Source organism: Arachis hypogaea, chromosome 8, assembly GCF_003086295.3.
Source record: "Arachis hypogaea cultivar Tifrunner chromosome 8, arahy.Tifrunner.gnm2.J5K5, whole genome shotgun sequence".
Classification (NCBI taxonomy): Eukaryota; Viridiplantae; Streptophyta; class Magnoliopsida; order Fabales; family Fabaceae; genus Arachis; species Arachis hypogaea.
The window spans coordinates 43,323,900-43,395,988 of record NC_092043.1 but is presented as its reverse complement, the minus strand read 5'-3'; the positions used below and the strand labels follow the sequence as shown (position 1 = coordinate 43,395,988).

The 72,089-nt window shown below is 31.9% G+C and overlaps 4 protein-coding genes across 6 annotated transcripts; 2 read left to right on the top strand and 2 right to left on the bottom strand.

The window, feature by feature from the left end:
- The first annotated feature begins 7,858 nt into the window (after window positions 1–7,858).
- On the top strand, window positions 7,859–9,848 carry LOC112705397 (uncharacterized). Its single transcript, XM_025756230.1, has 4 exons — window positions 7,859–7,988; window positions 8,199–8,973; window positions 9,061–9,194; window positions 9,280–9,848. Exons 1-4 carry the CDS (start codon window positions 7,859–7,861, stop codon window positions 9,846–9,848), a joined length of 1,608 nt encoding a protein of 535 aa, XP_025612015.1.
- Window positions 9,849–26,992: 17,144 nt separating this feature from the next.
- On the top strand, window positions 26,993–28,572 carry LOC140174743 (zinc finger BED domain-containing protein RICESLEEPER 1-like). The gene is made up of 3 exons (XM_072200252.1): window positions 26,993–27,289; window positions 27,371–27,701; window positions 28,508–28,572. The coding sequence occupies exons 1-3, from the start codon at window positions 26,993–26,995 to the stop codon at window positions 28,570–28,572; spliced, it is 693 nt and encodes a 230-aa protein (XP_072056353.1).
- A 617-nt stretch (window positions 28,573–29,189) lies between these two features.
- Window positions 29,190–44,899, bottom strand: LOC112707613 (protein ENHANCED DOWNY MILDEW 2). Of its 2 annotated transcripts, XM_025759424.3 has the most exons (19): window positions 44,759–44,899; window positions 42,412–42,843; window positions 42,231–42,327; window positions 41,644–41,694; window positions 41,381–41,532; window positions 41,148–41,244; window positions 40,692–40,790; window positions 38,660–38,907; window positions 38,436–38,525; window positions 37,807–38,322; window positions 37,577–37,724; window positions 37,374–37,475; window positions 35,940–36,032; window positions 33,811–33,852; window positions 33,140–33,250; window positions 31,795–31,866; window positions 31,564–31,682; window positions 31,404–31,467; window positions 29,190–29,752 (listed from the first exon to the last, which is right to left on the bottom strand). In XM_025759424.3, exons 2-19 carry the CDS (start codon window positions 42,825–42,827, stop codon window positions 29,348–29,350), a joined length of 2,922 nt encoding a protein of 973 aa, XP_025615209.1. In that variant the 5' UTR covers window positions 42,828–42,843; window positions 44,759–44,899; the 3' UTR covers window positions 29,190–29,347. The 2 variants fall into 2 exon arrangements, with proteins under 2 accessions (XP_025615209.1, XP_029144412.1); XM_029288579.2 differs by lacking the exon at window positions 35,940–36,032.
- Window positions 44,900–47,446: 2,547 nt separating this feature from the next.
- LOC112707612 (probable peroxygenase 5) lies at window positions 47,447–60,112 on the bottom strand. Of its 2 annotated transcripts, none has more exons than XM_025759422.3 (6): window positions 59,823–60,112; window positions 59,604–59,723; window positions 58,531–58,616; window positions 49,255–49,349; window positions 49,031–49,156; window positions 47,447–47,738 (listed from the first exon to the last, which is right to left on the bottom strand). In XM_025759422.3, the coding sequence occupies exons 1-6, from the start codon at window positions 59,860–59,862 to the stop codon at window positions 47,591–47,593; spliced, it is 615 nt and encodes a 204-aa protein (XP_025615207.1). In that variant the 5' UTR covers window positions 59,863–60,112; the 3' UTR covers window positions 47,447–47,590. The 2 variants fall into 2 exon arrangements, with proteins under 2 accessions (XP_025615207.1, XP_025615208.1); XM_025759423.3 differs by having other exon boundaries at window positions 47,447–47,729.
- Window positions 60,113–72,089: the final 11,977 nt, after the last annotated feature.

Genomic DNA, 72,089 nt, shown 5'->3' with positions numbered 1-72,089 from the left:
TTTGTTTTTTTTTTATGATTTTGGTTAATGCTGCAATTTAAATTAACCCACAATTATATTTTATTTACTGTCTGATAAATAGACACTGCAATGTCATAGTTCATCTTAAAAATAAACTACATTACTACATTACAATTATGAAATGCCTTTTCTACATAAACATCTCATGTCATTACTGCCAGCCCTATGTCCTACTTAACCAAAGAAAGAAAACTGAATCAAAGTACAAGTCCCGTGATTATTATACAAAGAAGCATTGCAAAAATATTTGATTCACAAATACTTTCATTCACAATGTCCATTGAGTTGCTATTCGTAGAACATTTCTCCACATTTAGTGTTTTTTTTTTTATTTATCAATTTCATCTACTCATTAAAAGTAATTGCACTCAACGTTCTTCTTCCACCCAATTCAGAAGACGAGCATAAAAAACCAATTCTCAAAAATCAAAATTGTTAAAACACGTAAAATTAAGCATATTTTTCAAAGTGGATATTAAAAAAATTATCTCCAAAATTTGTCGTCATCTTCAACTTTAATGCTATTACTCCAAGATAACAAAAGCATATTTCATTATAGGACTTACTTTCACGCTTATTCTGGAGGTTACTTGAAATTGTGATTTGGGTTTGAACATGAGATTCAAACTCTATTTGGAATTGTGTATGATATTTTCGGGTGCATAAGTGCTGCCATCTGATGTAGGTATGTACAAAAAATTTCAATGCTTAAGTTAATAAGAGTTTTAGGCAGATTTTTTTATATATTAGAGTTTCAAAAATACTTAAAAATATCAAGGTATTTATAGTTGTATGTGGTGAGCCAATAACCACTTTATAAAGTGATTCCACCTTTGATGGTGGATAATTATTCCCTTTTATCAGGGAGGTTATTAAAATCTCTCTTCTAGATCAATAGGAGATGTGGTAGGAGTTAGTCACTTATTGAAATAACTAGGGCTAAGCCCATGTCTCTGTGTCTGACTTCTGTGAGGTCGAGTAGGTAGTAATGTAGATCCGAACATTGATATTTGTAGAGTGCTAATTCGACTTTATTTATTTTGGACTTGGTTAAGTTATTGGTCAAGGTATGAAGAGAGCCTATACTTGAGGCTGAGCTTCTTTAGGTCGGACTCAAGCATTTCTAAGTCAGTCTTTATCTCTTGTAGCTTTCATCCAGTCAAGTCGGGTTTTACGATCTGCCTTGGAAAACAAGTCAGATACTTGAGGTGATTCAAAGATTAAAGCTAGAACACACAATCAAGTGAGATTTGAGTTTTAATGTGTGGTTGAATCATTTTAACCACTATTTTATTCTTGTGTGTTATTCTCTTTTTCTAATTGCAATCTTTGTTTTGTTTGATTCTTTATGTCCAATATTTGGTGTATGAATGCATTTATATGATTGAGACCATTATTTCATTTAAGCTCACTTATCCATATCACCTTTTTATCGACCCTTGTTAACCAATTTTGAACCTTATTAATCCCTCTTGTTGTTAACTTTAGCACATCACAACCTTAAGCGGAAAACTATGAATGTACTTAAATTGCATCTTTGATTAGTTTAGGTAAGTGAGTGTGTATCATCTAAGTATGAGAGAAGGAGATTGTCGGAACATTGATAGAAAGAAAAAATATGTATTTTGGATTTTCATTGGAAATCTTGAAAATTGGGTACATATTCATGCATTAATCTTTTGTGTATATATTATGTTATATATATATAAAAAAAAAGAAAGCTAAAAAAGAGACAAATGTAACCTCAAAGAAAAGTTGAGAATAATGCATATGCGATATGAATTGAGAAAGAGCATAAATATGTGAAAAGTGAATAATTGGTAGTTAGGTTTTTCATTAGAATTGAATATGTTGTTGTAGTAGATTAGGTGGAAATTTAAGCTAATCAAAATTCAATTTTTAGTCCACTTGGTCAAATACAATCTTACTTTTACTCTAACTTTATTACAACTCTTGAAAAAAATTTTATGATACTTGTATGCATGCATAAATATTTGTTAATTGTTAGAAGAAAAATAAATCTTAGAAAACAAGATTAGAAGGAAATTGAGTGAATCAACCTTATACACTTAAGCGATTAGAGAATATACACATCCGGTGAGAGATTCCATTATTCAATTCTATGTTTCCACCGATCTTGATCTTATTATATTGTCTTAGAACTCAAAATCGTATCTTACAAGTTGTTATATTGTCTTAGAACTCAAATTGATTCATGGGATTGCATTCATTGCTATATTGTTTTAGTCCTTTATGTATAAATGTTTTCTTGAAAATTGATTGGCTTTGACCAAATGATACAAAAAGATACAAATAGATAGATAAATAGAAATAGATAGAATAGATATTAGATAGTTTACTTTTAATAAGTGTGTCATCCCTTGATTTTGTCTTTTTTAATATTTAGCATGAGTATGCTATTGTTTAAGTGTAAGAAAATTGATAAATTCATATTTTATAATTATTTTTTGCTTGAAATGAATGAATTTTATCAACTTACCTTGTATTTATTCTTTGAAATTGCATGCTTTTGTGAATTTCTCCATAATTATACTTAATTGTTAAAACATACTTTTTATATTTTAAATTGCTAAATTTAATTCACTTTTATCCCATTCGATGCCTTGATATATTTGTTTGAGTGATTCAAGGTTTAGAAGGCAATGATGACTTAAAAGGAAGAAGAAAAAATATGCAAAAGTGGAGAATTCATGAAGAAATGGGATTAGACATTTTCTGGGTTATGCATACCCATGACTTGTGCATACGCATCTCCTTCAATTTGTGCGTACGCATGGCTTGCAGCGCATAAGTCACTTAAAATGGCACGTGATTTGCGATTTCTGGTTCATTTTTGACCCAATTTAACTCATTTCTGAAGCATATAGAGGCAAGACTCAAGAGGGATCAACCAAGTAATATAGGAAGTAGTGATAGTTTAGGTTTTTAGCATGGTTTTAGGTAGAATTCTATAGAAAAAAACTCTAACTTCTTGCTAGAATTAGAGTTTCTTAGTTTAATTTCTCTTTAGATTTAGGTTTTAATCTTGTTTTAGTTTAATTTTTTTTTATATTTTCTTGTTCTATTGTCTTAATTTTCATAGTTTTACTTGTTAGCTTCTCAATTTTTGTAAATTTAGTTTATAAACTCTCTTGTTGAATTCTATTTTTTTTAATGCAATTGATATTTTTCAGGTTTATTGTTGTTTATTTGAATTGTTGTTAACTTGTTATTGCTTTCTTGAGATTGATAGTTATAGATTTTATTATTATTGTAATTTATGATGCTTTATTTTTATATCTTCTAAGTATTTGATAAAATGTCTCTTTTTGTTTTAGAGTAAAATTTTGTATTCTTGACTTAGGATTGAGGACTTGGATGACCTTGAGTCATTGATGTCCGATATTGATTGGTGATTTAGAGTTGTTAGTTGATTTAGTTTCCACTAACATTATCCTTTCATTAAGTCTAATTAGTGACTTAGTTGGAATTTGTGGATTGAGATCAATTATACTTATTTAATTTTCCTCAATGTTTAGGAGTCGCTAAAATAGGATTAACTCTTCACAATTGTCATGTTTATGGCTAATGACAAAGACAGTTATCTTTAATTATCTACCATTGCCAAAATAATTTTGCACTAAAATTTTGTTCTTTTACCAGTTAATTGTCTCAATTGCCTTTAGTTTAATTTTTTGCTTGTTTCTTTAATTGTTGCCATTTATATTTTTGTTTATTGTTATCACTCTTGTTTTTCATAATCAATACCTATATACCTTATTGCAATTTTTAGAAAAACGACTCGAGATTAAAATTTTCGGTTATTTAATTTGAATTATGATAACCTTTCTAAATTTTGATTGATAAAATTATTTGCCAATGCTTGCAACAAAGAATTTTATAATTTGTAAAATTTTTAAACCGACATTTAGCCCGCATCAAGAATTCAATAGATAAAGAACCAATATAGAAAACAATTACATAGATATAATCAAGTTCTTTTCAAATAAATAGTATACTCCAATTGCTGTTTGAAAAGTTAGTACAAGTGAGGTTTTATGTCTATATAGCATAATAAAATTAGGGTTATACTACCGTGCTGAAATTTTTTTTTACTGGTACTGAAAGTATGTATGGGAAAAGAAAGAACGTCTGTTTAGATTGTTGCTAAAGTCTTGGACAATTCCTGCATGATAGCAGAGTATAATGTACGAGATTAAGTACAATTAATCAGTTGATGAAGAGAAATGCGTTAATGATGGTGATTATGGTATTGTGCTTTTTTTTAGGATTCAGAAAATATTTGGGCTCACACTAAGGTTTGGTTTTTTCGATTATTGAACAAAGATGAAGTGAGTAAAATATATGATGGGTTGTATTGGCTATGGAGTTATAAATGAGTTTTTTGTAAATATAATTTTGGAAGTTTTTTTAGAGTTGTTAATTTTTTGTCAGTTTGACATAGTATGCAGTTCATTTTTCTTTTTTATTGAGGGAGATACTAATTGTTAATTTAGATATTAAAATTGTCATGACAAAAAAAAAAAAACTGAAATTGTAAAAAAGAATTTATTATTACTTAAGTGTATATTTAGATTGAAGTCTGTAGATGAAAAAATTGATATTGATTAAAAGTGAGTTAAAATTAGCATAATTTATGTTTAGCAAGTTTTTATATAAAAATATATTGTAATAAATTAAATATTGTTTGAATTATATTACTCAAAGTTAATTTTAGACAAAAATTATTAAAAAGACATGAATTTAAATAATTATTTGATATTATCTTATCTTTTTATTTTAGGTATTTAAATTAATTTTATTAATCAAGTTAATAATAAAAATTAATATTTACTTATTGAATTAAAATTAGCATAAAAAATTGAAAAAATATACTTTATATAAAAAACATAATAATATATGAATAATATATAAAAATATATTTTATTAAATTAGATTACTCATGATTTATTTAATATTATTTTAGATTATAATTTTTTTATTGGTATGATTCTATTATTAGTTATAATTAATTTTTTATTTATTTTACTCTTTTTAGTAGGGTGAATAATTTATGTTATAAAAAAATTACAATAATAAATATAATATACAGCTATTACAATTACAAGTTTTAACTGAGCTAAACAAATAATAAAAAAATGGTACATATAAAAAATAAAGTATAACAACAAAAATAGAAGACAAGAATTCATATAAGTAAAAAATAAAATTTCCATAAAAAATAATTATATACACAAATGATGTGAGTACTAAAGAAATTACAAAAAAAAGAAATAAAGCACAAAGTAAATAAAAACTAACTATAATAACTATAGAACAAAGTAATATTTATAACTAAAAATAATATTAAATAAATCATGAGTAATCTATCAAATATTTTTTATAAATATTTATAACCCAAAGTAACTTAGTATGAGCCCAAATATTTTCTGGATCTTTAAAAAAAAGCCCAATACCATAATCACTATCATTAACGCATTTCTCTTATTAATTGTACTTAATCCTCATACATCTCACTCTGCTATCACGCAGAAATTGTTCGAAACTTTAGCAATAATCTAAACACGCGTTCTTTCTTCCCTTATGCCACGTACTTTCAGCACCAGCAGAAAAATTTTCTTTTCAGCACGGTAGTATAACCCTTTATTAGAATCCAAAACTATGCAGAGTTTTTCCTTAAAAAAAAAGTGAGTTTTCTCCACCAAAAAGAAAAAATAATTGAAACTTGCACTGAAAATGATTAAATTATCAAATACAAAATCTGGATCCAAATATTCGTAGGGTAAGGGGGGAGCCAAGGAAATGAAAATTGATAGCTGCATAACACGTTGACAAACTTACACACTGGTCGAGAAATGTGTAGACTTCCATAATAAGTTTATCCTCGGATTGAGCATCACTAACTCCACATTCAGCAAGAGGCAAGGAATTGGGGTCAAGCATGGAATTGGAATTGAGATTAAAGGGACCATAACCCACAAAATTAAGAAATGTACAATAAAACAGGCATCTAATAAAATGAATGTGGTAATTTATCCGTTTATAAATGACAAGTAAAAGCAAGTTCATTCGCTCAATCAGACAAGTTAATATGCAACAGGAGATATATGGTAATAAATAAATATTCTCGTTTTTTGTGTTTGTGAAACTAAAGCAGATAACACATTCAGTTATGAATCACAAAAGATCTCCGGCGATTCTCTCTTAAGAATAAAAATTGTAAAATAAAATTTGAAACCTGGAAACATTCAAGAGTTTTGTAACCAATAAGCACTAAAAAAAGTAAAATAAAAAATTGATCCGGATCTAACATGGGTTGCGTTTCAGAATTGAAGCACTATACACTTCTAAAGGTTTCTCCAAGTGATTTGACTGGACATCTAATTCAGATTCATTGGCTTCCACAGACATCTTAGAAGATAAGCTACCAGAGGCAGTTACATTATTTTTTTCGATTGAAATACCTAGAACTAAATCTTTAACTTCAGGCTTTGTATTTAAACCATTATAGTCACAATAGAGATGAATGATTAGCTGCAGGAACTTACTTTTTCATGTGTGTCATAAACAAATATCTTTCTATTATATTCAAAAAAAGGCCTGCAAACAAGCCATTGTAAAAGGAAAAATCAGCATACTATATATGTACTAAACTTCAAAAAGCAATTAGGCCTCACAAAAAAGGTAGGTTATAATCTTGTGTTGAATTGCTACATTCTTCTGCACCAGCTCATAGTTACTCGAATTCACCAATTCGGTAGCGTACTTCGTACCAATTCACATGTGCTGTATACCAATTCATCTACGTACACGTCATATTAATATTTTTCATATAAAATATTTTACATATGATGTATTCTCATACTGTGGCTGTTTTTTTTATATGATTTTAACGTGTGAGTTAGCCTCAGTTATGTTGTTTTGGGGGGATTTACGGTGGTGTGACGGTGTTGAAGTTTTGTTTGGTAGTGTAAAAAAATCGGACCGTCCGATTTCATTGAGTAGAGAGAGGGCACACATCGGAAGGTCCGATTTGTGCCAGGGGAGTACTGAAATCGCTGGGACCGATTTCAGGAGAGAGGAAATGGCTTGAAACTAATCGGACGGTCCGATTAGTGTTGTTAAAAAATTTGAAATGAGAAGACGCGGTCGGACCGTCCGATTTGGTTGTTGCTGCTGTATACATATAAGTTACCTTTAGTACGCAGTAGTTCGTCTTCCTCTTCTTCGTGCAGAGAGAAAAACCCAGTAAGTTATGTAGCTTCTTTTTTTCTCTGGTTCTCCTTTTTTTTTATTGTTGCAGAAATAGAGAAAAAAAAATATTGTTATTGAGAGTAGCTAGTATATCACTGTTAATATGGATGATAGAGTTAGTTTGAAAGTGTATTATTTTGGGCAGATTTTATTACAAACGTATGAAGGAGTTCAATTTGTATGTGAAAATCCATTAGATATTATTATTCCATACACATTGTCGTTTGAGGAATTAAAAGGTGTGATTTGTGAGAAGATAGATCCTCGTTTATCTAGGAGAGTGTCGTGTATTTTGTACAGGTATCCTTTATCCGTGTTTGGTGGGTTCGTACAATTTCAAACCAAGTACGTAACGGATGAAGCGAGCATGCATGAAATGTTTTCAATATATATTGAAAATCGTCATTGAATGTCGTGCATCGAGCTGTACATTGAGTTCGAGCAGTCGGAAGCGGACTGAAATATTGAATTGGAAGATTATGATAGTGATACCGAGGAGGAATTTGAAAGTCATTATGAGATCGTTGGTTTAGGTGAAGAAGAAGATGAAGCTGACGGCACTATGAACGCAGATGTGACGGAGGTGGCCAATGTATTAGCAAACCAACAACCGTTTCAAGAGCCTTCTTTCATGCGGTCGTTGGATTTGGAGGCTATGCATGCACCGGAGTTTCCTCAATACATGAATGCAGGTATGTAAAGAAAGATAGTTATGTGATATGTGAATTACAATTCGTGTAACATGCCTTTGATTAATTTATTAGTTATTAGTTATTTAGTATGGACTATATTTACTAGGTGGTTAGGTAAATAAGATAGCTAACATGTAGACTATAATTATATATGTAAAAATGTAGATTATTATTATTTATGAGAATACGTATCTTGCTGTGTGATTGTAGTTGAGCTTCCTATTGTGATGGATGGGGAATTCACGGTTGGAATGGAATTCAGTTCAAGAGAGGCAGTAATCAAGGCGATGAAGGATTATACCATCCGTAGAGGTGTAGACTACAGGGTGTATGAGTCAGAACCGACGACATTCTATGCTAAATGTACACAATATGGTGCAGGTTGTGATTGGCTGATCCGGGTTACCAAAATGCAGAAGAAGTACTGTTGGGAGATAAGAAGGAACAATGGTAGTCACACTTGTACTCGATCTAGTATTTCTCAAGACCATTCGAAATTGGATTCCAAGACAGTTGCAGAAGCAATTAAGCCGATGGTAGAGGTTGACCCATCTATAAAGGTGAAATCAGTCATTGCGGAAGTACAGTCGAAGTTTAACTACACCATCAGTTATCGCAAAGCATGGTTGGCAAAGCAGAAGGTGGTGGAGTCAATCTTCGGGGGTTGGGAAGCATTGTACGAAGCCTTGCCCATATGGTTTGAGGCTATGTGTCACAAGGAGCCGTCAGCGGTGGTTCACTTTGAGACTATGCCTGCATACCAGGGAGATGATTTGGTTCCTGATATCTGTGTACTGCACCGAGTCTTCTGGAGTTATTACCCTTGTATAAGGGCATTCAGACATTGCAAGCCAGTTGTGCAGGTGGACGGGACTCATTTGTATGGAAATTACAAGGGTTGTTTATTGGTAGCAGTTTCACAAGATGGAAATAACAATATTGTCCCAATTGCATTTGCCATAGTGGAGGGAGAGACTTCTGAGGCGTGACACTTTTTTCTAAGTAACTTACGCCAACATGTGGTGACACGTGATGGTATAGGACTTATATCTGATCGACACGATTCCATCAGGTCAGCTATTGCTCGCAGTAATGGGGCTTGGTCTCCTCCTAGAGCTTTCCATATGTTTTGTATCAGGCATATTGAGTCAAATTTCTTGAGGAAGTTCAAGGCACCTAACCTGCAGAAGCTTATCGTCAATATCGGTAAGTTTGAATTAGAGGCACTCTTCTAAAATTATAAATACGATAGAATAGAATGTTGTTCATGGTTCAATGTTTCTTATCATAGGATATTCAAGGACGATTCGAGAGTACCAAATGCGCTATGAACGACTACGCGAATGGGGTGAAGCTTACACCAACTGGCTTGACAGGATCCCGCGTGAGCAGTGTGCGTTGGCATTTGATGGTGGATATAGATGGGGTCACATGACCACCAACCTTGTGGAGTGCATCAAATCTGTTTTGAAGGGGGCTCGCAATCTCCCAGTCACCGCCCTTGTGAAGGCTACATTTTACAGACTGAATGAGTTGTTCACTAGGAAGAGAGCCGAGGCTGAGGCTCGCATTAATGCTGGGCATGTGTTCTCTGAGCTTGTGACCTGTAAGTTGCATGCCAACCAACGAGCAGCAGGAAATATACAGGTTAGTTGCTTCGACAGAGAAAATGAAGTCTTTGAAGTACGTGAGATGCCTAGTGGGGTTGAGTATGCAGTTGACCTACGCCGACAGCGTTGCGACTGTGGTGAATTCCAGGTTGATAGAATTTCGTGTCGACATGTGTTTGCTTGCTGTGCAAATCAGCGGTTGGACTGGCAAGTGTACGTTCATGACGTTTACAAAATGGACCAAGTTTGAAGGGTATACAGAGCTAGGTTCAGACCACTGGAAAATCCTACAACATGGCCACCTTATAAAGGACCTCAATTTGTTGGTAATCCATTCCTAAGACGGGTAGCCAAAGGTCGGCCTAAGATGACCCGCTTCTTGAATGAGATGGATACACGCATGTTGCGTGGTCCTAGGAGATGCAAGCAATGCGGTGTTGAGGGCCACAGCCGTAGTAGATGTCGTCAATCAGGTGGTCCAAGTGCGGGACCGGACGAAAACTAGAGTTACTTTTGTTGCATTTCAGTTGGTTGGACTTTTACTGTATGAACCGGACCGAAGACTTTATTTTTAAGTTTCTAACTATTTGATATTGTAACATGCATCGAAACCATAATAGTAACAATAATCGAATTAAATAGTTGTAAAAACCAGACCGGACCAGTACGGTTTGACCGAAAAAACTGGTGAACCGGACCGGTTCAGTTTGACCGGAAAAATTGGTGAACCGGACCGGTGCGGTTTGACCGGTTAACCAGACCTAATTAACATACTCCATACACACATTGAAACCATAATAGTCACAATAACATAGTTAACATACTATATACGCAGTTTGAAACTATAATAGTCACAATAAGCTAGTTAACATACTCCATACACACATTGAAACCATAATAGTCACAATAACATAGTTAACATACTATATACACAGTTTGAAACTATAATAGTCAAAATAAGCTAGTTAACATACTCCATACACACATTGAAACCATAATAGTCACAATAACTTAATTAACACACTCGATACAGACATTGAAACCATAATTGTAACAATAACCTAATTAACAAAATAAACGACACCAAACATTATTTTTTCATTGCCGACTTCACATCCTTGAATAACTTTTTGCACTTCTTTGCAACCCTGTTAAAAGCGGATGGGGTATACCGAGTAGCGCTCCTGCGTGGAGGATCGGTTCTAAGGTTGTAGCCTTTTCCCTTTTCACTTGTAGCCGTACCTATCAGTTCAACATACATGACATGTTACAAATAAAAACTGAATGACAATAAATATACACAACAATGCTATATGTAATCAAAATTCTAGTAACAACTAACCTGTACTAGGTTCGGGATCATCACCATGGTCTTCATCTTCGTCCTCGTCGTCATCCTCATCCTCATCCTCATCTTCATCCTCATCACTATCCAGATTATCTACCAGGTACTTATCAGTGTCATTATCAACTGCATTATTGGTCTCCTGAATTAGAGTCATTGAAATACGCCTATCTAGTCCACTTTGTAAGATTCCTCTCGTGGCATCAGCACTCCTAGACGAGTCAACAGACATTCTAGCTCCAGAATTTTCAGAGGAAGTGTGAACCCGAGGCATCGAATCGAATGACATCCTACGTGCAGTAATCCCAGTCCGTGGGTATGTCATGAACATTTCCTGAATGTGAGTACCCTGGCCCTGGAGCCATGAAACCAAGCAGCTGGCTGAATGAGGCTTGCTCCCCTGCATCAGCTTGTGGACCACTCCAATATTCTTGATGTAACGGGACTGACTGTGTAAAATAATCTGATGGATGTGTTTGCGGCACATACTCCATACCACACTGAACCTCCTGTGGGACCGGTGGCAGTGGCGGTGGCGGTGGCGGTGGCGGTGCAGGCGGTTCTTGTTGGTGTTCCTCCTGATTATGAACTGGAGGACCCTCTGGATCCTCTTGAAATACGAGGTCCGATATCTGCAAGTGGGCACCGAATGCTCCACGGTACCAATGCATATAAATCTCCAAAGGATAATGTAAGGGCACTAAGTCATCAGCTAGAACATGACTATACCGATTGGTCCATTGCATAATCCAAAAAGAGTGGGTGTTGGACCAATCTTGATTCTTAGGTCCCGTTAGTACTTCCCCGTGTGATGTGCCTAGGTCCCGCTCTTGAGTAGGAACGTCCTGGATCAAACCAAATTGCCTCTTGAATCGATCGGATGAATGCCACTCAATACATTCGAAAGATATAAGTGGCACTGTTGCACTCCAAACAACTGAATGTTGACGGATGTCTAGTGGAACCACGTCCGGCTCAATGAAGTCAATGCCATAAGCCTGCCACACAAACTGGACACATCGAGACTATCAAATGACTACACAACAATTAATTCATGTCTCAAACTAAAGCAACTACTAGTAGTTTACAACATACATGTCCTTCTTGCAAATCATCCAGCAACCTCCTGTAGTGCGCAAGCGTATGATATCGGTAAGCAAAATTCTCACGATTCCAGTTGCGCCACCTACCGTCAAAAATCCCTTTTTTAACTTATTGTGTAAAAAATAGAATACAATTTCTAGTAGAGAAATCAACACATACATTAATTCATTTTACCTGTTTGCGATCGGAAACACTCGGGGATTGCCAGGAATCGGGGCAAGAAATGGGAGACGGATCCAAGCCCAAGTAAGCAAAAGTGTAAGCGGACCATCGATCTCCTTGCAGTTGACACGGGTTGCCCTACACAATGATCTGTTCAAGTGCGCGAGGCATGCCGAACCCCAACTATACTGTATGATCCCCGCAAAGTTACGGAGCAAAGGCAGAAATTTCCAATGCACCGCTGCACCAGACTTATCACCAAACAGAATTGTCCCAAATAACAACATTATGTGACACTTGACATACCTCTGAATCTGAATATCATCAGTCAATACTGTGCGATCCTTCAAATCCCTAAACCACGTCAGTTTTATAAAGCTTCCTCTACAGTCCCTGTTCCTCGGTGCAACTCCAAATTGGTGCAAGCACTCGGCCTCAATGGCCTCGAAACTACTCATCGTTGGTCCTGTAACCGGAACTCCGTTTGTCGGCAGACCGAGAATCATCGCCACATCCTCCAACGACACGGCACACTCACCAATCAGAAAATGGAAGGTGTGAGTCTCTGGACGCCATCTTTCGATGAGAGCATTAACCATTGCTGATTGGCATTGAACGACTCCAATCTGAGAAACATGATAAAAACCAATCTCCCGTAAATGCACCTCAACAATTGGGTTGTACCGGTCCGGCGGTAAATAGTGATCACATAACAACATTCGTGAATCCTGCAATATCACATTTTTATTGTAACTATCAATACATAATTATATTAACAATGATCTGATTATACTCCATTATACATATATATATTTGTCTTTACATTACATTACAAAGCATACATATTATTATTATTATTATTAGTATATATATATAATAATAATTATTATTAATTTTAAAAAGCCGATATTATTAATAATATTCATAAAACAACATATATAAATAAATCTATCTAGATTCGGTCTTTTAAAATTGGTAAAATTATCCTATTATTATTATCATCAGCGATCAAACCTAATTTATTAATTCTATTTTTAAACTAAAATAATACAGATTTATATATATTCTAATCTAAAATCTACTTTCAGTTCAATACAATTAAAACAAAAATATATGAATTCAAATTTCCTTCAAACAAATAATAGTAATAAAAATAATAATAACAATAATATCCACAGATTATCAACAATAACAACAACAACAACAACAACAATAATAATAATAATAATAATAATTTAATTTCATTCATTCATCCAAACTAGCAAAAACATAATAACTAATCATAATAGCAAAAAAATTCAGAATTTTTAAATTAATTATTCTTACTCTATTTCTAAATCCTTTAAATTTAACTAATTAGTTCTACTCTATTATTATTTTTATACTATTATTAAAATCTAATACATTATTCTATTTATTAAATCAAAATTTTAAATAATAAAAACTTACATAATCTGGGTGTCCAAGATAATTAACAATGTGACGTTCTGGCTGATTCACTTCCTTAATTTTGGGTCTTCTTGGCATTGTCTTCAGTCCAATTTACAGCTGCTGTGTGGTCCTTGTAGCCTTCAACAATGGAGATGGTCTGAGTTTGGGGAGCAAATAGAGAGAGTTTTGAGTGTGAGGCTGAAAGGATGCTATGGAAGGTGGGGATACATTCGATTCAACTTTCGGAAGCGTTGGATTCAACCGGGGGGGCTTGCATGCGTGCCACGTGGAATGGGGAACGAAATCGGACCGAGGGTTTTGTGTACCCCCGATTACAGTACTCGGTCCGTCCGATTTTGGTACCCCCCATCGGACTGTCCGATTTCTCTTTCCCAGCGATCATACAGCGGTGATTCACCCAGCTCCCCCATAACTCAGCTATACACAACTATTTTCATCATATCACAAATAAAAATCTCTCATACTGAAACGTATTGCACTCCATGTAACTATGCTCTCAGTGACTCATTTGTTACCTCAAGCTTCCATCAAACTTAGGTTCATCAACACACCAAACCCTCATTTCTAACATAATTGCTCTTTTAGGTTTTTCTTTCTTTTTTATTAAATGCAAAATTGCCTAATGAAAACATGATATTAGAGCAAGTACAATTTCTCATGAGTGCACAGTGTTAAAAGAAATATTTGACAAGAATAGAAAGAATATCAAATGGATTATTATAAATCCAATTGAAACATAAACGGATAAATAAAGTTGATAACATTAATAACAAAGTTGGATGTGCTAGAAGGGCTTCACCAAGACAAGTGCACACAGGCTTTAAGACACAACTAGAATGAGACTCGCACGATGCGCGGGACGGTAAATTAATGATAATATATAATAAATATTAAAAATTGTTATATTTTGTAGAAATAAATTAAATATGTGTAAATTGAAGTTAAATTTAAAAGGTGTTTTATTTTAAATAATTTGTAGTACAAAAGATTTGGATGTTGGAGTTGTACAAATTGACATTTTTATTTTAAATAATTTTGTGGCGCTCGCCCTCCTTTTTTTTGTTGGTTGTTATTTGTTAGAGTTGGTGCTTTCTTCTTTTTGTCATTGGTTCTTGCGAAGACATGTTCTTTATGAATTGTTTAGTTTGATGCATTTTCTATTGTGTTATTTGGTTCTATCTTTGTATGTATGTTCTTCTTTCGAAGATGTGTCTTGAATTTGTATGGTTTTCTTTCTCCTTAATCTCTTGATGGGGTGGTGCTTCAATGTCATTATTTTTCTGAAATGTCATTAGATTTGAAGCAGTTGTACCCAATAAGTTTTTTGTGCCGCCATCAAATAGTACAAAAGTTGTTGTAACACTTTGATCTAAAACTTTTAATTGAATTATGAACCTAAAATAAGTATTGGGCTAGCAACTAATAATTTGATAGATGAGATTATGAAAAGTATATAGAGTTACCTTATTGTTGGATATTGTGGTGTTTGATTACATGTGCCACAAATGTTGTTGTTTCTTTTTTTATATGCTTTCTTCTGACACTTTTTACATTTAACATAATTCCATTCTAATTTGTCATCAATTTCGTTTATAGTTGTTAAAATTGTGAAGATCTTTTCCTATTCCAATATTCAATTTATGTTATCATTAGGTATATGGTATTTGAGTAAGTATGAATGTATAATATATGTTGTGATTTTTTTTGTCATACCTGATCATTAGATTCTCATTGCATGGCCATTAGATCTTGGATAGTTATTCGATTTCTAATCGTTATGCTCTGAAAAAATGATGCTCTATTGAGTAAGTTTGAGATGTGCAGTTCGAAAATAATTTTTTTGTGCTAAATTTGATATTATGCGAAGGAATAGTGATAAGAGACTTATATATGTAGTTTAAATGGTATGAAATTTAAATAATTATAACGTAAAATTTATTATGATTAATAATATTATTATGACATTTGTAATATGGATGTTTATTACTTTTAGTGAGTTATTTATAAAAATTAATAAATTAATTGTTGCGATTATAAATTTATTGTATTGTTTATAACGGTAAGATATAATAAATATAGGAATATGAATTCAATATATTTGAAGGTTACAAATGTATTCGATTCTATTTTTTAGTTTTTATTTGTATATATTTTTTTGTTGATTTGGAAATAATAGTTGATCTGCCAAGAATTGAATAGTTGATTCTAAAATTGTGCCAAATAATAATTATTCTAAAGTTGGCAATGCAATTGAGGTAGTCAATGGCCTAAACTTATGGAGTTGTCATCAACATAATTATTGTAATAATTATATATTTAGATTTGTATCCATGCATGATGCATCTTATATGTACAAATATACGCAAAAAAAGCTAAAAGTTAAACATTTTTAGTAAAAAAAAATAAAATAGTTAATTAGTGTTTTGAGGTAAACATGCATGCATGATGTTAGATTTGTATCCATGCATGATACATTTTATATGTACAAATATACACAATATGCATGATGCTAGATTGGTATTCATGCATTATACATCTTATATGTACAAATATACGCAACAAAAGTTAAAAGTTAAACATTTTGAGTAAAAAAAAAAAAATAGTTAATTAGTGTTTTGAGGTAAACATGGATGCATGATGCATCTTATATACTACGAATGTCTAATATCATATATTTTTTTTGTTTCATTTTGATACTCTTTTAATAATTTTTTTTTAGTTTTCAAATATTCTTTTCAAATTTTATATTGGTAAAATAAAATAGAATTTGTTTTTAATAATAAGTAAAAACTACAATAATAGTTCTTTGTACCTAGTGTTACTTCTAAAAATTAAAATGATTTTTTTTACCAAAGATACAGAGACTCAAACTTGCGACCAATATGGGAGACTATATCATTTAAAGTATAACTCATTAGCAAAAATTAAAATGATTATAATAAACATAATTATAATAATAAAATATAATTTTCATTTTTTAAAATTTTAATTTATAAATTAATTGCTGCGGTTATAAATTTATTGTATTGTTTATAACGGTAAGATATAATAAATATAGGAATATGAATTCAATATATTTGGAGGTTACAAATTTATTGGATTCTATTTTTTAGTTTTTTATTTGTATATTTTATTTTTTGCTGATTTGGAAATAATAGTTGATTTGGCAAGAATTGAGTGGTTGATTCTAAAGTTGTGCCAAGTAAGCAATATTGCTGACATGTCATTAGGAAGAGGAAAGAAATGTCTCAAAAGTAATGTGGTGCATGCTTATGTATCTACTTTTATATATTAAGAATAGATAGACTTGCATTTGGGTTTGATAAAGTGCAGTGGCATGTTGGATGAGTTGCTTCGAAGACCATTTGGTGAAACTAAACTTTCATGGTAGATATAAGCTATACTAAGACCTGTCTCCACGCCATCACCGGAGCTGTCAATCACAGGAAAATCTATGCTGCTGCAATCATTAAAGTTGCACAAAACTATTCTGAAAGATGGAGAAACGGCCAAAAACACATCACTTTCCGAGAGGTAGAGAGGTTGTAAGGGACAACCTCCATTTGTATAATAGAGATGCGAGTAAAAGGGAATGATTGCCAACTGAGTCCAAGATTGGGCATCTTCATATTCCTTGATCTGCACAGAATCCAGTGCTTTGTTGTTGTATTCTCTAAACAAACAGAAAGGCAGTTTCTCAAGACACAACTTTTTGCTCCTTATACAGGAAAAATCACCTGGATCCCTGTTAGGCAGGGTACAATGACCATGAGTCTCGTTACTCAAGTCAAAATAAAGAACCACTCTACCAGCACTCCAATTAATAGTGCTTGCTCTGCTACTACCAAAAGATACTCCGTATGTATGGTCAAGTAGGTCAAATGGAAAATCATCATCAATTCTTCTCTGTAAAACTTGTAACTGTCGCTGAGATGATCGTAACCAAGATGGGCTCTGCCTCTGATTTGTGGTGATTCGAATGTGATGTTAGGAAATTATTTAATTTCCTAACTTATTTGTGGGCAATACATATATCAATTATAATCACAAATGATGCTATTTCAAATTAAATGACTTATATAATGATGATCTCATTTATTATTATAAATGCTAATTGAATAAGTCATTGTTACTTTTGTTTTGGAATTAAATGAAAATAAAACCGGATATTATCTTTTGTTCCTTAGATAATTATCTTTTGGATTTTAGATACATTATCTTTTGGGCTTTAAATACTATTTTATTTGGGCTTTAGGGTTTAAATGGGTGCCATGCTCAAATATAAATAGACTTTTAGGGTTTTGGTCCCTAATATACTAAAGCCGCCTTTGTTGCTCTTTCCCCATCAAAGGAGTTACAGTTCAGCCACCTAGGAATACAGAAGGCTTTGGTTGAGGAAGATCGAAAGAACCACAAGATTCAAATTCTTCCGATCGTATGATTCATGTTTATGAATTCAGGTATGCTTCCGCATTATGTTATATTTTTGGTGATTCAATATGGATGATCTGAGTTATTGAAAATTAATTATTCTAACAAATGATATCAGAGCCATCCATAATTTAATCATCAAAATATTCAGTTTATTATTCCTTTTGAATTAATATATGTATATACGTACGTCGTATATATTTGGAATTTTTTATGCTGTAAAATTATATACATATATATTTTTTTAACGTTCTTACGCGGTTCGGTTTATTGCTACTGGATATATATAATTTACTATGTGCCTGCATGATATATATATATATATGTATATATGCCATTATGGGTTAGTTCTCTCTCTGTATATATACTTGTACTATTATAGTATCATGTATGTAAATTTGGAGATATTATCATGTTGTTTTTTGGCTATACACGTTGCTGTGTGTTTGGGATGGATACGTCCTATGTCCGGTTATATTTTTTTTTCTTTTGAGATGATGCTTATAAAATTATTTTGATAAATAAAATTAATTGGTTATCTTTTTTGGGATATAAGGATTATTATACCCACTAATTTTATAAAGATTAATTTTAATCTTAACAGATCAAGAATTTTTGGCACATGAGTTATAATCATGTTTTTTTTAAGGTCTCAAAAGATACCATTAAAATTTAAATTCCTTTTGCGATTTGAATATTTTTTGTTGTTACATAAGGAAATTGGTAACGATTTGGATTATCATACCCATCTATTTAATAAAGATTTGGTTTTAGAATAAATTGATTGAACATTATGCTGCCAAAGTAGCATCTTTTATGAAAATTGATTTATTCAAAACATAAGGAATATGATGTTATGTAATTCATGCGAATATTGGTCGGCCCAAAGGAAGATCTATATTTGGCCGAATTACATACATATATTGATAGTAAATACATGTTTGGGTAACAAATTAAGAATAAAGTAATGCTTATTATTTATGCAGACAATAATGGGCCCAAAGGAAGGTTATTGTTTGGCCAATTAATAGAAAATATATGCGGTAATAAATAGGTTGCAAAGTTTAAGTTTCCATGTGCGCATTAAGTCGGTCCAAAGAAAGGCTTAATGTGTGACAGGAATTTTGATATATTTGATTACTGCAATGAGAGTATCACTTACAGTTAATTTTTCTATCCAAAGATTGAAAATTAATGTTGTTCTAGATATCTCAATATGGATTTTTCCCATTAATTAACTAATGTTTACTGCATGTTAATTTGTTCTAATCTAGAAACCATGGCTTTAGCTACCAATGTTTCTGCACAAATTAGCAGTATTCCTATGTTGAATGGTTCAAATTTTAAAGTTTGGAAGGATACCGTGGAGATTGTCCTCGGTTGTATGGATCTAGATATAGCTCTTCGAAAGGAAAAACCCACTTCCACTCCGAAAAATCTCAATGAGGTTAAAATAGATAAGTGGGAGAGATCCAATCGAATGAGCATTATGATCATGAAACGCTCAATTCCTGAGGCGTTTCGGGGCTCAATTACTGAGGATAAAAATGCCAAACAGTTCCTAAAGAATGTTGAGAAATTCTTTACTAAGAATTTCAGTGCTCACATGGCTTTTTCTTCTCAGTATAAAAGAAAGCGTGATACTACTGCGGATGTGCCTTCTCAGCAGAAAAAGTCTAAGAAACAGGATCAAGTTTCAACATGTTTCTTCTGTAAGAAGGTGGGACACTGAAGAAGGATTGTACCAAATATTCCACTTGGCGTGTGAAGAAGGGTATAATTCTTACTTTCGTTTGTTTTGAGGCTAGTTTAAGTTATGCACCTCTTGATACTTGGTGGGTAGATTCTGCTACTACTACTCATGTAAGTGTCACTATGCAGGGTTGCCTATGGAGCCGACCGCCAAGTGATGCTGAAAGATACATCTACGTGGCAGACGGCAATATAGTTGCAGTCGAAGTTATAGGAACCTTTAGATTATGTTCCACGAGTGGATTATACTTGGATTTATTAGAGACATTTTATGTACCGTCATTTAGACGAAATTTGGTTTCTGTTTCTCGTTTGGACAAATCAGGTTATTTTGTTCATTCAGAGACAATAAAGTCAGTCTCTTTTATAATTCAAATAATATTTGCTCTGGTCATTTGATGGATAATCTATATAGCCTTAACTTAAATTCCTATAATAATGAAATACTGCAAACGGGTACGAAACAAAAAACTGAATGAGAATTCGGCATCATTATGGCATAAACGCCTAGGCTACATCTCTAAACAGAGAATTCATAGGCTCGTGTCGGATGGAATTCTCGGACCCCTAAATTTGGCAGACTTTGAAATCTGCATTGAGTGCATAAAGGGGAAAAAAACAACAAACGAAAGGAAATTAGGTGCCGAGAGAGCTAAAGATGTCTTAGAACTGATGCATACCGATATGTGGCCCATTCCCTACTGTCTCTTGGAATTGACAACGGTACTTTATTACGTTCATAGATGATTACTCTCATTATGGGTATCTATATTTAATTCATGAAAAGTCCCAAGCCTTGGATGTTTTCAAGTCTTTCAAAGCTGAGTTGAACTTCAACTTGGAAATAAAATTGAAGCTACCAAATCTGATCGTGGTGGTGAATACTACGGAAGATATGACGGTTCAGGTGAGCAACGTCTCGGGCCTTTTGCTCTTTTCCTGGAGGAGTGTGGTATTGTTCCGCAACACATCATGCTAGGCAAAACTAGCATGAATGCTGTTGCAGAGAGAAGGAACCAAACTCTTAAGTACATGGTGAGAAGTATGATTAGTCATTCTTCCTTGCCTGAATCACTCTGGGGAGAAGCCTTAAATACCGTTGTGTACATCCTTAATAGAGTGCCAAGCAAAGCAGTTAACAAAACCCCATATGAAATTTGGACTGGGAAAAGGCCCGATATAAAGCAATTGCATATTTGGGGATGTCCAACTGAAGCGCGACCTTATAGGCCGCATGAAAAAAAATTGGACTCAAGGACAATTAGTTGCTACTTTGTTGGTTATGTTGAGCGCTCACAGGGGTACAAGTTTTACAATCCTGCATCAAAGTCTATTTTTGAAACGGGAAATGTGAGATTTCTTGAGGATGTTGAGTTTGGGGGGAAGGAGATATTAGAAATATTACTTTTGATGAGGATTCTGTAACTGACAATGATTAGGTCTTTGTATCTATTATTGTTCAAGACACAGTTATAGTACAAGAGCATAATAAGAATCCTACTGTAGATCCAGTTACAGTACAAGAGAACAATGAGAATATTGTTGTTGCTCAAGATACTGCTACAACATAGGAAAATAATGAGAATCCTTCTCAATCCCAACCCATAAAGCAAGCTCAACAACCTCAAGAAGTGTCATTAAGGAGATCCAATAGAGAAAGGAGAAAATCCATCTATGGTCTCAAACAAGTTTCCTGTCAATGGTATCACAAGTTTAATCAAGTCATTACCTTATATGGTTTTGAGGTAAATATTATAGATGAATATGTATACCGCAAGTTCAGTGGGAGTAAATGCATATTTTGGTCTTAAATGTTGATGACATTCTACTTGCCAGTAACGATATAGGCTTGTTGCATGAAACTAAGAAATTTCTATCGAACAAATTCGAAATAAAAATTCTTGGTGGTGTCTCTTTTGTATTAGGAATCGAGATACTAAGAGATCGCTCTCAAGGTATTCTTGGATGATCACAAAAGAACTATATCGAAAAGATTTTAAGTAGACATGGCATGGAAAAATGAAGACCAATGTACACACCCGTAACTAAAGGAGACAAGTTCAGTCCCAAGCAATGCCCTAAAAATGATCTTGAGAGGACAGCAATGCATGATAAACCTTATGCATCAGCACTAGGGAGCTTAATGTATGCTCAAGTCTGCACACGTCCCGATATATCATTTATAGTGGGAGTGTTGGGTAAATACTTGAGCAATCCAAACATGGATCATTGGATAGCTGTTAAACGCATAATGCGTTATCTAAAAAGAACTAAGGATTACATGCTTATTTATCGGAGATCAGAAAATTTTGGAGATCATTAGGTACTCTGATTCCGATTTCATGGCATATGGTTGCAAAACCTTGTCACTGAGCTTCGTATAGTAAATGACATTGAACGGTCATTAAAGATATTTTGTGACAATAAGTCAGTAGTATTATACTCCAACAATAATAAGAGCTTGACAAAATCGAAGCATACAGATATCAAGTTCTTAGTTGTCAAGGAGAAAGTTTAAGAAAAACATATTCCCATAGGACATATAGGAACAAAGTATATGCTAGCATACTCATTAACCAAAGAATTGATCCCTAAAGTCTTTTCATGAGCACACTGCTCAGATGGGTGTCAATATAAATGATGCCTTGGTTTAGTGGGAGTTATTTTATGCTATATGTCCTATGACATATATTGAGTTATTTTCTGCATAACTAAGTTGATGGTTTATTTCATGTTATGTGAAATGTTCATTTTGTAATATTTGTATTGTGTTTGATCTCAATAAAGTTGGACCATCTGGAAATAGACTTGCATGAGATCACTTGGCATGTAATTTTCATATTACTCATCCAAATTTGATCTATGTCGTTAAGTATATTAGGATGGTGATTGGCGTGGTTTAGTCACGGCATTTAATGTGATAAAAGCTGCGGTAGTTCCATATCTAATGTATGAGACAGACCAGATTGTTAAAGTAATGAAATAAATAACATTCAGATGCGCGTATAAAATTTATAAAATGTGATTATGTCAAGAAAGAATATATGTATAGCCCAAGTGGGAGATTGTTAGGAAATTATTTAATTTCCTAACTTATTTGTGGGCAATACATATATCAATTATAATCACAAATGATGCTATTTCAAATTAAATGACTTATATAATGATGATCTCATTTATTGTTATAAATGCTAATTGAATAAGTCATTGTTACTTTTGATTTGGAATTAAATGAAAATAAAACCGGATATTATCTTTTGTTCCTTAGATAATTATCTTTTGGATTTTAGATATATTATCTTTTGGGCTTTAAATACTATTTTATTTGGGTTTTAGGGTTTAATGGGTGTCATGCTCAAATATAAATAGACTTTCAGGGTTTCGGTTCCCAATATACCAAAGCCGCCTTTGTTGCTCTTTCTCCATCAAAAGAGTTACAGTTCAGCCACCTAGGAATACAGAAGGCTTTGGTTGAGGAAGATCGAAAGAACCACAAGATCCAAATTCTTCCGAATGATTCACGTTTATGAATTCAGGTACGCTTTCGCATTATGTTATATTTTTTGTGATTCAATATGGATGATATGGGTTATTGAAAATTAATTATTCTAACATGTGAATCCCGTACAGGGGTTCCACGAGATGGCATGCATATTCTGGTAGTTATCATTATCGAGCAAGCATAACAATCCATTGTAAGAACCAACAATTTTGTAGTGGCGTTGTCTACTGATGTAATCGACGTAATTGAGTGTACGGACACCAGTTCTGGAGGCCAAACTGCAATAAGCAATTCGAAGCGGAGTCAAGTTTGGATCCCGTAAGCATGAACGAGGGAAATTAGGTTTCTCCATGAACTGCATCCCTCTCCGCATCATTCATAATTACGATCAATAACATCATCGCTAGTTAGAAGTAGAAGTGTCAATTTAGCCCAAACCTTAGGGCTAGCCCTCAACCCTCCAAAAAAATTCTAGCCCACAGCCCTAAAAATTTCAAAATGATATTTTGTAAGCCCAACCCTAATTAAGCCCTCCCAACAAAAAAGCAAAACAGGGCTGGCCCTATAAGCCCTAAAAGCCCTAAATCTAATTTCTCCTCCCTGAGACCCTGAGTCCCTGACCCGAGAAGGCGAGAACTACTTACATTGAAACGGTGAAACTGTGAAAAGAATCAAAGGATCTGCGTTCTACTTCTGTGTTCTACCTGCGAAATCTTTGGCTGCTTCCCCTCCCTCACGTGAAATCAGAGGTAGGTTTCTTCATTTTCTATCCCTCTCTGAGTTTCTTCTTTGTTTGTTTGCAAATTGCATCACCCATTTTTCAATAATCTGCTATTTGATTCCTACATAAGCAATTGTTCTGCTTTTAAACTTGTTTAATGTGATTTTGGCAAGAGTTCATAGTGAATTGGTTTTCTGTTACTTTATTACCTCTGGCACACTTAAAGAATTCCCGAATTAAGTGTTTACTGATGACTTTTGGGTTATCATAGTTTATTTATTGACCATCACCAATGTCTATTGTACCATAGTGATTCTTGATTAAGTGTTTATTTGTAACTTGAGTATATTACATATTTAAGGTGTCAATCCTTGTTATTTTAGTCTTTTTCATTGATGTGTTTTTGAATGGCAGTGTGTTATGATTCATGATTCAAAAGTTAGACAAATGATTTTAGGACATGATTTATGATTTGACATCCTTGTTTAGTGGTTTGACAATGTCAACTTACGCCTTTTTATTCTCACTGCAGGAGTAAACAAGCTAAAGAACTCATTGAAAGCATTATATGTCTATTCCTAGATTACCAGTTTCAAGGTTTATTAGTGCTTTTGAATGATTGCATGCAAGCCATTGTCAATTACTTCACAGACCAGGAATGGCATTCAAGTTGTGAGAACATAGCAAAATTCGTTGCTTCCAGGTTGTTATTACTTTTGGTGTCAATAATAGTAATTCAGTGATGCTATTGTTTGGCACAAATTTCTTTGGCACCACAAAACTTCCTTATATAGATAGATAACATCAACCTTGTGCTACTTCATGAATCAAAATACATAGTTATTCATCACTTGTTCAATTTTTGAGAGACGAATTAATACAAAGTAGCTCAGCTAGAAAGCCTTGGATTGTGGCTGCTAGTGTTGGAGTTGTGGAGGCTTTAAAGGACCAAAGAGTGTGCATGTGTATGATAAATAATGCCATTGGTGGATCTAGATTGCATTATTTGATTCTAAGGGAGAATTTTGTAGCTTAAGCCTAATCAATTAGTGAGTCATTTTTTTTGTTCTTCATTTGTATATATAGCTATATCAACAAGTGTGATAATGGTGGAGGATGCATGGTTCATATGAAATCCTGCTTGCAAAATAATGGGGTAAAGAAAATAATATCAAGAAATTTCTTGAGATAATTTTATGTTTGATGGGATTATATGGTATCTAACACTAACATGATTAGTGCTGTGAATTACGAATGATTAAGCACTCTTAATAACTTTTAGTTACGAATGATTCCTACACTTTATTATATGTACTTATTTCTAGAATCATTCAGAAGAGTCCCATCATTTTCACCTTTCATTTTTCACCTTTTACCCTATTTTTGTTGTCTATGGCTATGATATTTTGTGCTGGAGTGGATGAAACAAAATTATAAATGCAGTGGACCAATATAGTTGTCATAGAAGGTAGCTTTTTTAGTCATTTCTAATGTGTATATAGTTGTCATATTAGTTTAATTTGTTGAATTTTGCAGTTGCATATGCCTATTTAGATAAGATGAATAATTAATATGAATTAATGAATGTTGTTGTTGCTATAGAATTTTAATACACATTATTTGGATATGATTAGAAAATTTATAAACATGGATGATGAAGTTGTTTCTGAGACTCCTGTTCAAGCTTCTGGTAGTGTTGATTCTGGTAAAAGATCTAATGTTTGGAGATTTTTTAAGAAGATTGGAAAAGACAGAGATGGTATTGAAAAGGCTGAATGCAATTTTTGTCATCATGAATACAAAATTGGAAAAAATCCAAAAACTAAGAATGGTTACGGGACTTCTCATCTGAGTCGTCATATAGTTTCTTGTAAATCTATACCCCTCAATATTAGATTTGATGATGATATAGAGGGTTTGCCAACTAAAATTGATCAGAATGTTCATAGAAAAAAACTCGCTCAGGCTATAGCAAAACATGATCTTGCGTTTAGCTTTGTTGAGTATGAGGGTATTAGAGATTGGATTAATTACATTAGTCCAACGATTATAATGCCTTCTAGAAACACTTTAGTTTCAGATCTTCAAATGATTTATTCAACAGAAAAAGAGAAATTGAGGCAGAAGATGTCTAGGATACCTAATAGAATTTGTTTGACATCTGATGTGTGGACAGCATCTACCACTGAAGGATATATTTGTCTGACAGCTCATTTTGTTGATGAGAATTGGCGACTAGTGAGTAAGATTTTGAATTTTTGTCGAATGATTCCTCCCCATACTGGAACCGATATGGAAGCAGTCTTATTTAACTCTTTGAAGCAATGGGGTATTGATAAGAAAGTATTCTCTATTACTTTAGATAATGCTTCTGCAAATGACAACATGCAAAACATCTTAAAAACTCATCTACGTAAGCAGAATAGTTTGCTTTGCGATGGAGAATATTTTCATGTGCGTTGCTCCGCTCACATTTTAAATTTGATTGTGCAAGAAGGGTTAAAGGTGGCTGCTGGAGCTTTATTTAAAATAAGAGAGAGTGTGAAATATGTGAAAGCTTCTGATGGGAGAATGATGAAATTTAAAGATTGTGTGCAGCAAGCAGAAATTGAAGAAGGTATTGGTCTAAAATCAGATGTTCCAACTCGATGAAATTCTACATATATGATGTTGGAAAGTGCAATTAAATTTGAAAAAGCGTTTGACATCCTTAGTGTTGTAGATGGAGCTTATAAAGATTGTCCGACAAATGAAGAATGGAGCTTAACAAAAAAAATGTGTGAATTTTTAGAGCCATTTTATGAAACTACAAATCTCATTTCGGGTTCATCATATCCAACATCAAATTTGTATTTTATGCAAGTTTGGAAAATTGAATGTCTTTTGGAAGACAATCAAACTTGTGATGATGTTGTTATTATGAACATGGCTTTCAGAATGAAGATGAAGTTTGATAAATATTGGAAGGATTATAGCACTGTCTTGGCTTTTGGGGCAATTCTTGATCCTCGATTAAAGTTAAAGTTCTTGAGGTTTTGTTACAAAAAACTAGATCCTTCAACTTTTGAATTGAAGGCAAATGAAGTATTGGAGAAATTTAAAAGGTTGTATGGAGAGTACATAAATACTTTTGGTGGTTCAACAATTTCTCAAAGTAGTAATCAATCTCCTATGTCACCTGAAGAAGGAAGGCTTACAAAGAAGAGCAAAATGGTGATGAAGGTATTTAATTTTAATATAGTATTATTTTTCTCCTATTATGTTTATTCGTCACTTAAATAATCTTTATACTACATCTTTTAGGAGTTCAGAGAATTTGATTGTGAAACCCAAACTTCCAAGGATAAAGATGAATTAGAGATTTATCTAAAAGAAGGTTTGATTCACACCAATGAAGATGATTTGAAGTATGATGTGCTGAATTTTTGGAAGATTAATGAGGATAGGTTTCCCACTCTGTCAGTTATGGCCAGAGATGTTTTAAGTATTCCCATCACTACGGTAGCATCTGAGTTTGCATTCAGTATTGGTGGACGTGTTTTAACAAAATATAGAAGTTCCACTCTTCATGCGCATGTTCAAATGCTTATTTGCACAAGGAGTTGGTTACGTGAATTTGTTCCAAATCATGATGGTAAATATTTATGCTATTTTTTTCAAATAATATTTTAAATTAAATTTCTAACTATTTTTTAATTGGTTGATTTTAGATGATGAAATTGGTGAAATTCATGAAGAAGAAGTGTCAACAGAAACGATGCATCCCCCTCAACATTCATAATTTTAGATGATGAATTTTTGTGTCAACTTTATTTTAATTTTCTAGAGACATTATTGATGGTAAATACTAGAGAGTAAGAAAAAGGGTGATGAGACAGTAAATGCTATGTTTGATTTCTTGCTATATATAGTTAAAAGTTGGATTTAATATGATCAATGTACATTATTAACATTTATTTTTCAATTTTTTTATTTTTACGCATAAAAATGATAAAGGGATAAAATAAACTAATGACTTTTAATAAGTTTTATGTGTTATTGAAATAGAGAATATAAAAAAAAAAAGGTTTAGGTAACCCATGAGTTGGCCCTAGGACTTTTGGCCCATGAGGACTTTTGGCCCTAAGGGTTTTTTAAAAATTTGACCCTATTAGTTAAAGGGCTTTTTATTCTTCTGGCCCTATAAAATAGGGCCAAAGCCCTATAGAGCCTAACATATTGACACCACTAGTTAGAAGTGAGCTTTTGAGCTTGAGGTGTTTCCGTGTATCCTCAAGTCCGCGAGTTAATTATCAAATGAGGCTGCATATATTAATGCACCGAGCCACCGAGCTGCCTTTTTAACGTCATCGCTAGCTTGCTGCCGTTTCAGTTTCAGTTTGCGTCCGCTAAATCGATCTACCATCTATTCTACTGTTCTAAATATCTATTATCTTTTAGGTTTTCATCTTGATGGGTCTTTGGCCCGCCTTCAATATAAAGATCAAAATCCGATAATCAAGTAAAACTTATACTAAATAATATATTGATCAAAATGACAAAATTTTAGATTAGATTGAATTGAATTTTGTTTCAAATAAATTATATAAATTGGATCACATTTTTTATATATTCTTTCTAAACAATTGCATGAATTAGATAGAGTTTTGCAACTAAGGATCACCTAGCCAAAAGTAGCGATGAAATAATGTAACTAATAAGGACCCTCTTCTTATTAGGGAGGCGTTAAAACATTGGTTTTTTTCATTCTTAGCAAAATTTTTTATAAGACTTTTTTAAAGAAATTTTAATTAAAAATCATTCTTATCTTTGATATACTACTTAAATTTTTAAATAATTATTATAATAGACAAAATCATAATCTCATAAAATGCAAAAATGCAAAATCAACAATTAGAATATTATAAGAAAAAATATAACTAGAAAATCCACTTAGTCCATGAACTATGTTACTCAAAAAGAGCTTATTTTAAGTTTTTAACCAAAGCTCATCTTTTTAATAAAATATTATAAAAACACTTTCCTCATCTAATAATTACCACTTTAGTTATGTTAATCTCTCTTCCAAGGACAGGGACAAGCTATTATAAAGTGGAGAGTCAGTTTCTAGGGAGTCTGCAAATTATAAAATGCTAGACGTAATATACTATCAAGTGTCATGCTAAGAGTTATACTAGCACCAAAACAGTAACTTCAACTCCAATTTTTCAATATAATAATTTTTCTTAGAGACACTCAAATACCGAATAACAATTTCAGCACAACTCAGAAATGCTCATTCTAGGGAGAAGATAAATCCATGTCAATAGCCATACTGTCAGCTTCAACAGAGGCAGGAAATGTCATCTCCTTCAAATGGCCAAAAGAATTGCCACCTTCCTCTGGAGTAGCACCGCCATTATCGTCCGGGACACCATCAAATATGCTTAAGACATCACCAGGCGCATGCAATCCAGCGTAATCCTGATAACAGTCATGATTCTCTTCCATAAGATAATTCTTCACTTCTATTCCTTTCACATGCGCATCATCATACTTGTCTTTTATGTGGCCATGCTGTAGAGCAATCGCCCTGTGCCGAGCACTCCAGTCCGGCCGACTCCAAAGGTAAAGAGGAGGTGTTTTGTTGTTCCAGTCTTCTAATTGCTTGTCGCGCACGTCAACTGAACCCGGGAGATAAAATGCCTGGAGGGATAAACAAAATGCAAAACATGAGCTAATATAAATGCATGTCCCTTTGTTAATGTTTGGAAATTGGCTTTCGGACACAAATACAGAAACAACGAGACAACAGAAATGGAGACATAAACAAACACCATCCCACTGCGTCTACAGTCTACACCCTTTGTTTTGTTAATTAAAAAATAACTAGATTTAAACTCGCGCGCTAAAATGAATTAATTTTCATATATAAGAAAGTATTTAATAAAGAAATCTTAAAAATTGATATTAAACCTAAATAAAATTGTAAAGACATTATACATTCTAGTATGTGAAAGAGTTCATCACCTAATACATATGTTTAGCAAACTTAAATACTATAATGCAAGAATAAAGCTATTAGATGTAATGTAAATATGAATATAATATTTCAATAATTGAAAATAATATTTATTTTTTAATGAATCATGACATCATATATTATTAACATTATTATTATAATTAATGAATATTAAAGAGAAATAGCATTGCTATTAAAGTGAGCAAATTCTTTAGCAAATGAACTGTGGTCATTAACCAAATTTTTTAAATAATTGTGCAAAACATTAGCAAGGATAGAGGAGAAAGAGTGAGAGACATTTGATTATGTGAGAGGAGATAAAGATGTATGAAGTGAATGTTGATTTATATAATAAATATGAATAGAAGGCAAAATAAAATTAGAGAATGAATTAGGTTTTATTAATCAATTTATATCTATTAAAGAGAAATACCATTACTATTAAAAGGCATAGAGTAACCTACATAAAAATAAAGAATTAAAAAGTTACCCAAAAAAAAAAGTTAAAAGGAATTAAAAAGTAAAACTAAACATTACATAAGAATAAAAGATGATATCAAGATAGAAAAATTATAAAATGACAATTTCACTCAAATGTTTATATAGCAATATTAGAAGTTATCTAATATGTCAAGGATTCATTGTGTCATTATTTATTTTTCTTTTCATACATTATAAATAAATTGATAGATAGATAGATAGATAGATAGATAAATAAATTTAATTTTCGTAAAGTAAAATTTACTCTCTAATTAGGATATGCAATATTAAAATTTAGATCATTGATATGAATTAACATTTTTTATATTATATTTTTTTAGAAGTAGATAATTTAATGCGTGAAATTATGAAATTAATGCTAGATTAATTATATAGATGTTATTCTCTATAGTAGTATAAATGTGTTCTAAGATAGATGTTTTCTTCCATGTTATTGTATGGATGACATGATAATTTTATATGAAACGTATAAATTTATGTGTCATTCATTCACCATAATAAAACTTTGGACTCTCCTTTTATATATTATAATAGATTTAAATACACAATTAATTAGTAACAACCTTATTAATATGGGTGTCAAAAGTGTTTTGTGTATGAATAATGTTTTACAAACAAAAATGGAAACAAAATAAGAAATTTCTATTTCATTGTCTTGTCTCTATTGTCCTCACTTTTGGGGAGAACAAAAAATAAAAAATTTTCTATCTCCAACAAAAAAAATTAATGTCTCGATACCTGCCTTAACATTTGTGTTTGAGGGACAATTTCAAACATTTTCAGTTTTTCACACAAGATCAAGATAAAAGTTATGGACATATAGCTACAACTTACCTTTCCTGAAAGCATCTCATCATCCTCCCAAATCAAATCATATCCACCTTTCTTTCTGTCAAGTCTGGCAAATCGAAATAAGCATAAGGTAGATGAACTTTTTTAATCCCATATCAAAAGAAATGGGGGAAATAAGTTGAAACAATAGTACAATACTAACCGTTTTGTTACTTTTGGCACAATAAGTACAAGGAGTTTTGGCTTAAATGTCAGTGCCTTGTCAATAAACTTGTTAGCAAGATAACCATTAACTCCGAAAGGAGGATTCAACCCTATGATCTAGTCAAGTATTGAGAATGAAAGAAATTAACAAAGACATTACATGTTAACAACATTCGTGTATCTAAAATAACAAATTAAACTAGGAAACAAATGCTTTGCTGGGCCTTACAAGTTGAGAACCGTTTGGTAACTCTTCTGCAGTTACACTCATCCAATCTCTCTTTTCAAAGCTGAAATCATTCTGCATGGAGAAACAACCTTAGAAATACATGCCCTCATTGTAGAAGGAAGGGGAGAAGAGAAAAGAAACAGAAAATTAAACAATATAAAAGAATGAAAGATCATAACTACTTTAAAAACAAGACTATCAGAAGCAGCCACAAATAGAACTAACCAGTGCACAAGCATCCCGTGTTAAAACAGGAAACGGGAAAGGGTCGCACCCAAGAAGCCTAACTTGACAATTACGTTAGTGGCTTTGATAACACTACCAAACGTATAAACTTACAAGCATTTGTTAAACTTAGCCTAGACAACGCACATATTTTTTAACACGTCAAGGAAAAGTTTTTGTTGATAAAGTAAGAATTCCATTAAGATGAGAAAAAAGAAATACATAAAAGGTTGGGGGGGGGGGGGGGGAATAGTGTTCCCCTATAGAACAGCAAAACAGAACAAAGACCTATCAAAACAGCAAAATTCTCTCCAATCTCTCAATATATGAGAGGGAAAATCCTCTAAAATGTTCAAGAGCTTACACCAAAAAAATGCTATGCTAAGTGCCTAACCGTATCCCATAAGACATGTTTATAAGAAGAGAATCGGTCATTAAAAGTGTTATGCTCCAACCAAATCGTCCAAATAGTGGCAAAAATTGCATTGTTCCACATAATTTTTGCCTCTTCTCTACTACCAAACTCAACAAACCTAATCAATAGAAGTATATCTAGAGTTGCAGGGCACACCCACATTCATCAAAGATGCTAAACAAATTATATCATAAGAAACTAGTCATTGAGCAGAGCAAAAATAGATGGGAATTAGACTATGTTTTTGCCCCACACATAATACACACATCAGCAGAGATAGCCTTGTGTGGTCTTCGAACCTTCAACAAGTTCTTGGTAAATTAAAGAGCAAGTTCCATCTTAGAAATGACAAAATTCAACAAACTTCTTTATGTATCAGGAACCCTAAATTAAACAGAGAGGAATGCACTCACAAAACTCATTTATTTAACACAATTAATGATCCTAACACGGCACAGACATATTCTAAATTGGTGGAGCCTTTGCAGCACACCCAATATACTGATGCACTAATCCATTAGAAATTATCGTCACAGCATGCATATAACAGCCCCCCACTTCACAGAATTTTTCGTTGCATTTCGATCTTGAGAATGTGCTCATTTCCTAAAAACCAACATATCTAGAACATATTTACAAAACATGCATTTACCAAAATCCAAAGTAGCCAGCTGTGAAAGGTTAGAACTAGATCAAAAGATATACCTTGGCTTGGATTAAATCATAGTTCTTAAATAAGCATGGCTTCCCCATCTGTTCAAGCTTTGATTTCATCAAACAACTGAAGTCATTGGAACCACAACAAAAGTCTAAAACCTGATAAACAATAACATGTAATTGTAGGACAACGCAAGTTAGTCAAAACAATAGTAAAATCCAAGCAATAACTTAATATACCTCCCAATTTATTTATTTATTTTTCAGATTGAGAAGTTCCACAACAATTGAATGTTACAAAATTTTAATGTTTCAGAAAACATCATTTATAACCTAATGTTTGTATAAATTAACATATAAGTCACCGTCATCTGACCTTAGAAAACAAATACTTCGCATATAGGTATAAGACAGCAGCTCTTAATGAAGCCGAAAGAAGGACATATATCAACCTACTTTAATTTTGATTTATTTTATTAACATCCTACCTTAAATTATACACTGAAGATTTCATTCGAAGCCCTGAAAACTTGAATGATTCAGAACTGAATATATATATTCTTTCACTAGAGTGGAAAATAGTACTACAAGATGTACAACCATCATTCTACTATCAAGATCACTGCATTTACTCCATAAAACAATACAATTAAATCTAAAAAATGGCATGGAAACTGGAAAGATAACTTCTCTGTGCCTACACACTACACAGTACATACCATGTCACCATTTTGCACATACCAATGAAGCCTATCAACAATCTGCAATAAAAGATGTCTCATTAGTAAATAAGAACTTGAGAAAGGAAAAACATTGAAAAGATTATCCAGTATAATGAATTGTAGCGTATTAGTTCACAAAATCATTACTTAGAAGTAGTAATCGGTGTTAGAATCAGTAATTAAGTATAACAGACATTATAAAATCAGTAATTCTATGACATTGCCTACTTAGTATATTATTTAAGGTATTATTCTCTGTTGTTGATAGTACTACTTTTCTCCCATGAAGCCACATAAACATACCATTACTTCATTGCCTTGTTACTTTAAAATTCTCTTACACAAACTAGCTCTTATCATAATTTTAAGGGTTAATTACCAATTCCGTAACCGAAAGATTCAGCTACTGACAAAAAGGTCATTAAAAGATGTTATCGACAAAACAGCCCCTAAATAATTTAAAAATACGACAAAAAGAACTAATCAATATTATATTTTTTGTAAGTAACAAAAAAACCTTTCATATTTAACAAATGACTTATCCATTAGATCTAAATTTTTGTGGCAACATTTGAATAAATATTTAAAAGGTGCACAGAAAAATTCGGAACAAAATTTGATCTATAGATTTTTCTTTTTATTTTTCAAAAAGATGTGGTCATTCACAATTTAAAAAAAAAAATTTAATTCATTTCATAAAAAATTACCAAATTTTAAGGATGAAAAGATCTTATTTTTCTAATAATGATTTAAAAAATTTGCATTAAAATTTTATCTCTAAAGCCATTTTTTAGAATATATTTAATATCTAGTTCTTTTTGTCGTGTTTTTAAATCTTTCCGGGCTTATTTGTCGTTAGTATCTTTTGGGGTTCGTTTTGTCACCGATGCTAACCTTCGGGTACCATTTTAATAGTTTACTCTAATTTTAATAATAAAAATTACCCATTTACTTTTTTCAATTTCAGCAATGAAAAAATTATTTCTAAGATGTATGCTGAAGTGTATTACTTAAATAAAATGTGGTAACAAAATTATTAACATTATAAAACTATAAACTAGCAAAAAATAAGAAGTTTAAACAGCTAATTACATTGTGTATTACAGAATGTTTATAACATGAATATTACTTAACCGACTTCATACAATATCTGTCATACATTTCACAAAGAATTAACTCACACAAAAGTAACGTTTTATTAGATTAAGAACTACAAAGATTCTTATTCATTTAAATTTATTTCATTTATTAATATTATACTTATCTAAAGAATTGCATACACTAAATTTTATTTTAAATCTTCTCTCTATTTTAAATATTTTTACTTAATTAATTATGTGTATGTAGTTTCTTAGGTCTATACTATCATAACTTTTTCAGATTGTTGATAAGGCTTAAGTTAAATTAACTCATTTCCTTAATAAAGTTGTTCAATATTGAAAAAAAAACTAATGCCTTTTGTCCTAAGTACTCCTAACTAGTAACTAATTTAAAACTAAGAATAGTTTTTCAAAATAGTAGTATATCAACAAAGAATTTGAAATGAACATAAGAATCACTATAACTTCGAAAGAGTCAAATACTATACTATATTATTACAAATGACATTATCCCAAATAACATAATAGAAAATAGAAACTTGACCACTAATGAAACAAATCAAACATGTGAAGTCTTCAAAATATATAATAATTCACATATTTGATCCAAAATTATTATAAGCAAAAAACGGATATTCCAAGCATTTTTACACACTTTTTTTTTCTAAGCAGGGAGTAAATGGAAAAGTCTAGGGGACCAGCAGTTTTATTAAATTTTGGCCAGCATGTAACCAGCAGAGAAAGGTGAGCCATTGGATGAAATCTCATACCAATCTCACACCATCAAATCATCATTGATGGCTAGTTGATGGCTAACAATCACAAAAATTGCTGGCCCCCTAGCATTGCTCGGGAGTAAATATAGGCATTGGCAATGAATTACTCATACGGTGAAACCCTCCAAACATGTACACATGTATACACACATAGCTCGAGCAACCGAATAAGAAAAGGTAAAATATGTCAGCCTCTTGTCAATTAGTATTTAAAAAAGAAAAAACATAAAAATAAAAATAACAAATTTACCTCTTTCAGCTTGTCTATTTTAGTGAAATGGCGACCAAAGGACGTATATCGCATACCATGAAGAAATGGAGCAAGATAGACTTTAAGTTGCTTCTGTAAGTAAATTGACAATCAAGATTATCTTTCCAATAAAAACTTAAATGTGTTATATTTGTATGAATATCCAAAGTAATGCCTGCAGTGCCAAAGCATAACACTTTTTCCAAGGTGCTGATAACTATCAACAGAAAAGAGAAGGCTTATTGAAATTGCAATAACAGAGTAGAGTTGCTTTACGTGTGTAAATAAAATGTATACAAAGTGAAATGAAGGCTCTAGTAGCTGTATACAAATCTGACATCTCTCGGATATAGTCTCTATAGCGTTTATAAGTGTCAGGCATCCCTCACGTCAAACATTTTCAAGTATGAGTGTATGATGCACAATGGAATTAGTAGTAACTAGAAAATACATCGAGATGGGTATCTATGGTAATTACCTGCGATAGGGATTTAGGGGCAGAGGTACCAACATAAAAGAAAATATGGGAACAAAGGTTGGGTTTGAAATTCCTCTACAAAGGCATATAGATCTAAGAAACCACTTTTTAATTACTATTCCTAATTACAACCGTAAAATAATGAGCTTAATCCACTTTCCATGTCATTTTCTTGTATGCATGAAAATGATTTATTATGGATGATAGTTCAAATAATTCTAATACTAAAGATTTAGAGAAATTCACTCATGTGGTTTGTATATGACAATGAACAGCTAGCTGATATATTGACTTTGTCCTATAAAACTCTTTTGATTGAATCTATTTGTAACCAGCATGCACATGACATATAAAGTGTTAAAGTTAATATTTAAGTTGTAGCAGCAATATATCTACTAGAGCTCATTATTTAGAGTCTTATGTGGATAAGTTATGTACATAACATTGTTTATAGTATAAATATCCTTATGTGTGAGACGATACATCATACATTTCTACCAAATTCTTTAAATATCAAAGCAAAGAAATTTTACTTAAATGAGGACTAAACTAACCAAACTGACCACGAAATATTTAACATTGACAAAACTAGAAACTAATCCCGCATATCAATGAAGAAGGGAGAAGTCAATAATCCAATACACACAAAGATTACATCCGTTCGACAAAAAATGATCAAATTTTAACTGACAGTAACGGAGCGTCTTACATGTGGCGTGAGTCATTAGTCAAGAACTGTTAAAGGGTTATCTGTCTATTTGAGAAGTTAATTGGAAATGGGTATCAGACATCTATTTGTACTAATAATCTAGGTAAGGCACTTGTTTACTACAAGTTCACAACTGACACAGGCTCAGCCCGAGAAAATCCTAGGTGCTGTTTTATTCTGTAGTCAAGAATAGTAACATAATTATATTACAGTTATGGTAAATGTAATCAAGGTAAGTTGTTTCAACCTGCCAAATAAAAAGCTGATGGAGGATCCCTGGTTCACAAATAGCTTTTGCATCCTCGATACTACACCCTTCATCTAACTTCTGTAAAGCTGTTTGAATGGCCTACAAGAAAAGCCAAAATAATCCATAACAGAGCCCAAAATGTCTCGTACTAGATTACGAATGCTTACAGCTGCATTCAAGTAGTAAAAAGCAAGACAAACCTTAACAGAGCCCTCCACTTTCCCTAGAGTAAGGCTCTTATCAAATCCTGTTTCTGTGAAACAAGTACTTGAACCAAAGCATTGATTGTTCTTCTTGAATTCTTCCTCATTGACTGTAGACATTGATTCTTTCACCAAAGATAAAATTCTGCATAACAGTAATGTTCAAATTGTAAATACACAATCAATCTCTTTCTCTAAAGTGTATCCAATATAGTTCACAATCATACTCTTTTTCCATATCAGCTTGAATAAAGTCAGGCGATGTTTTGACTTTTTTCCCCAGAGGCTTGTCCAAGCTCCGTGTTTCTGTTCTTTGACTAACCAATTTTCGCTGCAGAGATACAGCCTGTTGTATTCTTGAACTCTTGTGTGTGTTATCTTTACCCAAAATCAATTTACTGCCAATGCTTGGTAGAGATCTACCGGACAAAGACTTCTTTTCATCTTTCACATATTTGCTAGAAGCAACAGACTCAAGTGATCCATGTGAGAAATATAGACCTTTTTCGTTATCTCGAACTTTGGTAGAACTATCATTTTGGATAGCCATGCTTTCCCTTGTAACAAGCTTAGTTGCCAATGACTTCTTATGAGGAAGATCTTCGAAACTTTTCCTCAATAGTATAGCATCCTTCTCTTTGCTGAATAATTTGTGGCCTTGTTTCTTTTCCTTCACTTTATTATATGGAAATACTAGATGATTTCTAGCAGGAGTACCAAGTTCTGGAACTATCTCATGATCCCTGAACAACAAAGGATTAGAAACAATATAGCAATGGTATAGCATATGGAAAATAACAATCAAAAGACAAATTTGCATTATGAAATTATTGAACAGTAATAAGTAATAACTTACATACAATACATCAAAATACGACGATCAAGTAGGTTATCCCAGGCCCTTTGTGGAATGCCTTTTTCATAATCAAATGTGAGTGGAATCTCCCTTAAGAAAATAACATGAGACAAAGAGGTACTTAGGACAACGCAAATAAATAAAAATATGCAGAGGAATTTCAGCAATGACACCATACTTGATATTTGATTAAAAAAAAAAGGAAAGGAACAAGAGAAACCAACTTGGGTAAGCATTTCCTGTGGTAAGCCTTAGGGCAGCGTCGACATACTGCAAACTGCAAATCATGAACATTCCTATTTTCACCTTTTCTGCATAAAGTGCATATGTGAAGAGGACAGATAAATGTCTTGTCAATAACAACTCTCTTTCTCCTTTCGTGTTGCTCCGCGTCAATGCCGGGGTAGAGTAGCCTTGCAACACATGCAGGATGGTAGTGCTGACCACAGTTTGCAGTAATACAAGGAAACACCTAAGAGAACCAAACCACAAAATTGCTTCCATTTAACCGTAAAGAAGGAAAACAAGTAAATTAAGCTCAACATTTAAAACAATACGAAATGACAAAAATAAAAAGACAAAAGTTGAAAACTGAAATTCAGGAAAGCTTTCTTAATATTTGACCAGTACAGAATATCACGATTTCAAAGAGAATAAGAGATACAAGACAACAAGTCTGTCAATGCTTCCTTTCACAGTAAGCGTAATCGAATCCTAATGTCCCAGAATATTCAGGGAAAAAAGATTCATAAGAATGGTCCACAAATCCTAATGTCCCAGAATACTTGTTTTGCAAACATATGGGGTTAAAGTCTTTGTAACAATATTTTCAACTTTATGACTTACAAACACGTTGTGCATAGAACTCATTAACTCAACATATATTTTTAATAATTCTAAGACATTCTATCCACTGTCACATGTTCTGTGTCGTCATAATGGACAGCGGTGCACGAGATATAGTAATGGCAGCATTGTTTTCATACAAAACCATCAGAGGTGGAACAGTTTTCATGTTAATTCATTTAGCAAAAAGCTTCAGTATAACAACTCACAGGTTCCATAAGCCATATCTCAAATGCAGCTTAAACATTGCTTCTTGCCACCACATTTTGTTATAATACTCTAAGATAGACCTCCACAAGACCAAATTTTCCCATATAAAGGTATAATACTCTAAGATAGACCTCCAATCAACAGGTGAGCTGGCCAAGTTCTTTCATGTAGAACGTTGAATGCATCAATTGCTTAATTATCCAGACACCCTCTTTATCAGAATGAATACAACAATGCCATTCACATGAATAAGTATCGTGATTCCTTTAGAAATAATTAGAAACCCTTTGGATAAAATGGGGTGACCGTAAATGAAAAGCTGAGCAGTGTGAATCAAAGCTTTTCAAACCATACCATTGGTGCTAGTCTCAATCCATATAAAGAGTGTTCTAATTTCAAACTACATTATACCATTGGTGCTAGTCTCAATCCATATAAAGAGTGTTCTAATTTCAAACTACATTAACTGATAATGTGGCCATTCCAGTAGGCAGTTTGACGTATGGAACCTCCTTAAGGTCAACATGCAAAAACCTATTCTTGAAATCCATTTGATGTCATGGCGAATCTTGGCATTCAGCAATGGAAAGAATAGTATGCACCACAGCACCAGAATCATCTTAGTGACAAGTGTAAAGATCTCATTAATGGTCAAGTCTATACTCTTGCTTACATCTGCTAGGACCCTAAAGTGGGAATCTAAGAAGTGGGGAGGAGGTCAATGCAACTAACACGAGTCTAATATCTTGATGAGACTATGGTGTAATGTTTGTAACAACCCAAAAATTAATTGGGGTTAGCCTCAGTAATAACTTGGCTTTGCCAATAAAGTAAAGCATAATGGTCGGGTTTTGTTTCCCATTGCAAAACGCTCATTGTGGTCTGACTTATGAATGTAAGAATGATGATTGAGTGCTCTAAGTTAGGGAATGAATAATTGGTTGTGTTTGAAGTTTGAACAGTGGGAAACCAGATGTGTTAAAGGCAAATCCATTGTCCTGAAAAATTGTTTCTAATCCTTTGTCCACAACTAATCAAGTTTTTATGTCCTTAGTCTATGTATTTCTGTCTAGACAATATCCAAATACAGCTTTAGAGATTAGGGCCTAAATAGCATTTATTATTGTGATGTTTCCTGTAAGACTAAGAAATATGAGTTACATTAAAAATATTAAAAAATAATAAGTATTTGAAATGTACCTCTGCATTTGATGATTCATCAGATGAACCCAAGTTGCCACAAGCAAAGCATTGATGCTTCTTATTTTTACAATTTTCACAGTAAAAGTTTGGAAAGGCCTGCAAAGTTGAGAGTTGGTCTTATAAAGCTACAATTGGAAGTAGAGACATATATTGTTAACACTGAATTTGAGACTTTGAGATGAAAATGAAATAGGAAGGGAAGCAAAATAATGGGAAGTTTCAAGCAGAGTATTCAGCATCACTTGCTTTCAAAAGTGCTAATGAAAAATCTTAGTTTTTATTCAATTTGAAATACTTTATTATAGATATAACCGAAGAGGAGAACCAAGATAATTGGCTCCCATTTACTCTCTTTTTTCCACTCCTTATGAGAAAATACATCCAAACATGGCTCAACTTATATTTGTTCTACTTTTTTCTTAGAACAGCTGAAGATGGGAGATAGTTACTTACTGTAACTTGAGCTTTAGTGAATCCAAGAGAATCACACAATGAATCTTTACCATCCTCTATAGTTGGATGGAAGGATCTTAAGCATCTTCCTTCACAGCTGAATTATTGTAACAAAAGTAACTAGTTCAGTAAAACAAATGTGAAAATGCCCTAATTTCTTAGCAATACATAAAGGATGGAGAGCAAAATAATGCAAGTCCTTATAACCATGAACTTGTATTGAGAAGACATACGGAAGTATTTCACCACCATTGTCACAAATTGCACAAACAGTATCATAACCAACACTTTGCCCAACATTGACGCCAAGTTCACCATCGGACTTGTCACTCTCCTCCTCTTCTGAGTCAATTATAAATTTTGGTTTTCTAGAGGATCGAACATCCTGCCATTAACCAACATAACCTCAAATAACTGAAATAAGAAAGAACATAAAAGTATAGCTACATAAATAGAAAAACAAAGAAAAAAACAAAGAGCTAACAATTTCGCTGACCTCATGGAATAGTTCATTTGAATCCCCCTCTCCAATGAAGTTTAGCAGATACTGTAGATTCAAGTTTTTTATTAAAGAAAAAGTAAACAAAAAATGAAAATGATGCCATATGGTGAATCCACATTGTATTCAGAAAATAGCAAAGGTCAACGAGTGATTAAAGACAAATCAAATAAATAATCGAGCAATTATCCATCCATAAGAATTGAGAATGTCAACCTTGCAACTCAACTGTATAAAGCCAAAGGAACAATGGCAGACATCAAACAACTCTATTATTCTGTCATGTAAATAAGTTGGTTAACATTTGAGAAAAAGGTTGAATGGCTACCCCATTATCTGTAAATATTTTATTAAGAATTAAAATTTTAAAAATAGGAAGCCATCTATTGTGTAACAGGCACCAGAACAATTAGCATAGTAATTCAATTTTTGAATGCTAATATATATAAAACCCCATTTAATTGCACAACAAACCCAAAAGCAAGAAATAAGTGGTATATATGCAGGCTTGTTTCTATCAATTGCATAAGTTATCATATAACCCTCTTTAATGTATTCTTAGTAAAAAATACAGTAGTACAGACCTTAGACTTTGCGAAATCAGCATCCCTTTTGGCGGCCTCTCTAATCATTGACATATGATTTATAAGATCATTCTCGGACGGCATTACATCAAATGAGCTGTGAAACAGAACATATATTAATTAACGAATTGGAATATGCAAAAGACCGAATATTCACAAATGACAAAATGAAAATTCATGCCTAAAGGCCTTCATTATTTTGTTCCAAATAGAAACTCCAGTTTCCTCTGGATTCCATTTCACAGCATGCAGCCAAGATACTGTGACTAGGACTGTCCTAAAAGCACTTTCAAAGCACTTCCTTGGCCTTTGCAGTGTTATCCGGTTTTTGTCCTTCAAAAGCACTGAAATCTCCGGCTGCTGCTCATCGGAAAGTTCGAACCTCCATCCTATAATCTGCTTATGAACCTTCTGGAGTCCGTCATCAGCAGTGCCGCGCAAATATACTTTTGTTCCCGAACTACAACTGATCTCATCACTAGTGCTCCACAACAATGTCAAACTAGAAAGTGGTGCAAATCCATCATTCTCATTTTCAAACCAATAATCGTTAACAACAGATGGAATAATCTCACCCTCTTCATCAGATGATGCCATTAGATGTCCAAATAATCTGTGTTATAGGGAAAGAATTAAGTGTTATAGTATCCCATTCTTTGTAGCATAGATTCATATATTAAATAAACAAATAACTACATGAAGAAGATTTACGAAAGAGTTTTCAGAATATTAAATATTCTACCTTTTGGCACTTCAAAAATCATAACTAATCTATGTTGATTACTTGATATGGTATTCAAACCAACCAAAAAAATGTTATTAAAAAGATTCATATAAAACATAAAGTGAGAGGGAAAAAATTGAAGCATTTAAACTTTTATCTTAATTGTATGTAGCAAGAATTTAAAAAATAATAAAAAAATAAAAAAGATTATCGTGTAATATATACTTATAACAGGAAATCTAAACTTCTCTTTTAGTTTCAATGAACTCACTCACCTCAACCGATATTTAAAAAAAAAGAACCATGAAGAACTCATAGTACTAAAAAGATGTTCTTATTGAAAAGCCTCATGTACAATATCTTTATTTTAAGGAGCTAAAATACTACATTTTTCTTCCACGACCAGAATATCTATGTCAAATACAGGGACATAAGCCAATTAAGACACTTCGTTTGGTGAAGAGAGGATGAACTCTCACACTCCACTGCACGCCACATTGGACCAAAACTCTTGAATCTGAAGTTAGTAAACTAAACTTATTTTATAATAAAAAACAAATAACAATATATTGGCAATTACTCCAATACCTTTGAAAATTAGAAGGAAAATTAACATTTTTTATATAGGAAAAGTATATAGAACCAACTAATAATCAGCCAAGAATTGACCAACATAATTAATTATAATTAGTTTTATTAATTTATAATTTAATTTATTTTTTAAATTATTGTTGACCACGTTCAAAACATGAGGGAAGATACGCTAGTAATAGGAGAGAATCACGGCACAGATGCTTTGATCATTCATTAGTTGGTTCCATATAATTAATTATGTTTTATTAATGCGTAACACATGAAACATAGAAATCATATCCAAAACCATCCAATTTACAAGAAAAAGAAACATCCGTATGCCTATCAGTAGCAACATCCGGTTAAAGTCACCGGTGCCTTTGGTTTACCAGTTTAATTCTTGGCTTATATAGAGTTGGTTCCCTAGCATTGTTGTTTTATATATTATCGCATAATAACCATAATTGTATACGTATTAAAACATAAAACAAATCTTTCTATATATTTTATTTTAATAAAGAGTATTGTATTTAAATTAAACTCTATATAATTAATTCATCACATTATTTCCATTTTATATGTCACTATAAAACTTGATAAATACTTGCCTAATCTAAAGTATATTTAGAGTGTGTTCTAAATTTATTTTTATCTAAATTTTATGTATATATTAGATTGGTTAATTATATGATTATTTTAACCAATATGAGTTAGTCAAATAGTTAGTTCCGAGGTTTTAAATCTGAGAAAATATTAGGGCAACACTTTTATTAAAATCTAGCGAGTACTTATCAATAATTTTACACCCTTAAATATAATCTAACACCATAAAAAACATTAATAATAGCTAGTTAAGAGCTACAAATTACACAATATGCTTGCTCCCAACACTCCTTTTCAAATCTAGCTTTGTACTTTATTTTTGCTATTCTATCCGGAAATAAAAGAGAAAGCGATATTTTCGGTTCCATTCTCTTTATTTTTCCAATTCTCTAACTTTTAACTTTTAAGTTCCATTTCTTTCTTTACATTTTTTTTTCGTCACCCTCAAATAGAACGAAAAGCAAAACCAGGAGTAAAATATACATTCGAATAGGTAGCTAATATTCAAAACGACCACAACTTTTGTTCATTATTCAACTGAACTTCTAAACGATTGATTATTTCAAACTAAAAGCACGATGTTAAAACGAAATCAAATAGAAAATGCACTGGGAAAAAAAAACCTTACTTGAGAGCAGAAGAAACTTGAAACCTAGAAGACCAGAGTTTTGGTTTAGCTATGATTTCATCTTATTAGACGAAGAAGAAGGGAGTGACTTTCCGGTTTCCATTTACGAGCATGTTTAGTGCGTGAGTGCTGCTTCAGGATACTTGCAATACACGCTGCCCTTGTATTTTGTAGTCCTATTCGGGAAAATGAAAAGGGCATCACCGTAATTTTGGTCCACATTCACAATTTTTTAAATACATAAAATAAATTCATTATTTCTCAATGGTGGATTATATTTGTATAGCGTAGAGATCCGGATGCTATTTCGTAGAGAAATAAATATTATTGTCATTTGTGGAATAGTTATTCGACATCTGGCCCTTCTTTCCTTATATAGGGAGCAGCTTAATAAAATTTGGCAGAACTTGTTCAAATAATAGCTACTTAACATTGTTCACCACTTAAATAACAATATTAAGTTGAGGTTTGTAATCAATAATTTTTATTGATGGAGAGTGTTACCATCTTAAATAATATAAATAATTACTAATTAAATAAAAATATATTATATTTTAATTTAATATTATTAATTAAATTTAAAATTAATTTATTCTTTTAATCTTATTAATTCACATTATTTAAAAATATTATTAGTTATTTATATTTTTTCTATTCTGATATATACAAAATATCTATTCACAATTGATTTAACACATAATAATTAATAATTTTTTAATGAATATATTTTGAGTTTATTAAAATAATTGTCTTGTAATAAATTAATAATCATCTATTTATATGTGCAATATAATTAAAATATTAACTAATGAAATATATCTATTGAATAAAATATTTAAAATAATATTAAATGATCATTAAAATTTATTATTTTTAGTCAGTAATTAATCATCAATAATAATAAATCCAGAAATTTTTAACGGTAAAAAAAGTATTGTACATGTAGTATAAAAAAAGTTTTCTATTAATATTATAAAACATAATCAATTTTTAAATTATTTGATTAATATATCTATTAAAAAGAACTTAATAATATAAAACAACAAAAAAATTATTGAAAATTTATTTATTTTTTGTTTTATATTTTAAAAAATATAGGATAATTTTATTGTCAATTTAACCAAGCACTTTCATTTTAAGAAAATAATCTTTTAAAGTAAAAAAATAAAATCTCAATCTTGAATTTATAATTTTTATAACGTGCTAGTTTGCTATTTTGATTTAAATTATATTAGAACCTTATTTTCTCATTTTACCGATTTCTTCTCTTTAAAAGAGCATAATCTTTCTTTCTAAATATATATGTTATAAATAATTATTTAAAAAAATTCATCTTCTATATAATTACAAAATTAACTTTTTATTATAATATTTTTAACAAAGAATACTTTTAACTATAGCTAACTTAAAAAAAAAACATCAACTTATAAGCATATTCTTTCTAATCTCAAAAAATTAAAAAGATACAAATTCAATTTAAGTTTGATTATTCATATTTTGATTGCACATATAGTTATCAAGTTGATTATTAAGTGTCAAACATTGAGTTAAGAAAAAAAACAATAGATAAAATTAAAGTAATTAGATTACCTTTTCAAATACTAAAAATAAATCAAATTAAATTAAAATTAATTTAATAAGTATAAATAACAATAAATGTATTTAGTAAAATAATTTTTAAAATTTAAAAATATTATAATAGATATTAAGGTAAAGTACTAAATTGGTCTCTTACGTTTAGGTGTAATTTTGTTTTGATTCTTAAAGTTTAAAGTGTCCTATTTGAATCTAAAAAAATTTCATTATTTAACTTCAATGTAGTCCCACTGTGACATCAAAGTTAAATAATTAACAAAATGTCCTACATAACAAGAAGATCGATAATCTGAAAAATAAGTACAAGCTCTATAGGCACAAAATTAATCGTGGATGCATTAATACATTTATTTATCATTCTCCTTAATTCTATATAAAATATTTCATTTAAATTGTAAAAAAAATGATAAATAAATGTATTGATACATCCATAGTTAATTTTGTGCTTCTGGAACTTGTACTTATTCTCCATATTATTGACCTTGTTCTTGTATTGCTGTTATGTAGAGCATTTTGTTAATTATTTAACTTTGACCTCATGGTGGGACTACATTAAAACTAAATGAAACTTTTTTAGATTTAAATAAGATATTTTAAACCTTAAAGACCAAAACAGAACTACGTCCAAACATACGAGACCAATTTAGTACTTTACCCTAAATATTAATGTAAGAATTAAATTTAAATATCAATTAATATGAGTTATATTAAATTTTGTAATTTTGATAATAAGAACAAACTAATTTTAAAAAAAAATTTTTAGTTGTTTTCAAAAACACTCGAAACGAAATATTTGTGCTTTTGAAAAATACAAACACTTTTTTAAAGATTTTACCAAATCAAACATTAATTATAATCCAATCCTTTTATATTGAAGATATATAATGAAAAAAAAAATTAAAAATAGAGATATTTTGGGTATATCTTACAACCCAATTTACTGACTTGAGCATCTTTTTACAAATATTTACCCCTTATTTTTTATTGTCGATGTATAACTTATTTCAATAAAAAAATTTGTAAATACTCATCAAACTATATGACGGCCAACTTCCACAAGAATATATAATGAGGCCGAAAAATAAAATCATATAATGTATAAAGGAATAATAAACATTTTATTCCATTATAGTGATCAATTCTTAAAATATCAATCTTTGTACCTTATACAACATCTACATTTTTATCCAAAGAAATAAATTATGATTATTATTATATCAAATGGATTTAGATTAATCAGTTCTTTTTGTCCCTCGAGTGCTCCTTTTTCAGTATTTCAAAGACGCTACCATCATAAACGCCTCGGATAGTTTCTTTCTGTAGGAGTCCATCCTTGTCTTTACCAATCTTGTACAAGAGGTGCCATTCAACAAAACTGCCAATCCTGTCCATCAAATGGTTATCATCAAGTTTTGAAATGCAAAACTAAATAAGCATTACTATTCGTACCCTCTATTTGAATTTGATATCCAATTTGGCATTCATCATAAGTTCCAATATTCTTAGACTCTTGGTTGAAATTCCTAACCCTTTTTAAGATTAAAAATATAAAATAAAGATAAAAATTTATTTTTGATGTACTAATAACTAAAAAAGTATATACATTTATTTAATTATATTCATTCTTTAATAATTTTTTATGCAGTTAATATGAAAGATGATATTTATCTTGATGTATATATATATATATTATATATATGGATTTGGATCCTCTAAAGTTTGAATTTTATTTTAGAGAGTAAAGTGTCATCTCTCACCATTGATTTCATAGGTGAGACCATCAATAAATATAAAAGAGAAACTATTCAAGAGTAGAAGATCACATTTTACTCTCTAAAATGAAATTCAAACTTTAGAGGATCCAAATATATATATATATATATATAATTAAATGCTGTGTAAAATTATTTTATATCAGTGCATTAAAATTAAATTCTAAAGATAAAAAGTGTGTAATCTCAATTGTCACTTTTGAAACAAGTCAATAATATGTCACTATTATGATAATAAATGTTTTATTTATAAAAATTTTCTGAGTTTTGAACCCCAAAATTGCTTTTGGGTAGAAAAAATTAGCTCATCAAACTATTTATTATTGATTGAGTAGAAAATTTTTCAGAATTTGAAAAAACCAAGTAATTGAAAATTGGATTGAATTAGTTGATTTAATGGAGTTAACCAAAATTGAATATCGTGTAGATCGGTCAAAATTGATAAAAGTCGATTAATTAATTGAGCTAATACTTTTTTAATTGAAAAATCGGTTCAAAAATAAAAAATTAAAACAAAATCAGTTTTTTGAGAAAAATATATCTTATGTATAAATATATTATTTTATTATATTCAATTTAATTCCGATCAAATCTCAATTGAACTTCTAAATTTTTAAAACTTTAGTTACCAATTCAACTATGGGATTCGATTTTCATAACCCAAAAAACCTCCAAATAACATATACCATATACCATAAAGAAACCTTGACAAAAGACAATATTTTATTTGTTATATGAAAATCAATGGCACATTATTATTAGTTTGTTTCAAAATATGGTATTCAAGTAATCTTTTTTCAACATAGAGGTTATTAAGTGGATAAACCAAGATAAAAGAACAAACGAAAAAATAATGGATTACCAAAGATATATTGTCAATTATGGGGTACCACAACAGTCCTACCTTCCTTTCAAATCTTTTGGCTGTCTATTGGCCTTTATCATCTCCTTCAACTCATCATATGTCAAAGCATTTGGATATGTATGTGCATGCTTAATGAAAATTTCTTCAAATTTTGAAGGAACAAACCTAAAACGTTTGTCAACAAGTACATTATTATTGTTAAGAGTATAATTAGGAGACATATCCTGAAAAGTGAATGTATAAAATTAAATAAAGCAAACTACCTTCCTTCGGTATCATAGACACCAGTGTCACTTCCATGTTTACCGAATTGTATGTTCTTCACTTCAATTGGTAAAAGTGGAGATGGAAATTTTCCCTACATCACCAGAACAAGTAGTTGCTGTTATATATATATAGAATCGGTTCGAGAACTGGAAAATTGGAATTCATTTTGCAACGATTCAATAAAATATTTATTTGAATTGGTGGGTACATATATCAATACCCAATATAATGAATTTCATTACCACGAGAATAAACTGAATTCGAATAGCTTTTGAATTTATTTCAAATTCCATTAATATGATAACATCGATATCATATCATTCAAAATCAAATATATATATATATATAGTATTTTTTAGCCTCATACATTAAGGACTAATTCGTTGCAGATTTAAACTTAATTTAAGAGTTTGTTACTATCTAATATATATATATATATATATATATATATATATATATATATATATATATATATATATATATAGTATTTTTCAGCCTCATACATTAAGGACTAATTCGTTGCAGATTTAAACTTAATTTAAGAGTTTGTCACTAGTTAATAAATTAGAATTACCGTATACACAAGACGAAATTTAAATTTTTGATAATATATATTTTTACTAATATTTTAAAAAAATATAATTTCAACAAATTATAATCTGATTATTATTAAATAAGTATATAAAATTTTAATATTTTTTATAATAAAAATATTTTAATTTTATTTTTATATTAAAATAGATATTTTTATTTTAATAAATAATTAATTTATTTATATTTATTATATTATTATATACTATATATATTTATTAAAAAATAATATTAGTAACTATCATATAATTATAAAAAAATAATTATATTATAATTAATAAAAATATTTGATATTTTTATTTATACATATTTAGTTACATTTATATTAATAATTATAAAGAATAAAAAATATAATTAAATTTAAATATAAATAAATATAAAATTATTATATATTTTTACTATATAATTAATAATTAATATTTAAATAATAAGCAATAATATAGCTTAGTGACGAGAAAAAAATATAAGTACGAAAAAACCTTAAATTTGAATTACATCTTTGTGAATTTTAAAATTTTTTCTTAAATAATTCGGTTGAACCGATTTTTTATCGATTTTTGTCAGCTTTGATCGATTTTAATTCTTAAGAGGTTCAGAAATTAAACCGAACCAGTTGAAAGTCCAATTCATCAATTTTTCAAAAATTGACCAGTCCATCCAATTCTTACAAATTACAACTATGATTCAAAAATTATGTTATCAATAAAAGATACCTTTATCAACGACCAAAACTTTCGAATTCCCAATTAATAGTTCACACTTTAATATAATATCTTCTTCATCATCACATCACCCCCAATTCACCTTTCTCCCTCCAACATCATCATCAACACTCCAGCTACCATCTCATCCTATTCCTATCCCATTTTTTCCCCTACTCTTTAGTCACCTTAGCAAAGAAATTCCCATCTACATTATTATTATTATTATTATTATTATTATTATTATTATTATTATTATTATTATTATTATTATTCACTTCAGAATAAAATTATAGGTGTTTGTAATGCATGTTCTTAATAATTTCAAAAGAGAGAGTATGAGAGAGAGAGTGAGAGATGGGGTGGGAAACACAGTGGGGGTAGATTTAGGAATCCGAACAGAGACCCTAGAGTTTGGAATCGAGAAGAGTATCATCGCTTGGAGACGGAGTCTTTTTCAATCTTCTTGGATAATCTTCCAGAGGACATTTCAAAGAGAGAACTGTTCCAACTATTCAATTGGACTGGACGTATAAACGACATATACCTATCTCGGAAGCAAAAAAATGGTAGTTTGTACATCTTTGCATTCATACGGTACACTACGAGGGGAGGAGCGTTGAAGGCAATAACAGAGATGAATCGTATGAGATTGAGAGGTAAGGTCGTGTTTGTTGGAGAAGCAAAATACAGGAGACTGTCGGCTGCTAATGGCACAAAGAAGATACAGACAGCAAGTATCACTCGAAAAGAAAGTGTCCGCCAGCCGCAAAGGGAACATGAGGATGTCCCCGTCGCCCCATCTAGTAGTTCTAAGGAGGTGAGAAAAGATAAGAAGATCCTAGATCCAAATGGGGAAGGATCAACAAAAAAACTAGAAGTAGCTGTGTCGAAAGGAAACTTGAACTGGTTGCAGAAAAGCCTAATTGGTGGAACAACTAAGGCCATTGACTTTAGGTCGTTGCAGGATATGGTTGCGAAGAACTTTCCGCAGGTCACTCAGGTACGAGAATTGGGAGCTTATAAGGCTCTGCTGACGTTCGACAGTGTTTTGAATGCTGAAGAAACATACACATTCAAAATGAATAGCCTGCTACAATTTTTTCATAGTGTATGGAGGTGGGATGAATCGGAAAAAAGTGAATCTCGAAGAGTATGGCTAGAGTGTTTCGGGGTCCCATTACATATATGGACAGTGGATGCCTTCAAGAAGATCGGTGAACAATGGGGAGAGGTGGTTGGGTGTGATACAGGGACGGAATCGTGCGCCTCGTTTAGTGTCGGCCGTGTACTTATTGATACCTGTGTTATGGGTGTGATCAATGAATGGGTCCATATCAATGTTGGAACCAGTGGATTTGAAGTCTTGGTAAAAGAGGTGGGACAAGAAGTCTACAGTTCGCAATGTACTATGGAAAAATGGGCGGATAAAGAGGTAGCTTGCGTTTTCCTAAATAAAGCAACAGTTACATTCCCTGGAGCTGAGGTTACAACGTCGGCTGCTTCTACAAAATTGGTTGGCCACGAAGATCAGGCAGCGATGGTATGTACGGAAAGGTTAGGACAGGAGGTTGAAGATGAGGATAGAATAGTAATTCCATAGTCCATTTTAAACGAATGGAATTATGACAAATTAAATTTTAATCAATTAATTCTGGTAACGGATCAGCACATTTATGGACATATTGATGGCGGGACAGATTTTGTGGGATTGGGAAACAATAATGAAACAGAATCAGAGCTCACAATCTCGTGGAGCTATCCAGGTCAACATAATGGGCTGCAAGGAGCTAAACCCATTAACGCATGTGTGGGTCCTTCAGAATGGAACAGCTTTGCTAAGAAGGAAACAAGGAATGTATTGGGCCAAGGAGGCCCGAATTCAATAACAGATGGATTGGCGGAGACTGGCACACGCGCTTGCAGGCTTGGGCTGGACCTGGCTGCTTCGGGTCGGGTCGGACTGGTGCAAGGGGTGCGAATTGTAGCTGGTGATCCCTTTGCGCCGTCAGGGAGTCCCGGAGTGTTGAAGCTCCATGCAAGGAACCACGGGAAGGGAGAAGATGAAGAGTGCCGAGCCTTTCACGATGCAAGGGATGAAGCTCAGAGTCAAGGGTGCAGATGGGAAGAAGATGACTCAGAGCAGAGGAAGAATGCGGGGCGAGACGTGGAAGAAGGCAGCGCCGAATCCACCGGTGGCAAAAGCCTGCGATGGAGGATGACCGAGGGCGCTGGAACCATGGCGCTCGCTGGCTGTGCGAGGGGCATGGGGGACACGGCCGGTGACAGGAAGGCTGCAAGGGAAGCTAGTGCGGTGATGACAGGGGCTGGTAGGTTCGAAAACTGGGCTGAAAGGGTGGAGGGGGCTGCTACACTGTTGGAGGAGATTCAAGGGGCCAAGGACGTTGACGGACACACCAATGATGCATATCATCAAGCAATTGGTGATGGTCATGCGGTTTCAATGAAGGAAGATCTGGGGATTGCCTCGGCTAATGCCAGAAACTCTCTGGTCCAGAGCGTGGATGAAGGAAACAGTGATAAAGTCAAAAATAAAAAGGAACAAGGACTTACCAACGAGGACGACGAAGATAGCAGTAATGAGAATGGAAACCTGGATGAACAACTGATGGAAAACCGAAAGACATGGGAGTTAGCGGAAGAATCCGGGGCAATGCTACTCAATGAAGAAGATGACATCATGAGTATTCTTCAAGAACAGAATGAAGAGATTGCTCGGAAAAAGAGATTGGCTAAACAGAAAGCTAAAGCAAGACGAAGCAGACCCAAAAATTCCAAAAAGGTGTGTAATAATCTTTTAAAATGATTATTAGTTCATGGAATATTAGGGGGTTAGGTGGTGATGGAAAGCTGAGAATGGTGAAAGAACTTAAGAGGAAACATAGGTTGGATATGTTAGGTTTGGTTGAGACTAAAAGGCAGTCATTAACAAGGTTTGACGTTGTGAATTTATGGGGGAACGGTTGTGTGGGGTGGGAGTATGTGGAGTCTGTTGGTGCATCTGGTGGGTTGTTAATAATGTGGGATGATGGCTTTTTTAAACTAAGAAATTGCTATAAAGGTGAGCGATGGCTATGTGTTGAAGGGGAACTGTCACAGAATACTATTAACTGCGCATTTTTCTTGGTTTATGGTGCTCACACTAGAGATGAGAAACTTGTTGTGTGGGAGGAACTGAGTTACATGGCTGGTTTATGCCCAGGCGTCTGTTGCTTTCTTGGAGACTTCAACGAGATTGGACAAGTGGAAGAAAGGCGAGGATTAGAAACCTTACCTTTGTTGGCACAAGATTATCAGAATTGGGTACATGACATGGGTTTGGTGGATTTACCGATCTCTGATCGTAAGTTTACATGGTTCAGAGGACAGTCGTGCAGTCGTATTGACAGAGCTTTGGTTAGCTTGGAATGGCTTGAGGCATTTCCGGAGACTTTCCTGAGAGGTGCTCCACGGGGCTTGTCAGATCATTGCCCTATCATAGTGGTAGAGAAGAGGCTGCGGAACGGACCGAGGCCGTTCCGAAGTCTGGATTCATGGTTCACTCACGAAGGATTTTTAAGGATGGTCAAGGAGGAATGGAGAGGGTTGGGTGAGATACCATTCACTGATAAACTGAGGGCGTTGACGGTTCCTTTGGGGAGATGGCATAGAGACAACTTTGGTGATATGGACAAGAAAATTCTGAAGTTTGAGGAAGAGATCCAGAAGATTGATGACATGGTCAGTAATGGGAGCTATGATGGGACAGTGGAGGCAAGATGGAAGGCGCTAGTGGCTTGTTGCGAGAAATGGTATGTGAGGAAAGAATTACATTGGAAGCAGATGTCTAGGTCGAGGCATGCGAAGGACATGGATAAAAATACGAGGTACTTCCACAACCTAGCTTCTACCAGACGGAGAAATAATAGGATTGATACTTTAATCATTAATGGTAGAGTGATAAGGAATCAAGCTAGGATTAAGATTGCCATAAGAGAGTTTTATAAAGACTTGTATCATCAAGAGAGGTCTCCTGAGATGGGGTTCAGAGATGGTCTAGTGGAAAGGATTAGCGAGGAGGATTCTAGTGCTCTAGAGATGCTACCGTCACCTGAGGAGGTTAAAGAGGCAGTGTGGGATTGTGAATCATCCAAGGCTCCAGGATGTGATGGTTACAACATGAACTTCATAAAGAAGTGCTGGGCTGATATAGGTTCGGATTTCACGGCAGCGGTACTTGGCTTCTTCCAATCTTCAAGGCTGCCGCATGATGCTAATATCACGTGGGTGGCGTTGGCCCCCAAATTTACTGGTGCTAAGGAAATCAAAGATTTGCGTCCGATTAGCATGGTGGGGTGTGTATACAAGGTAATTTCGAAGATGCTGGTTAGGAGAATGAGAGGTGTCATGCCAGGGTTAGTAGGTGAAACACAGAGTGCTTTTGTTAAGGGTCGTAAGATTCATGACGGAGCTCTTATCGCTTGCGAAACAGTTCAGTGGATCAAACAGAGGAAGAAGAAAGCGGTGGTAATAAAGCTTGACTTCCAGAAAGCATATGACAGGGTCAAGTGGAGTTTTGTAGACCTTGTCTTACAGAAGATGGGATTTGGTCAAAGATGGAGGGGGTGGGTTATGGAGTGTGTGAGCACGTCCTCTATGTCAGTGCTGATAAATGGCTCGCCGTCCAAACCGTTCAAGATGGAAAGGGGTCTGCGACAAGGGGATCCTCTATCCCCCTTTCTATTCGTCCTTGTTGTTGATGTTCTACATAGGATGATTGGAGAGGCTGTGAGGAACGGTTGCATATCGCCGTTGCTGGTTGGGAGAGATCATATTGAGCTATCGCACCTACAGTTTGCAGATGATACTGTCTTATTCTGTCCTCCTGAGGAAGAGACAATCAGGAACTATAGGAGGCTGCTTCGTTGCTTTCAGTTGATGTCAGGTCTAAGTATAAACTTTGATAAATCTAGCTTAATCCCTGTTAACTGTGAGGAGCAGTGGGTACAACGCATGTGCAGTGTGTTGGGATGTAAGCAGGCCAATCTACCAGTTAAATATCTGGGCATATCGCTAGGAGCAAACCCAAGGATGGTCAAGACATGGAAGCCAGTAATAGATAAAGTGGAGGAGAAGCTTAGCCTCTGGAAGGCCAAGATCCTAAATAAGGCCGGTAAGTTGGTGCTTATCAAAGCTGTTTTAAATAGCTTACCAGTTTATTATCTGAGCCTGTATAAGATGCCTAAGGCTATTGCAGAGAAACTAATTTCCTTGCAGAGGAGATTTCTATGGAGTAAAGAGGATGGTAAGAGCGGTATGGCTTTGGTAAAGTGGGAAGTGGTTCAGACTCCTAAAAAGCTAGGTGGATTGGGGGTTGGAGATGCCATGATACGAAATTCAGCTCTGCTGTTTAAATGGTGGTGGAGGTTCTCTAAAGAGGAGTGTCCATTGTGGAAGAAGGTTGTCTGTTCCTGTAACAACCTGAATCCAAACGAGCTCCTATCATCCCAAGAACTACCTATTCGAGGAGGACCGTGGAAGGATATTTGTCAGCTACAGTTTAAGAATCAAGAACTCAGGCAGAAGATGATTATTGGGTTGTCCATGGAGGTGGGTGATGGGAGAAGAACTCGTTTTTGGGAGGATGTCTGGATTCAGGGAGGTTCCTTGAAAGACCGTTTTCCGAGGCTCTTCTCAGTTTCAAACCAAACAGGGTCAATGATAGGGGATTGTGGGTTTTGGGATGGGTTCGCCTGGATATGGAATTTTCAGTGGAGGAGAGAATTATTCCAATGGGAGTTGGATTTAGTGAACCAGCTTCACAACACTCTGGGGCTGGTTAAACTGGATCTTGGGAGAGAGGATAGAGTTGTATGGAAATATGATAAACAAGGAATTTTCTCTACTAACTCATTTGTGCAGGTGTTGCAGGTGGACATGGTTCCGGCGGATATATCAAGCTACAGTTTCACAAGGACTATTTGGAAAGGCCTGGTTCCTCCCAGGGTAGAGTTGTTTGTCTGGTTTGCCCTGATAGGAAGAGTCAATACAAAGGAAAGAATGAGTCGACTTGGGGTCATTCACCAAGAAGATAATTTATGTGTGTTATGTAATAATGGTGTTGAATATGGTCACCATATCTTTCTTGGTTGTAGCTTTTCTTGGCAGGTTTGGTGTGCCTGGTTGTCATTTGTTAGAATGCAATGGGCTTGTCCAGGTACAGTGAAGGAACACTTCCAAAGTTGGACTGAGAACTCAAAAACAAAGCAAGAGTGCAAGAGGTGGATGGTGTGCTTCTGTGCAATCATTTGGAACATATGGTTGGAACGGAACCGGAGGATATTTCAGAACAAAGGGAAAGGGGTTGAGGAGATTATCAACTTGTCTTTTCTGAACTACAAGGAGTGGTTAGGTGCAGACCCCTTCTGTTGTTGATGGCAATGCCGGAGATGACAAAGGGATATCTACTTCTTCTTTTTATTCTTTTATTTTCTTAGCTTGTTCGTATTTTGCTACTTGCTCCACTTGTTGTGTTGAGCTCTTCGTTCAAAAAAAATTATTATTCACTTCAGATAATACAAGGATCTGGAAGAGCCGAATAAGCAGCAGAATACCATGGTGTGAAGTTGCCAACTTGCCACCACTCCATGGTAATCTCTAAACTCTCTCATTAAAACGCTTCTCCTCCTCTTATTGCTCTTCCTTTTCTCCACTCTAACTACCAAAAAACATCACTAGGTGATAAGAGAAGGAGAAGAACAAAAAAAAACAGGGGAAGACGGTACGAGCGACAAAGACGATGATGAGCTATTTTATATAAAAATTCTTATTAAATTTTCTATAAAAAATATTTTTATTAAATAAATTTAGTTATTTTATACCTTAAAGATATATTTTAGGAATATAATAATAGAATTTTTAAAATTTTTAATAAATTCAATGTATTAAAAATATAAATAACTTATTTTTTAATTATTTTTAATAAAATATTTTTAGAATATTTTAAAAATATATCTTTAAGACATATATTAACAAAATCTTATATATTAAATTTAAATCAACTTAATAAAAAATAGAACATTGTGATGTTTAGGGTTATTAATGATTTATTTAGTTAGAATTTAAATTTTTAATTTTTTTACTCAACTTTAAAACTACATATACATTTTGACAATCAATTCTCAAATATAAATTGAACAAAAATTAAAAAAATTAATTTAAAAGATAAAATATTTTATATTTCTATTTAGCTGTCTATTATTACTATTATTATTATTATTATTATTATTATTAATCAAGTTTGGTCTTTTTTTGTTAAATGATTCAATAATTATTAGATAATTTATAAAATATAAGTCACCAAAAAGATAATTTATAAAATATATAACATAGATATCAGGAATTTGGCGTATTAATATCATTCATCATATATAATTCATAAAAAATGTGTTTGACTATTTCAAATACTCAAATAAAAATTTTATTAGTTAAAAACTAATTAGTCTATTATCTTAATTTATTTTTATTTTATTATTATTATATATTTTATTATCTTATGTGTTTTAAGTGCACATATTAAAATTAAAAAATAAAAAAATTTCATTAAAAATATAAAAAAAATCAATTTTTGAATATATTTATTTTATATTTATTAAATAAAAATATTTAAAATTTTTTATTAATGATAAATTTATCATATGTTCTAAGAATATATGTTAATTAAATTTTTATTTTTTATATTAAAATAATTAAATTTAGTATTATAAAATAAACAAAATTATTATAAATAAACGAATAATCAAATTTATTATAAATAGACGAATAATTAAATTTATATATAATAATGTAATAATAAAAAATTTATATAAAATATTAAATAATTACTTTTTATATGCAGTAACATACTAACATTGTTGGTTAATGTTTTTAACTTTTTATATATTTTAACATTTTTTAAATTTAAGGAGCAGAGAGTCGTACTGGGCGCGTGCTCTGACTAAGAGACACATTAATGAAAAGAGAACCGCCAATTGACAGCAATATCCCAACTCCAATTTCTCGTAAACCTGTAATTGTAGATAATTTAACTTCATTAATTAATCAACATGATAATAGACTCGGCAATTTTTACTTTTATTTATTTATTTTTTTGACATTCGCATGGAGGCAACACCACATTTTTTGTTTTTGATATGAAGGTAGTAACGGTGTTTCTTTTAAATGTGAATGGTTGGGGACGTTCAAATACGAAATGGTTTAATTAAAAAAGTAAAAATTAGACCATTCGATTCGTTAGAGATACAAAAATTAGATCGTTTGATTTGTGAAAAGTACAAAAATTCGATCGTTTGATTTATATTAAAAAAATTAAAAATTTTGAGATACAAAATTAGATCTTTTAATTTGTATAACTTCTACAATTTTAAAAAACATAAAAAATTACAACGTTAGAATATATTACTATTTTTACTTTTATTAAAAAAAAGCTACAGTAACACATATCGATAATGAAGTGAATAACCAAATGTAATTTATATGACAAAAAAATGTAATTTAGAAAAAAATATTTTAGAGACAAAATAAGATATTTATGAAAAGTTGTACATAGACATAATTATCTATGATGAAAATACAAAAAAATCATTGGATATTCTGAAAAAAAAAACGTTTGGAAGGTCGTATTTGTTAGAATATATATATAGGTACATTTATCCCTTAATAGTTAATATCGAACCAATAAGTCAACAACATTTGAAAATTTTTTCATCAACGATTCTTTTTTTGGTTACTTTTCGTCAACGATTCTGTTCATATATATATATATATATATATATATATTTTTTTTTTCTCCCCGTATATATAAAGGAATGTTAGCCTTCACTTTTTTGCTAACTTTCATTCTTATAACAGAGTACATGTTAACAATATTCACTTTTTAATTTTTATTGCAAACCAAACAAAATATTCACTTTTTATTGTATAAAAAGGTGAAATGTCACACAGATAAAAATAATTAAACACCGTCATGAAAATTAAGAGAGAGAGAGAGAGACCTTTATAAGTTTCCCATGGATAAACAACACCATCATGATTGGTGTCAAAGAATGCAGCGTGCTTCTGCATAACATTCTCATGAAGTGGGATTGGTTTCTCTTCGGCACCACCTCCAACTCCTGCACATTAATTTACAATGAAATTTCTTAACAAAACTCCAAATATATAAATAAGACACCATAACTAAGAAATAGAAAGTTGAGTTTCTATATACATACCCTCACGTGTTCTGTTTTCTGTAGCAGAAGTAGCAGCCATACGGATAGATAGATAATAAAATGACAAAAATTAGAGAGGGGACGAAATCACGGAGGAGCTTATAGATGTTTTATTCTTAGAGTAAGCTTTTGCAATATGATGATAAAAATAATGAGTTCTGATTTTGGGGAATATATATAATAATAATTAATTAAATATAAAATATTATTATGTTGCTTTTAATTATTATATTGATGGTGAAGGGAAGAGTATGGAAGAACATAACGTGTGGGGCTTTAATTGAGTTCTCACCGCCTTCACTGATTTTTTGAAGATATGATCTGATAGTTATTGCTGTTCCTTCCAAACAAGATATTATAATCATCAAAATCTTACTTGTATGCCACGTTCTCGGTGCACAACTCAAATTTAATTTTAATTTTTAAGCGAACTGGGCTTCTAAGGATCGGAAATGATTGTTTTCGCAATAATATAAGGTGACAAATATCAGTTTATGACGATGACTTGTGACTTAACTCAAATGGACATCTAAATGAAAAATGAAGAGGAAGAAACCAAAGTGGAATGGAAAGATAGGAAATTCCCGACCCAAAAAAAGGGAAATTAATTATATAATCCTGCTGGTATGTAAACTTGCATATTGTTGATGTTCACTGTTCACAAATGAATAATGTTTTAGCTCGGATAAACAAATTTCGTGAAATTTATGTATAGTCGATTCTTTTTAATAAAATAAGAATTGTATAAAAGTAATAAAAAAAAATATACCAATAATAAGGATATATGGAACGTTCTTGAAGTTCAGTGTAATTACACTTTTATTATTCTCTTTAATAAATTAGTATAAAAAATATTTAGAATATAATAAAAAATAGTCTAGGAAAAGTTATTTTATTTTATATTTTTAATTATTATTTATCTTATTCTATATATTCTTTCATTACTGTTAGGATAGTTAAGTAATATTAAATATAATAGATGCCTAATTATAAATATTAAATATATAAAATTATTATAAATGTTAAAAAAATAAAATAATTTTAAATTATTATCTTTTTAGCATTAAGAAACTAGTATATACTAAGTTACTAACATTTTTTAATAAGACATATTCGTTTGCTACTATTAAGATAACTATTTTTTTATATTTATCCCACATTTTTCTTTAATTTATAATCATCAGAATCAAATTCGTAATGGACCCATTTAAAATACTGAATTAAAAGATCACTGATTCAATTATTAGGTGATTGGTTGAATTAATTGACTTATTATAATTAAAGAATTATAATTTTTTTCATAAAAATATCTTTTATTTATTTTTATATTAAATTGATTATTATTTTTTTTATTTTTTTTATTTGATTGAGAAAATAAATGTAGTTTGTTTTTGTTATGTTTATCATCGTGAAAATTAGTATTGAGATTAAGGATTTAGATTTGAATGAAATCTATGAGTTTCAAATGGTTTTGAATTTGATTATAAAAATATGTTTATGTTAGGTTTAATAAAAATTTCAGTATTTTCTAGAATAAAGAATGGCATTGTATTGATAAGTATGTTTTTGTCATAAATTTTGTTTAGTAATATATGAGAAGGATCGAAATGCAATTTCTTCTTACCTAATGAATTGGAATACATACGATTTAAACAAATGTAAATATTGGGATTCCTTTAATTTGGAGCATTGATATATTAAAGTATAAATAGATAAAAATATACATAAAAAAATTAAAATATAGACAAAAATATATATTAAAGATTCTTGTGTATTTTAATATTTACGAATATTTATTGTATATTTTTATTATCAAAAGTAATTTCTAAAATATATTTTAATATTTATAAATTTTGATATGTATTTTATTCATTTAATTTTGAGAAAATGCCATTCTCCTCCCTTGAGAGATGTTAAAATGATACTCTTCTCCCTCTATTTATAAAATATACATTCCCCTCTCCTATAACCTTTAAAAAAATCCCTCTTTAATCCATTTTAAATTTTGTGTTAACTAATGTTAACTAATGTTAACTTTATTCATTTTTTTTTTGAAAAACAAAATTATTTTTACAAAAATATCCTTTAGTAAAAAATTTTATTTTTTTTCATTAAATTTTGCTTACTAAAATATCTTTTAATAAATTATTTTTTTATTGATTAAATTATATTTTTACTAAAATATTTTTAAAAATTAATAATTAAATTATTTTTTCTAATATACCCTTCAATAATTTTTTTGAGAGATTATATAATTTAAGAGATTACATAATTCAAGAGAATTTTAATATAATAAGAGTGAAAAATGAGAAAGGAAAAGTGACTGCTATTTGTGCTTCTGAAGGTTGTTCTCGGAGGATTCATGCTTCTCCTTCTCCAGATGATATTGCTTTTATGATCAAGAGTTATGAGTCAAGGCATACTTGTATTAGAAAATCTGAGAAGAGAAATGCTAATTTTACATGGATAGCAAAAAAGTTAAAACAATCTTTAAATGCTGATCCAAATATGAGCTTAGTTAGTAATCTGGAACGGACTGTGAGGGAATTGGAATCTTAACTCAGAAATTGAGTTTAGTTAGTAAATAAATATAAAGGGATAGTATGGTAAATTAAAATGGCTGATAGGATTTTGTGCGATTATTTGGAACATCTAGCTGGAGCAAAATAGCAGAGTCTTCCAGTAGGTAGAGACAAGTGTTGAAGGAATTAAGATCATGTCCTTCTTGAGTTACAAGGAGTGGTGTAGAGTTGATCCGTTTGGTTGTTGATGGCAATGCCGGAGATGACAACGGATACCAGTTATGTCTGTGTTTATTTGGTTATCTTACTTCCTTTGCTCCACTTTACTGTGTTGAGCCTCTTTTGTTAAAAAGTAAATATTAATTTTATTGAATAAAATATTTAATTTTCTTAAATGAAATATTCTGTTAACATTTTTAACTAAATGGATTAAACTGTACATTTTATAAATAGAGGGGAGGAAAGTGTCATTTTAATATCTCTCAAGGGAGAGGAGTGTCATTTTCCCTTTAATTTTTTATGTGTATGTTTATCCATTTATACTGTATGTATTATCAGAAAACATGTTTAATTTATTGATGTAGTGCTCATAAATTTTAAAATCGCATCTCTATTATTTCAGTCATTCAACTGGACATATATATAGAGTAAAAGCTATATATTATAATAGATTATGCTTGCACGCTAGAGGGGAAGCTCATTTCAAAGCTCATTATACCAATTAAAATGAAGCGCAATGTATACAGATGAAGCTTTAAAATCTCCCATGAACTTAATTTCAATATAATGAAGTTTGAACATGTTGATTACAAAATTATGGCAAAATTAGAAGATTACGGCAGTTTTTCTTGTTGTCTTACTTTAAGCATTAAAGATCAAGATTCAAATTATCACGTTAAAATTCTATTATTGATCCTAATTAACACATAGCAGTTTTTGCGGTTATTTACAAGTATCTATTTAATTAATTTATAACACGTGTGATTCGAATTCGGAAATTATATCCTGTTGTGGTGTACGTGCATTAATATTCCTATCTTATCTCCTAAGATACGGTACTAGTGGCACATTATTAACAAAAAATAATAAAAATGTGTACATTAAATTTTAAAATTTAAATAAAATAATATTTTAAAATTTATTTTTATTTAATTTAAAATAAAAAATAATTATAACTTATTTAATTTCGTATTTATAATAATAAATAAGATCACCGTAATTATTTAATATGAAATAATATAATTTATTATTATAATTGATATATATATATATATATATATATATAATATTACCTATAAATAAATTAAAAAATTAATAATTTTTTAACAATTTTTTATTTGGGTTATACTTTTATTTTTTTTTTGAGATAATCACATCTTATAAACTTTATGCGCGCATCTAAATACTATTTTCCTGAGTACTTTAACAATCTGGTCCATCTCATATATTAGTTATGGAATTATCGCAACTTTTATCACATTACTGTTGCGACGAAATCACAATAATCATCATATTAATATACTCAATGACATAGATCAAAATTGAATGAGAAAATTTTAAATTTATACGAAAAAATGATCTCATGCATGTCTATTTTCAATTGATTCAACTTTAATAAACTTTATGAGATCATGAGTTACAGTGAAAATATTATGATTGATTTATTGTCCCAACTTTTCATTCTTACTCATAATGTTATATAGTTGATATGGTATGTTATTTGCTTGTGTTATATAGTTGCTATATGAGAAAGTATGAAGAACCAATGCATTTGATATACAATGTGTATAACAGGAGTTATTTTGAAATTAATATCAAATAATAATAATGTAATTAATTTTAAAATTCAGATTTTTGAAAAATAAAAAAATCCTATAATAAAAGAAATTCGTTCTCATTGTTTAGCATTCAATCTCTCTCCCTCAAATTCTTATTCCTCTTCTCCAAACCTTCAACGCCGTGCCGCCCTACCCTACTCGTAACAACCAAACGTGCCTTTTCTTCGCGTTGTCACCATGTCGCAGCGACACCGACGACTTCCGTCACCCCGTCATCATTGTAGACCGCCACAGTCACCGCCATTGACGCAGGAGCCGCGCGAAGGCCAGCAACATGTGCCGTCATGCCGCCGCGTCATCGTTCGGCGACCACTCGTCCTTCCTCCGTGACGGAATCAATCGCAGCCACTGTCGTTCACGAATGCTCACGCCCTCCTAGTCGCGATTCGAGGAGTCGCCACCACTCCGTCCCCCTTTCACTCGCGATTCGCAGTTCACCGCCGCAGCCCCATCTCCTTGCAATTTGCAAATCACTACCGCAGCCTTCCTCCCCTCGCAATTGCATCGTTATTGATCACTACCGCATTCTAAAAGGTCGTCATTTCTCCCCTTTTTTCAGAATTTTATGAAATTTTATTAAGCACTAAGTTAGATGTTCATTCTCTATTTTTTAAGCAAATTTCAAAAAGAAAATACCACTTAGCAACTAATAATGAATTATTTCCTTAAAAGAGCTTAGATGTTGTCTATCATGATTTAAAGCGTTGCTGCTGTTTTACAAAAAGTTATTATAGATATGTGAAGCGAACTGGATCCCTTTTGGCAACTGTTCATATAGGATTTCTAATTGGTAGACATCTTTTTTGATGTATTGTTTAATGTATTCTCATAACAATGCAATTCATGATATTGCCTTTCAAGCACTATGATATTGGTTGTGCTTTACAATCATCATTATATATAACATTTTTGGTAGCTATTCATAGCTGTGATTTTGATGGACTAAATCATAACAGTATGAGTGCGTATATTAATGTGGTTAATTTATTGTTGTTGTTGCTATTTGTCGTTTAATTATGTGGCATTGGCATACATTTACTGTTGAAACAAGTTTTTTAAATATATGAAAAAAAAAGAGTGTAACACATTAAGGCTCACAAGAACAATAGAACAAAAAGGGTGTATCACCATTCTTAATTCTCATTAATCTCTCTTCATTATTTCCCAAACTATGTCTCACAGTTTCACTAATCCCTTGTTCTTATTCTTGGCAATGGATTATATGTTCATTTTTGGAAGAGTCATAGCTTCTAGTTTGGTGCTTGTACGTGTTCTGTACGATTCTGCATCAAACAAGAGAAAATCCATTGTTCCAAGTGCAACAACACATGCACAAAGTATAAGACATCAGAAAATGGTACATGGACTCCATTAGAAGTCTCAAAGGATTTGATGACATCATCATTGTAGGTGCTGGTGTTGCTAGTGCAGCCCTTGCTTTCATTCTTAGAAAGGTAGTACAAATGCTTCTTTTCTAATTTCCTCTATTTAGAATTCTATTTTATGATGGTTTCTTCAAGTTATAGCCTCTAAATAAGTCTTAACTCATAGATAAGAGCTTATACTCTGGTCTAATTAAATTGACATAAATAAAATGCAGAATATGTAAGTTATAGGCCGCAAAAAATGTATATTCTAGAGAGAATAGTGCTTTGTATATATCCATTTTCTATTTTTATTTCTATGGCTTGGAGCGACAATGGTTCTTTCTCATGAAGGAAAGCATAAATATATGTTCTAGAATTTAATTTTAATGTATTGTCAGCGTAAAGTAGTTTTATATGTTCTAAAAGGATCAATGATCTACTCGAAGATACATCTCTTCCTTTTATGTCAGTTGAGACAATGACATAAATAACAGAGTTATGTGATATTTAGGTTTGTGAAACAAATACTATATTGTATTTTCCTTTATACCATTTAAACTAAATCGGATGTTCGTTTTACTATAAGTGCGGATGGTTCTTTTCATTCTGAAGTAGATGGTTTTGGAGAATATTATTTGTAGTACAATTTATTACCCTGCTATGTTGATGTAAACAAAAAAGATAAAAGAAAAACTAAAGTAGGCTGGATGTTCATTTTACTAGGTAGGTCGATAGTTATTTTCATTCTAATTTGGAAGTTTATTTGATTTGGATTGAATTTAACATAATTTTGTCTGATTAAAAGAATTTGTTAAAAACTATTGTGAGCATGGTGCCTATTATAAACTGAAATTTTACTAACACGCTTAATCTTGTTTAAGTTAGTCATTTTCTTAGTGGTTTATATTGCTGATATTTATGTTATAGTACCATATGTAACTTAATTCCTTTGGTTGGTTTTGTTTGTTTGTGTTGCAGGTCCTGAAAGTGATGGACGTGACTGAGTTAGAAACTGATGAGACAGAACATAGTCATACTGTTGAATTGGATTTAGTGTACCATTCATTGAATTCAAGTATGCTTGGAGTTGTTGCAATTAGATATAGGTGATTAAGTTATAACATGATTATATGACATTTAGATGTGTAAAACAAATACTAAATTGTATTTTCTTTAGCCATTTAAACTAAGTCAGATGTTCATTTTACTATAATTACGGACGATTCTTTCCATTCTAAAATATATAGTTATTTTGGGTATATTATTTGTCTTTTACTTGATTTTCTGTATTTTGTTTGCACATGCCCCGCAAGTTTTTTTTATTATGTGGGTTGAATTTGATTTAGTTTAATTTGATTGAATTCAAGCTTGGTTTTAATTACACCATTTAAATATGATGCACAAGTGGTATTTTTGGTCAATTGCTTAGGTTTTCCTTATCAACTAATGTGGATGTTCATTTTATTGTATATGCAAATTGTTCCTTTCTTTCTAAAGTGAATGTTTATTTTGGGTACACCATTTGTCCATTACTTAATTAACTAATCATATTAATTAACTAACCTTTGGTGGCAGGTACAACTGGTGGTGAGTGCCGTTGCAGCAAGCACTTCTACCTGTTCAACGGTCACGACATCGATGGGCTGGGAGGCTAGGGCGGCGGACGCAGGAAATGAACCTCGGGATGGGTGCCGGCGCTCGAGAGAGCGGGGACCAAGGCAACTGTGACGCATAACAAAGACGATGAAGAAGGCGTCTGGCGGATCACATAGGAGACCCGCGACCAAAAGCAGGAGCCGTTCGAACTATTGGCTGCCAGCAATGGAGACGGACGGGCACCAGTGGGGTGGGGTGAACTGAGGTCGAAGGTGTTGGGTGGTCAGGTGTGTCTTTGACGCTGTTGAGGTATGAGGGTTAGTGAAGAACAGTGGAAGGGGGGAGGGATGCTTGTTGGAGAAGGAGAAGGATTTGGGTGAAAATCAATTTAAAATTAGGGTTTGAATGTTTGGTTTGGTTAAAAAACTGAAGGGGTATTTTTGAAATTAGGGGTAATTTGTAGGGTGATTCTTATTTTTTATTCTTATTGAGCTAAATAACCAGCCCATTATACACATTGTCAAGATTCTTCAATTATTGGGCAATGGTTAATATTTTATTACAATAACATATCTTTTTATATCTACTTCCTATATAGCAATAATATTATATATTTATATATCTCCTCTTTTAGCTCTTTCCTAAAAATATTGGCATATAATTAATCTGGATAATATATATACTGATCAAGTATCTCCATTAACGGTTAATAAAATATGATGACATAATTTTCACCTAATTGTAACAAATATCTCCATTAAAAAATTGGCTAATAGTACATTTTTACAATTATTTATCATTTAGATAATTCATAATTCAGACATAGTTCATCTTCTGTTTTTTATTTTTCAAACCTAATGGCTATTAGCTACAATTCTATCAATAATATTACCTATGGTAGATTATGCGATGAAAAAGTTTGGAAAATAAAGGCCGGAAGTATTGTTCTTATCCCAAGACTGAGTCTAATTCCAAATAATGAAACATTTCCGGTCAAGTTTGAAAGAAGACAATTTTCAATTATTATGTCATTTGCAATGATAATAAATAAGTCTCAAGGACAACTTCTATCAAAAGTTGGAATATACTTTTTAAGGCAGTTTTCACTCATGGTCAATTGTATATTGTGTTATCAAGATTTAAGAGTAAAGATGGTCTGCGAATACTGTTGCAAGATCACGGACACTTGGAAGATAATTGCACGATGAATGTAGTATATAGAGAAGTTTTTTAGAGCTTATAATGAAAATGTAATTTCTAAATCTCTTAATCAAATTTATTACTATCAATTAAAAAAATTGACAAATTCTAGGTGCTAATAGGTAATACATTCTTATTCTACATTTATAGCTTGCGAATATTAAAATTATCATACAAATCTATATTATTTTATTCTCTTGATAAACTATTTTAAAATTACGTAATAATATAATTTTGTATACTAATATCGATACAATATTGTTTCAGGTATATGTTTTGCAGGCATTAAAGGAGGGTGTTGGGTTATTTTTTAGTGGATTTAAATTATTTATTGTTTATTGGAGAACTTTGTGCATTAGAATTCTATAATAATTTATTATTCATTTTGAGTTGATTTTGATATATTCTTACTTCACAGTAAAACAACATGTAAAAATTTGTTGGTGGGTTTAAGTATTACTAGGATATTTATGGTCACATTAAGTATATATGTCTAATTTATTGGAGAAAGTATATTACTAAAACCGATTAATAACTATTTTAGAGTTGATACACTTAACACTAGATTAAGAAAAAACAAACAATGCATAACATGTTACTTTTTTATTAATCAAATTATTATAATTCAAATTAATTTAACAAAACAACTTAAAATTATAATTTTAATCTTATCACGTGCATGACACGGGTTATTACACTTGTTCTATTTAAAAATGCACATTTTACGTTAATTTGAAATAGCTTGAATCCTTAGTATGCAGCGTAGGCAAGTAGCAATTTGATAGTTTCTATTACCGGAGCATAAAACTCATCAACATCAATTCGTTTTTCTTGGTTGAACCCCTAAACTACTAGCTGAGCTTTACTTTTTGCTCTAGTGTTATTTTCTCTTAATTTATTTTTGAAAATCCACCTAGTTTCGGCTACTTTCTTTTGAATTGGCCTCGGCACTAGCATCCACATCTGATTTTTCTCAAATTGCTGCAACTCTTCTATTGCTTTCACCCAAAATGGATCATCAAGTGCTTCTTCAATGTTATTAGACTCAATAGTTGAGATAAAATGTCATATTGTTTGAATTCAGAATTTTTAGTGATGATCTTGTAATTTTTTCCATTGATGAATCTCTAATAATGAATTCACAAGGATAATTTTGATGAGATCTCTATTTTATAGGTTTAGTTTGAGTACTAGTTGTTTCATAATTAGATACTTCATTATTTGTTTAGTCTCTTACACCAACAGAAGATAAAAAAGGAAAGAGTAGATAGAGCAACACCAGCATATATCATGAATGAGTAATTCTTCGCATACAAGCGATTAACGCTTGTAAGCCTTACAAGTTCAATTAAAACTAACGCTCAAAACACGCTTCCAACCATTCTTCTTCCTCTTCGTCTTCTCCTTCTTCTTTTCTTTCGTTTCTTGCCTTCTCTTTCTCCTTCTTCTTCTTTTTGCTGCACGTTCTTCTTCCTCTTACTCTTCTTCTTCTCCTTTTCTTTCGTTTCTGCACGTTCTTCTTCATCGTCTTCCTCTTCTTCTTCATTTACGTTCTTTTCTCTCTGTTTTATCTTTTTTTTTTTCAATTTTTCATGGTGAAATCGTTTTTGAAGAAGAAGAAGCAGTAGAAGATGAAGAGGAGAAAGAGAAAGAGTTCTGAATTATGCATGAGATGTATTTTAACGAATTTTGGGAGTATTTCTTTAAATTCTTTGGGTGTATTTTCTGTAATCCTTTGGGTGTATTTTCTATAATCGTTTGGGTGAATTCCTGTAACCATTTGGGTGTATTTCTGTAATCCTTTGGGTGTATTTCTGTAATCATTTTAAAGATAATGAAACTTCAGAAATACACCCAAACGATTACAGAAGTACACCCAAAATGATTACAGAAATACACCCAAAGGATTACAGAAATACACCCAAATGGTTACAGGAATTCACCCAAACGATTATAGAAAATACACCCAAAGAATTACAGAAAATACACCCAAAGGATTTAAAGAAATACACCAAAAATTCGTTAAAATACATCTTATGCATAATTCAGAACTCTTTCTCTTTCTCCTCATCTTCTACTACTTCTTCTTCTTCAAAACGATTTCAAAACTTGATTTCAGAAACCATGAAAATCGAAAAAAAAAAACGAAGAAGAAGAAGAAGAAGAGGAAGAGGAAGAGGAAGAGGAAGAGGAAGAGAAGAAGAAGAATAAGAAGAAGAAGAAGAAGAAGAAGAAGAAGAAGAAGAAGAAGACGAAGAGGAAGAGGAAGAGGAAGAAGAAGAAGAACCGTTCTGAGTGTAGCGCTTTGAAAACAGGAAACGTTGACGCATTAAAAGGCCTAGTAACTTGTAAGACTTGTAAGTCAAAAAGACTTGTATGTGTAGCACTCCTCATCCTGAATTAACCTCGAAGTGTAATAAGGTTTACGTCTAGTCTCCACAACAATAATGGTAGAATTTCACTATATCAATTTCAAGATTACAATCACTAATGCCAAGATCAAGACAAAGACAAATAAACCAAACCATTTCTACGCATAAATCAACAATTTCTTGCTTCACAAACAAACGCCAAGATAAATCAAATCGCCAAAACCAAACAAAAACACCAATGACAAATACTCAAACAGAATCGAAAACTGTTTTAGTTTTTCTTTTTAATTTACTCATAGGCTTTTCAAATAATCTCTTACGAAATCATATACCTTTTTCTCTTTATTAGGAAGACTCAAATAAAAAATTGAATATATCAAAATGAGACCAAAATGAGGAAGAACGATAGCAAACTTGTAGTGTATGATTTCTGAATTTTTTCCTCGTCTTTCCCTAAAAGCCCATCTTCTTTTTTAGAAAAACTAAAGCTTTATGATTCACACTAGCCGTTGTTGTCCATTAACTCTCATAATTGTCGTGATTGTTTACATTTTCATTTGGCAACAACAATCTCTTCCATCATATCTTGCTCTTGATAGTTAATTCTTTTCAAATATAATCAAATTAGTATTTATAGCAATGAAAATTCTAAAATTTTATTGCACAAATAATCAAACCATAAATTGGAATCAATTCTCAATTAATTAACCAAATATTTATCATCACAATAAATAATATTTTTTTTTCAAACTCAACAAATTTATATGTTAGAGATTTTGTGTATATATTAATTATGTTGAATTTGTATTTAGATTGTGTTTTATTTAGTTGAATTTTATTTGAATTTATTATAGTTGTGTTAAATTTTTAATTTTTTTAAAATTTAATATCTATAAATATTTGCAAGTATTTGCATCTCACAGAAAAAGAATAAATAAAAACTCATGACGGAAATGTGTGAGAATAGAGGGCATTTTACTAAATTGGATGGTCTCTTGCCCCGCATGAAATCTCAATATCATGCCTAATTATACATGTATATCAAATTAAGTAATTCTATGTTAGTAATATAGTGTAACTTGCATGCTTCTAAAAATCGAATTGAACTAGTCAATTTAATAAAAAATTAGTCTTTTGACCGGTTCGGTTGAGATGGAGAACCATCCTACAAAAACTGATTGAATCGACGATTAACTGGTGAACTGTCGAATCTGGCCGGATTTTTAAAGTGCCAGATATTAGGTTGTTAACCCCCAAAACGGTACCGTTTTATTTTTTTAAAAGAAAAAGAGAAAAGGACAAAGAGGTTTTTGATCTTTTGGTCTGCAAATATTTAAGTTCTTAAAGATTTGAAAATACATTTAAGTCCTCA

Bases quoted from the DNA above. Each gene is read 5' to 3' on its own strand.
- LOC112705397 (XM_025756230.1), top strand. From the start codon at position 7,859: ATGAACGCAGATGTGACGGAGGTGGCCAATGTATTAGCAAACCAACAA. The intron at 7,989-8,198 runs GTATGTAAAGAA...GTGTGATTGTAG, and splicing joins TCCTCAATACATGAATGCAG to TTGAGCTTCCTATTGTGATG. The intron at 9,195-9,279 runs GTAAGTTTGAAT...TTCTTATCATAG, and splicing joins GAAGCTTATCGTCAATATCG to GATATTCAAGGACGATTCGA.
- LOC112707613 (XM_025759424.3), bottom strand. From the start codon at position 42,827: ATGGCATCATCTGATGAAGAGGGTGAGATTATTCCATCTGTTGTTAAC. The intron at 38,323-38,435 runs GTAAGTTATTAC...TTTGTTGTTCAG, and splicing joins CGTATTTTGATGTATTGTAT to GGATCATGAGATAGTTCCAG. The intron at 33,251-33,810 runs GTATGTACTGTG...ATTGTTTATCAG, and splicing joins ATGTGCAAAATGGTGACATG to GTTTTAGACTTTTGTTGTGG.
- LOC112707612 (XM_025759422.3), bottom strand. From the start codon at position 59,862: ATGGCTGCTACTTCTGCTACAGAAAACAGAACACGTGAGG. The intron at 58,617-59,603 runs GTCTCTCTCTCT...CTACAATTACAG, and splicing joins TCCATGGGAAACTTATAAAG to GTTTACGAGAAATTGGAGTT. The intron at 49,157-49,254 runs GTAGTTTGCTTT...CAAACGTTTTAG, and splicing joins GTCTATGATACCGAAGGAAG to GTTTGTTCCTTCAAAATTTG.
- LOC140174743 (XM_072200252.1), top strand. From the start codon at position 26,993: ATGGCTTTCAGAATGAAGATGAAGTTTGATAAATATTGGAAGGATTAT. The intron at 27,290-27,370 runs GTATTTAATTTT...TACATCTTTTAG, and splicing joins AGAGCAAAATGGTGATGAAG to GAGTTCAGAGAATTTGATTG. The intron at 27,702-28,507 runs GTAAATATTTAT...ATTATCTTTTAG, and splicing joins ATTTGTTCCAAATCATGATG to GTTTTCATCTTGATGGGTCT.